Source organism: Chenopodium quinoa, unplaced genomic scaffold, assembly GCF_001683475.1.
Source record: "Chenopodium quinoa cultivar QQ74 unplaced genomic scaffold, ASM168347v1, whole genome shotgun sequence".
In the NCBI taxonomy this organism is placed as follows: Eukaryota; Viridiplantae; Streptophyta; class Magnoliopsida; order Caryophyllales; family Amaranthaceae; genus Chenopodium; species Chenopodium quinoa.
Genome location: NW_018744693.1, coordinates 536,622 through 608,710, shown reverse-complemented (window position 1 = coordinate 608,710; position 72,089 = coordinate 536,622). Strand labels below are relative to the sequence as shown.

General features: G+C 35.0%; 2 protein-coding genes and 4 pseudogenes across 2 annotated transcripts; 5 read left to right on the top strand and 1 right to left on the bottom strand.

The window, feature by feature from the left end:
* Positions 1-12,479: 12,479 nt before the first annotated feature.
* On the bottom strand, positions 12,480-15,230 carry LOC110702275 (annotated as a pseudogene).
* Positions 15,231-19,196: 3,966 nt separating this feature from the next.
* Positions 19,197-22,352, top strand: LOC110702444 (annotated as a pseudogene).
* A 4,351-nt stretch (positions 22,353-26,703) lies between these two features.
* LOC110702274 lies at positions 26,704-28,482 on the top strand (annotated as a pseudogene).
* Positions 28,483-33,025: 4,543 nt separating this feature from the next.
* LOC110702273 (UDP-glycosyltransferase 79B30-like) lies at positions 33,026-35,787 on the top strand. The gene is made up of 2 exons (XM_021879979.1): positions 33,026-33,920; positions 35,303-35,787. The coding sequence occupies exons 1-2, from the start codon at positions 33,026-33,028 to the stop codon at positions 35,785-35,787; spliced, it is 1,380 nt and encodes a 459-aa protein (XP_021735671.1).
* A 9,177-nt stretch (positions 35,788-44,964) lies between these two features.
* Positions 44,965-47,575, top strand: LOC110702272 (annotated as a pseudogene).
* A 904-nt stretch (positions 47,576-48,479) lies between these two features.
* On the top strand, positions 48,480-51,666 carry LOC110702443 (UDP-glycosyltransferase 79B30-like). The gene is made up of 2 exons (XM_021880149.1): positions 48,480-49,621; positions 51,027-51,666. Exons 1-2 carry the CDS (start codon positions 48,730-48,732, stop codon positions 51,521-51,523), a joined length of 1,389 nt encoding a protein of 462 aa, XP_021735841.1. The 5' UTR covers positions 48,480-48,729; the 3' UTR covers positions 51,524-51,666.
* The last annotated feature ends 20,423 nt before the right edge of the window (positions 51,667-72,089 follow it).

Below are 72,089 nucleotides of genomic sequence, written 5' to 3'. Positions count from 1 at the left end.
GTCGAACGGCAGCGGCACAGAAGTAAACTCCAGTCCTGTGATGAGACTGAAGTCTGTAGGGGTGACCATCATCTCGCCCCAGGGAAAATGAAAGGTGTTGGTGGTGTCCCAGAAGAACTCCAACAAAGTGCATACTACGTGGTGACCCCCGCTGGAGGCGACCATAGCCTCGGAGGTCTCGAACAAGGCCACCAGTCCGCAGGACTCCCATAGGAGTCTCGTCTCTCGGTCTCTGGCGATATGCATCCTATACAAATCGCCTACACCATCACAGCCAGAGCCGTGATGCCGTGTCCTCCCAGGCTCGGTTCCCCGTCTCACCCTCTCAGAAATGTGGTGGACAGGGGCAAAGAACAAGGTCTGCTTATCCCACTCCGGGAACCGACCAAGCGAAGTGGACGGTGTGGTGTCGTTCTCCACGGGCTCATGCTCCCGTCTAGTGTTCCGGGACCGTGAAACTGAACCTCGTTGTCTAGCCATGCTACATTGTGCAGAATCATCATAAATTAATGTTCTATAGTATCTAAGGTTCGCCTAACCGCATGATACTATGTTCACAAAAAACAAAGTACGTAGTACTAAAACAGAGCACAAATTCAAATTGAGCATGACAATATTTTTTCAAGCAATCAAACAATTTCTTGCAACACTATGGTGATTATTGTGACAAATTGAACAAGAATTGCTAGCAAAAACATCAAGAACAAGTCACAATGTTCTTCACGACCTTAAGAGGTCCAACAATGGCGGATTGCTTATTTCTTCACCAAATTGAGTCAAACAAGTCTCAAATTACTCCTAAGGCAATATACAAGAATAAACAAGCAATTTCATGGCATAAAACTTGATAAAGAAAGCAAATTGAGCATTATAAATTTCGAATTTTCATGAAATTCGTGAATAAACATGCCAAGAATTCATAAAATCCGGTGTGAGTTTGAGGAAAACTTACATAGATCGGGAATATAGATGAAAAGAGCTTTGATTTGCAACAAATTTGAGCGAATTCGGTTGTAAAACGAGTGAGCAACGATCAAATGAAGCTTTCGGTTTCTTCGAGCAGCGTTCGCGACAAACCAGAGCAAGAAAATGAACGAAAACGGGATTTTAAAGAAGATTCCGTGCTGGCGCCAGTCCGTAGGCATTGGCATCACGTTATGTGCTGGCGCCTGACGCCAATGCCAGCGCCTGGCGCTAATGCCATATGTCTGGCGCTGATTGTTTTTCAGCGACGCCAAAGCAGCCAGCCACCTGTTGGGGTTGTGCTAGCCTTCTGAAACATATTTTGGGTTCCTTGGTTCGCCAGTTAGCCCCTCTAAGCAATTTGACATTATTAGGTAATCGGCTTGATTACATAAAGTGATCGACCTGATGGAAAGATCGTCTCACTTAGCTTAAAGCGCCTAAGCATTGGCTCAAAAGCAAAGGGCACCGACATATAGGTTCAAGCACAAAGGGCACCGACATACGAAAGAGCGCCGACGTACAGGCATAGCAAGAGCAAAGTTCAGGCGAACTTTTAAAGGTCGACGGGCGTGGATCTTCAATATTTTCCTTTGGAAAATTATCGCATCAAATGAGGATGACTTCAAGAGAAGATGTCTTCGGCATCATTCCCTAGCTTGCGGAAAGTTGTCACAAACAATTGAAGGTAATTTCAGGCGAAGTTGTCTTCGATCATAGTTCCTGAGGCATGGAAGGTGATCATAATGCGGATGAGAATTATTTCAAGAGGAATAATTTTCGATGATATTCCCTTGGACGTGGGATATTATCACAGCGAGGAAGATAATTTCAAGCGAAGCAATCTTCTAATTTGGAAACAGTTACAAGGCGTAGCGGTTTTCAAGCGGGATGGCATTCTCTAGCTTGCTGGAGGTCGTCAAAACAACGGTACAACAACAATCGGTTACTTTCAGAGACGTGTGCTCGACGGTGCAAGATACGCGTTTCTTAACTCTTTTATATGTTTAACTAATAATAGTTTTGCAGATATCGGCGTTACAAGATTGATTTAGGATCGCAGAACGTTCTGAATCATTCTCCGTCCCTATCGATACTTTGGCTTTCGTTTTCGAAACTTGCGTTTCTCCAAACTCAGTCAAAGTGGGGGCTTCTGTAGACACCCATTTGTGTCTCCCCAAAACCAAACCCGGTGATGAGCGCCTTTCACATCGAATCATAATCGAATGAAACGAAAGTGTGGAAAGGTCTAGTGTTGCGGAAAGTTTTTATTTTCTCCTCTCTGTTTTTGAAAACTTTATTTTAAAGAAAACAGAAAATCCAGTTTAGTTGGTCCATGATATGGGTCCAATAGTGGTGTAGTTGGATGGGGCTTGCAAAGACCTTTCCAACGATATATTATAAGCCCAATTCCGATGAATATTGAGGAAGTTATGGCCAATTTACTAAACTGGACCCGGTTTGAGCTTTAAGTACGGCCCAATGATCTAGGGGAGGGCCTAATATGATTTATCATTCCTAATGCAATTAGGAATGGTTTTAGTCTTCTAGAACATTCTAGAAGGTTCTTTTCATTCCTAATTCCATTAGGACTCTTCAGAGTTTTAATCAAGATCAAATAGCATTTTCGATGGAATTATATTATTTTATCTTCCAGTACGGGAAATTTATCAGATTTTCGAAAACGCGTGGAAAATCAGTTTGGCGTCCAACCCCAGGCCTTGGCGCCTAGAACCAGGCTTGGTGCCAGACGCTAGCCATTGGCGCCTGGCGCTAGCCACTGGTGCCTGGCGCCAATTAGCCAGGGCTGGCGCCAATGTGTTTTTGCGATCTTCAGACTCTATTTTGTTAAATTATCTTTTTTGGATGATTTTCTCTATAAACATCGTATTAAAAACTCCGTTTTGATTCACCAATTCTCTTTATTCTTAAGTTTTAATCAACTCTCTTCATTCACCAATTATCAATATTCATTCATCAAATTAGCATTCATCTACAGTCAAATAATCCTTTTCACTCATCTCTTTTCATCAACTTTCATTAACATTCATTCTTTCTTTTATTTCTTGCTTTTTAATACAAAATTCCGTATTCACAAGATCTAGAAACACTTAGCCATATTCGAAGTTGCCTTCGCCCTAGACGTGAAAGGTTTTAATTTCTGAGGGTTTGGTCCCAAATCTCTCTTTCAATTATTTAATTTAATTGTTTTGTTTATTATTTTCCTTGAAGTTACTAACGTGTGTAATTTGTTATTAGAAAGAGGTACGAGGCATCCAAGTAAGTACTTTAATTGATTTAATTGAAATTATGATGTAGAAATCATGCTTAGATTGTTATTTTAATTCCTAGTATCATGTCTAGGGTAAATTTAATATTAAGTATGATTAAAAGTACGATGTTTCCTATATTCTTCCTAATATTAATTCATGTTAGTATCATGTTAGGGCTAAAGATTTGATTTTTATTGCTTAGTGACATGCTAGGGTTTGTTATTAATCTTGTTAGTATCATGCCTAGGATCTTGCTATGCTTTAACATGATTATTATTATTCTTCATGATTATTTTTATGTTTCTTGATACATTATTTATTGTTATTGCTTGATCACACCTTTTATGTATGTTTAAAGGGAATTTGTATTTGCAATCACGCTTAATAAGATAATTAATAATCTTGTTAGGTTAATTGTGATTATAATTCAAGTGATCGCCAATAATAGATTTGTTTGTGCATTAAATTCAACCAACATAGATTAAACAGGTTTAGGGTTAATCCTATTGATTGTATGTTAGTCAGAAAGCGCACACGAATAGGAGCAGAATAAAGTAGAGGCCTATTATTAGGGCAGGTTCAATCTCTTTTAGGTTGGATTTGTACCTTCATCCCCGGACCCTTATTTGGTTCATGACCTTATGGAGTTGACGATCTCTTGGATCGTTAAGGGGTGTAACCTTCACCTCGTGAATGGTTTACAAGTTCCTTAAAAACTTGTTGGCGACTCTTTTGCTCTATCTTCTTCCCTTTTGGACGCCACCGTACTTTAGTGTATGATCACAGTGGGGTTCAAGCTAGTGGGATTTTTAAGGCTTGAAATTATTCCCTACAGTTTTTGGCGACTCCAGTTCGAGGGAGGAATACGACCCAGACTTGCAACTTCCGTACTGGCCGACGATCCGGATTGCGAGCCGAGAGCAAAAGGAGCGGCTAGAGCACTTAATCGGTCGTGAGGTAATTCCTTCTCGGTGGCTACACCGCCCTACCCTAGAATCATTTGGTTTGTATGATTTTGTAATACGATTTTTGAATGACATTGGCATGAGAAAATTTGTTGATATGCACTATCCTACTTTCCGAGAAATTACTTGTGAATTCCTGTCTACTTTCCATGTTGTTAGTAGTAGAAATGGGCCAAATTTATTTTTCAGGTTGAACAATAGAAATATTAGTGTAACTTTTGTAGAATTTTGTAAAATTTTTGAATTAAATTCTGAATTATCTCACCAATGGCATGAGGACTATAAAATGGGTGACATATATAATGCTTTGACTGGTTTGCCTACCCCCGACCCCCAACATTCTAGTACCAAACTATTCACCACCCTGTCCCAAAAATCTGGCAAAAATTTGCGGGTTTGTGTTTTTTTGGTAGGGCTGAGCCCCATAATGCCCAATCTAACTGTAGACACCCATTTGTGTCTCCCCAAAACCAAACCCAGTGATGACTACCTTTCACGTCGAATCATAATCGAATGAAACAAAAGTGTGGAAAGTTTAGTGTTGCGGATATTTTTAATATCTTTTCTCTTCTCTCTGTTTTTGAAAACTTATTTTAAGAAAACAGCCAATCCAGTTTGGTTGGTCCATGATATGGGTCCAATAGTAGTGTATTTGGATGGGGCTTGACAAGAGCTTTCCAACGATATATTATAAGCCCAATTCCGATGAATATTGAGGAAGTTATGACTAATTTACTAAACTGGGCCCGGTTTGAGCCTTATGTACGGCCCAATGATCTAGAGGAGGGCCTAATATGATTTATCATTCCTAATGCAATTAGGAATGGTTTTAGTCTTCTAGATTCTTCTAGAAGGTTCTTTTCATTCCTAATTCAATTAGCATTGATAAATTGACTTGTTGACTTTTCAGAGTTTTAATCAAAATCAAATAGCATTTTCGAGGAAATTATATGTTTTTATCCTCCAGTACGACAAATTTATCTGATTTTCGAAAAGGCGTTAAAACCAGGCTTGGCGCCTGACCCCAGGCTTTGGCGCCTGGAACCAGGCCTAGCGCCTGGCGCCAGTGTTGGTGCCTAGAGCCAGTTAGCCAGGGTTTGCGCCAACTCTGTCTTTTGTGCGTCAGACTCTGTTTTGTTAATTTTACCTTTTTTGGCTGATTTCTCTATAAATAACGTATTAAAAACTCCGTTTCCAGGGATTTACATTCATCATTCACCAATTCACCTACAATCAGTTTTCATTCATCATCAATTCTCTTTAATTCTCTCTTAATTCATTCATCTTTTCTAAACTAGCTTTTTCATACAAAATTCCGCATTCACAAGATCTAGAAACACTTAGCCATATTCGAAGTTGCCTTCGCCGTAGACGTGAAAGGTTAAGTTTCTGAGGGTTTGGTCCCAAATCTCTATTTCAATTATTTAATTTAGTTGTTTGTTTATTATTTTCCTTGAAGTTACTAACGTGTGTATTTTGTTATTAGAAAGAGGTACGAGGCATCAAAGTAAGTGCTTTAATGGTTTTAATCGATATTATGATGTAGAAATCATGTTTAGATTGTTATTATGATATTCCTAGTATCATGTCTAGGGTAATTTTAATATTAAATATGATTGTTACGATGCTTTCTATGTTCTTCCTAATATTTATGATTGTTAGTATCATGTTAGGGCTAAAGATTTGATTTTTATTGCTTAGTGACATGCTAGGGTTTGTTATTAATCTTGTTAGTATCATGCCTAGGATCTTGCTATGTTTATTATGCTTTAATATTAACATGAACATGATTATGAATATTATTATTGTGATGATGATTATTTTAATTATTATTTATAATTATTCATGATTATTATTTATGATTATGTTGCTTGATATTTATTTATTGCTTGATCACCTTTGTTGCATGTTTAAAGGGAATTTGTACTTGTAATCACGCTTAATAAGATAATTAATAATCTTGTTAGGGTTAATTTGATTATAATTCAAGTGATCGCCAATAATAGTTTATTTGTGCATTAATATTCAACCAACATAGATAAACAGGTTTAGGGTTAATCCTGTTGATTGCATGTTGATTAAAAAGCGCACATGAATACGATCAGAATAAAGTAGAGGCCTATTATTAGGGCAGGTTCAATCTCTTTTAGGTTGGATTTGTACCTTCATCCCCGAACCCTTGTTTGGTTCTAGACCTTATGGAGTTGACGATCTCTTGGATCGTTAAGGGGTGTAACCTTCATCCTATGAACGGTTTACAAGTTCCTAAAACTTGTTGGCGACTCTTTTGCTCTATCTTCTTCCCTTTTGGACGCCACCTTACTTTAGTGTATGTTCACAGTGGGGTTCAAGCTAGTGGGATTAAAGCTTGAAATTATTCCCTACAGTTTTTGGCGACTCCACTGGGGAGGATTTCTATTTTAATTCCTGAATTTGTTTCGGCAATGATTTAGAATGAGTGGATGAGACTCGAAACGCTCTAAGTATTTCATGTGCGTAATTTTGATTAACATTATTGTCATATGCATAAAAAAGATCTCATTGGAAAGACCATCCGTAATGAGTTAAAAACATAGGATTTTACACGTAGGAAATTTGAGGAATGTCTTTCACAACTAGGACTGAAATAATACCGCGCGAAACTGGAAAATTTTATCGAGCACAGAAAGTTGCTGAGGCATGTGGGAAGTAGCGTCAGGGGCCAGAGCTTGGCGCCAGCATTTTAGTCGTAGCGCCAGACGCCAGTATTGGCGCCAGGCGCTACAGTTAAAATCTGGCGCCAGTTTTTGTTTGCTGGCGCCAATTTCCCCCAATACCGAGCCAGAAATATGCGCTCTAATTTTGACCAGTTTTTCGTATTATTTGCTCGATCCTACTTCATGATTGAAGTTTTTCTCACTTTTCTGAAACCCATATGTGTTCTACATATGGACATAACCCTCTGGGAATTCATGCTCCATCTACCCGATTGAACGCTCCGTGCAACAAAGGGTACATCCGAGATTGTTGAATTCACCAAACCATGGAAGCGAGTTTTTTCTAAAACTCGCGGTGTCCCATCCACTCGCGCCAACCCTTCACGGTTAGGATTTATTAGTGGACGCTTAACGTCGTTTTAATTTGTTTTAGTTTAGGATTTTTGTATGGAGTATAAATACTCCTCCGTAATACGATTTTAGGATCCTTCTTCTCTCTTTTTATTCTTTCTTTTACTCTCTTAATTGTTCTCTTAGATTTCTTTTCTCTAAAAACCTTTGTTCTTAATTCTACTCTTAATTCCAGATTTATTTCGGTAACGACTTCTCTTCTCTTAATCTTAGTTATTTACTTCATTCTTTTTTATCATGTCTTGCTTTATTACTTTAATTAGTTTAATTTCTGCTATGTGTGAGTAGTTCTATTTCTAGGGTTTATGGGGATCCTTAAATAATATGAAGGGGTAATTTATTGTTGTTAACTATCAATGCTAGATTAATTTCCTATTGGTTGATTTAGTGCTCTGTGACAAGATTAGGCCTATCTTTTATGCATGAGTTTGACAACATTGGTTCGAGATTCGACAGATGAGAATTAATGTTTATATCTAGTTTCAATAGGAAGATTAATTTATAAATGGTTAACTCGAGATTCGAGAGATGAGATTTAATACCGGTAAATTAATTGTGTGATTGAAATACGTAGCGAAAGCCCTTTACAATCTGGTTAATTGATGCATTGATGATTGACTATTATTGATTATTGGTATTGTATGATAATTTCTTATTGAATTGTTTTAACGTTTTACAATTGCGGCTTGTAAAAGTATAGCAATATTAAATTGATGAATCGAGCAGATGTTAATTTGATATTAAAGGCTATTTTCAATAAGAACTTAGATCTAGTAAATTGCGAGAGCCTGTTAGATCTATGTTGATTAATAAATTACGAAATCCTGTTAATCATGTTATTTATGCAATGTCAATGATTGATTACTACGTTTTACCCTGGAGTATTATTTATTGGTGAACCTATGCCCTAGATCCTTTCATATATTGTTTTCTCTCTATTCTCAATCTTAGTAGTTTAGTTTCTTATTCGAATATAAATATTGGTTACTTAGATAATTTAGATTATAATAATTAATTAGGAGTAAAAAGACTTGTTTCCCTGTGGAGATCGACCCTACTTCCCTATCTACTTTAGTTAGGGGACTTAGGAATTATTTTTGATTAGGGGATACGACTTTACCCTGTCAAGCCTTCAAAAGGATTTACAACAGTATTTATAGACAAAGAAGAAAAACTGATCGGCCACGCCCTCTCCAAGAAGATCCCGCGGGCGCGGAGAATTAGGTACGGAACCCATAACTAACTCCGCGCGCAATCTGGGCAATACCCGTGCCCGCGGGTACTGTATCTAATGCCCGCATCGAAGACACCCGCGCCCGCGGCTAAGGGCGTGGCAGATGCCCTGTTCCAAGTGAAGACAGGGGGGTCGCGGTCTCTCCAGATTCTCCGTGCCCGCGGCTAGGGCGCGGAGAGTTTCTGCCCAAAATCACCAAGTTTATGCACTTTACCCGCGCCCGCGGCCCTCAGGACCGTGCCCGCGGCAATGAAAAGATGCAGAGCGCCCTCTCCGAGCCCTCTCCAAGAGGCTTGAATCTCCTTTGCTTAGATCTTTTTGCTCCTCTTGATTCCTTTGCGAAGCTAACTCCTTAAGCACCTACAAAAGTAACTAAAGAGAGAAAATAGAAGAGAGAAAAAGAGCAATATAAAAGAGAAAAACGAAGAAAACCACATAAAGGAAAGTAAAACAAGAAGAAAGAAGAAATAGAGAAACTAAAGGAGAAATGACCAAAATGATAAAAGAAAAGCATGAAAAATAAGGTGAAAACATCCTAAAACACTACCCTATGAGTGCCATAAATGACACTCATCAGTGGTAGACTTGAGTTAATGAAATCTGCAAGTTGTAAACCGGTAAATTGGCCGTTTATAGGTAAATTGGATGGTTCCACTCATCCAATTGGCCTCCAAAAGGGTATTAGGACCATGGTAATCATTTCGGCAATTTTTATTTTCGGGCGAAAAAAAAGTCAAAAAAATCCAAAATTAAAGTCAAAAGATCCATGCTTATTGAGAAATTTTGGAGGTTTCGGGACCCGGTTTCGGAAAGACTTGAGATTTAAGGGAATATATCTTGGGGTCATATAATGTCATTTGGAACCATTTACTATCATTATTTGTTGTCATAAATTCGAGCGAAAAAAGTCAAAAAAATTCCAAAATTGAAGACTAATATCCACGCATTTTGCGAAATTTTGAAGGCTTCGGGACTCGGTGTCGAAAAATCTTGAAATTGTAGGGAATACATCTTTGTGTCATATAATTCTGTTTGGAATCATATATGATTATCATATGTTTTCATAAATGTTTGTGGTAGGCTTGAGTTAATGAAATCGGTGCAAGTTGTAAATCGGTAAATTTGTCGTTTAAAGGCAAATTGGATGGTTCCACCCACCCAATGGGACTCCCAAATGATATTAGGGACATGGTAAATATTTCAAAAAAATTATTTCTGGGTGAAAAAAAATTCCAAAATTGAAGGCTAATATCCACACTTTTTAAGAAATTTTGAGGTTTCGGGGCCCATTGTTGAAAAGCATTAAGATTTTAGGGGAAACATCTCGGGGTCATATAATGCGTTTGGAACCATATATGATCATTATATGTTGTCATAAATGTTTGTGGTAGGCTTGAATTAATGAAATCGGTGCAAGTTGTAAATCGGTAAATTGGTCGTTTAAAGGCAAATTGAATGGTTCCACCTATCCAATTGGACTCCGAGAGGTTATTATGGATCCTGGTAAACATTTCAGAAATTTTTATTTCCGAGCAAAAAAAAATCAAAAAATTCAAAAATTGAAGGCGAATATCCACGCTTTTTGATAATTTTTGGGGTCTTCGGGGCCCGGTGTCGAAAAGTCTTGAAATTCTAGAGAATACATCCCGGGGTCATATAATGTCATTCGGAACCATATATGATCATTATTTGTTGTTATAAATGTTCGTGGCAGTCTTGAATTAATGAAATCGGTGTAAGTTGTAAAACGGTAAATTGGTCGTTTAAAGGCAAATTTCCACCCACCCAATTGGACTCCTGGAGGGTATTTGGGACCATGGTAAACATTTCGGCAATATTTATATCTAGAAGAAAAAAGTCAAAAAATTCCAAAATTGAAGGCTAATATCCATGTTTTTTTAGAAATTTTGGAGGTTTCGGGTAGAAGTATTCGGGTAAACGAGTTGTGTTTGGGTCGGTAAGAGTGGGTCGGGTCAACTCGGTTCGGGTCAATTCGGATTAATTCCATAACCTATGCGGGTCGGGTTTGGGATGGGTCATGCTTGAGTCGGGTCACGTCGGGTCATACTTCTTATCGGGTCTAGGTAGGGTTTAGGTCGGGTTAATAACAGGTCAGGTTACATTCAGGTTGGGGAACAATAGGTCAGGTTTAATTCGGGTTAAAACGGGTTAGAGTAATTCTCGGGTTCGGTTCAAGTCAATAATTTGCGGGTTAGAATCAGGTCGGATCATTCTCTGGTTTGAGTCGGGTTCGGTTCAAGTCAATAATTTGAGGGTTATAATTAGGTCGGCTCATTTTCAAGTCGGGTCATTCTCGGGTTCAAGTTGGATTCGGTTCAAGTCAATAATTTGCGGGTTATAATCAGGTTGGGTCATTTCCAAGTCGGGTTATTCTTGGATTCAAGTCGGGTTATGTTCAAGTCAATAATTTGCAGGTTATAATCAGGTCGGGTCATTTTCAAGTCAGGTCATATTCGAGTTCAACTAACTATAAATAAATAATTATCATTTTTATCCAGCTAATTATTTCCTTTGACTAACATATACTTCCTCCGTTTTCTTTTACTTGCAACACTTCCCTAAAAAAGGAAATGTCACAATACTTGCAACACACTATAAAAGGAAAGTTACTTTAGGGAAAAACTATACTATTTCCCTTATTTAAAGCACATGGCCCACTAAATTACACTCCTAACAACCACTCATCCTATTTTAAAGTTTATTATATCATGTAAACCCCACATTTCTTAATTACCGCGCTAAAGGGTGTGTTGCATCTAAAAGAAAACGGAGGAAGTATATGGCAATATAATAGGGAACTATAGTTTATAATTTAGGAAGATAATTATCTCCTTTGACCATACATCAAATATATACTATATTTAACTCTTAAATTTGAGGATGATGCTCCTTTCTTTTGCTGGCCCGGACCGACTTGGTCTCCCTAGACAAAATGCTTTGATCAACTATAATAAGGTGGTCTAAATTGCATTTAAGGTGATTTGAAATCGGTTCAGGAACAATTTGGGTTGAATTTAGGTTGGGTCAATAACAAGTCGTGTTAATTTCGAGTCGGGTTAGTAACAAATCGGGTTGAATTTTTAGGTCGGGTTAGTAATAAGTCTGGTAAATTTGGGTCGGGTCAATAACAAGTCGAGTTGAATTTGGGTCAGGTCAATAACAAGTCGGGTTGATTTCGGGTCGGGTTTGTAACAGGTTGGGTTAAATTCGGGTCGGGTTAATTAGGAACAGGTCGGGTTGAATTCAGGTTAGGTTAGTAACAAGTCGGGTTAAATTCGTGTTTTGACGGGTTAAAACGGGTTTTGGTCAATTTCGGTTCAAGTCGGGTTCAGTTCAGGTCAATAATTTACGGGTTACATTCGGGTCGGGTCATCTCCAGTTCAGTTCATGTTCTGGTTTGGGTCTCACTTACTCGGGTCAACTCGGGTCTAGGGTTGGTTTCAGGTCGGGTTTAGATCACCATTTTTTCGGGTTCAGATGGGTTGGTTAATAATTCGGTTTGAGTCGGTATTTTGGGTCGGGTCAATTTTTCACAACTCTAGTCATGGCTATTAAGATAGATTTTCATGTATACTTGCTTGATAATTAATGTTTAGGTTTGTGTAAGAAAAATAATTTAGAAGGGAGCTAGCTAGCACCATAATACTACGTACAACATAATAATGTAATTTACCCTTCAATCTTTATTTCATTTCTTACTTTTGATGCGAGTATATTGTGTGGTCCATGTCCTTAAAATATTCTTGTGACATGATCTCATGAATATTTGAACAATTATTCCTTGAAACAGAGAGAATTAAGTAGCATATATGCTACATACTGTAATAATGTTTGACTAGTTCTAAATTTGGTTTCTTACCACAAACCTAAAACTGAGTAACTGACAACAATTGAATGCTTATTAGCATAACAACATTGCCATGAAGAACTAAAATAAATAAATATAGAGTTGAAACAACCTTCATCTAAGCAGCTGTTGAAGACTCTGAATGAGGCTACTCATGTAAGAGTCCTCAAGACCTTTCTTCAAAAGAAACTCTCTCCATTTAGCATGATTGGCCCTTACTACTCTCCCAACTTCACTTCCTGGTTCCATCACTAATGAGACCGCCTTTTCGATGGCCTCCTTAGTGAAGTAGCCATCATTGTCTCGCTTCTCAACTTCCACCCCGACCTTCAACTCTAAGCTCATAAATTTTGCATTGAGGAATTGATCCACTGCTTGAGGCATCAACACTATTTGACATTCACTTACCATAGCTTCGGATAGAGACTCTACACCACAATGAGTCACGAAACATCCTACCGAAGGATGCTGCAGGATGAGTTGTTGCTGCACCCAACCCCCGTGCACGATTCCCCTTCCCTTTGTTCGCTCTATAAACCCTTCTGGCAAGGCCGACTCTATGGTTAGGAAACCTTCAGGAGGCTTTAGAGCTGCCAAAATGGCCTACCTGCAAGAATATAACTAAATTACACGACAGAGTAACAGATATAAACACAATATATCAGGTTTGAAGAATAATAAAGTATAATACAAAATGTACACACGAGATTTTACATGGAAAATCCCTCCTTAACAATAAAAAAATTAAAAAGAATAAGCCATGATTTCAAGTTAGAAAATAAATTCACTAGCAATAGTATAATGACCAAGACCACAATTTATTACAATTTCAGATACAATTTATTCCTCGACTATATATGAAATTATTCTAATTCTAAAAATACCCCTCACATTAATATCACACTTGTCTCTCATTAGTCCTCCCTCGTTACTACATCTTTAGCTTTTCAACACTTGTGAGATATTTTTGCTACTCTTTTAATTACTTGCATGCTTCCTCTCGTGCCAACTCTCTAACACATTGAGATACCTTTGCTACTCTTTTAATATACAAGTAATATTTTTTAAGTACAATGTGTTAAAAAAAAAAACATGCAACTTTAATTATATAGCTAGTCCAAACACAGGGAGAAAATCATGAACACTTGGCTAATTGTGGTTTTCAAGTCCATCTCCCATTCTCCCAACCATCAACTTTTAACTCATTTACTCTAATTCTCTCTTTTTTAATTTTTTTTTCCCTACAAATTTTATAATCACCAATAACAATGATAATATGGAGTACTCCTTAGCTAATTGTGATTTAAGGGGATTATTCCAACAATACATTATATAGGACATGTTTCAATTTACTGAAAACAACTAAATTGAACTGAACTGATTGGGGCTAAAATGATTGGAGCTGAACAGAATTGAATTGAAATGAATTGAGTAGAGCTGAAACAAATTGTTTACGAGATAAGGAAATTAGGAACTGAACTGAAACTGATTGGAGTTGAACTGAATAAATAGAACATGAACTTAGTCAATTATTCACATATTTTCTTCTAATTATACAATGTTGTTACTACCTGGCCGAACAATAATCCCAATATGATAATCATATTTCAAACGACCAAATAAAATTTTCATACATGTGCAGATTATTTTTTAACATGTATGCATTGAAATAAAATTGCAAATAATTTTCACATACCTGAGAGCTCAAGTCCGAGAACAAGATCATGAAACTGTTCTTCAATCAGAATACATTCACTACCAAGTGCACAATACACCACACTACCATGACTAAAACCACTTAAACAACAATCGATTTGATCATCTAGTCTCGAATTCTCGGCAAAACCGGACCTGCTAGAAGAACGGGCTTACCAATAACTTCCTTAACAAAATCACAATAACCTCCTTCCATCTCCCTGCAAGCCCTCGCAACAACAGCATCACTTTCTCGCAACGAAAAACTTAGGGCTTGTTTGGCATCAGTTTTGGTTTTTAGATTCCTGTTTTTTTGAAAACCAAAAACCAAAAATAGGAAACAAGAAAAAGGTGTTTCCACTTTTCTGTTGTCAGTTTTCAAAATTATCATGATTTTAATAAGTTTAAATAATTTTTGATTCATTATGGGGCGTATATCATATACTTGTAAAAATCAAAAAACCAAAAAACAGAAAACCAAAGTAATGCCAAACGAACCCTTAGCTTTTCTGGAAACTTCATTCCCCTTAGTATCTCAACATTGCATTAATTAGCCAATACCCGATTGGGTCTATTTTGAGCAAATAACCCCCAAAGTTCGGATTATTTAAAAATAATCCAAAATTGGGATTATTTTGAACGAACTGGCGAAAGTTGAAATTATTTTTATCAATTTTTTTTTTGGTTGTTTTTATTTGGTATTGCTTAAAGTTTATTTTTGTTGAAATCAATATATAATGGTTGATAAGTTAATGGCATCCCTTGATTTTGACGTACATTCCGATGATATATACTTCCTCCGTTCTATTAATATTGTAACAATGGACTTTTTGCACTTTTCATCACTGAAAATTTTAAGGTACATTAGCCCTGTACCTTGCTTGCTACAGACAAAAAGCGCAGAAAGAACAAAAAGCTGTTTTATGAAGAACATACTGCTGCTTTTTAAAGAACATATAGCACTTTTGTAAAGAACATCCAATTTTATGTTTTTTTATATACGTAAAGAACATCTGTAATATTAATAAAGAACATGAAGATATTATGTAATAAACATTATTTATATATATATCTACCATAATTTTATGACAAAATTTAATGAACCTCACAATAAGCAATGAACATTATATTACAAATAAAAGTTTATTACACTGACATATGTTCTTTTCACTCTTTTTTGGTGCAAATATGTTCCTTTTACTTTAGATATATGTTCTTTATATTATAATAGTATGTTCTTTTCCCTACAGTTTTATGTTCTTTACATTTGTATAATATGTTCTTTTCGCGAAACGGTGGTGCGCTGCAAGGTACCCACGCCTGTAGGAACCACATATTGTTTCATCACTCTTGTTTGACATTATAATATAGATTTATACGTTAAGTAAAATATAGTCATGTGAGATCTTATTGGATTCGTCTCATAAAATACTTTCACAATATCAACTTTTTATAATTTTTACTCTTACACAATTATAGATATTTAGCATATATATAAAATGTGCTTTGGAATGCGTAATTTCCTCCTTCTTGCAATATTAATAGAACTTAGAAAGTATAACAAATCAACAAATATTACTATGTATAAGTAACTACTCAACATTATGGCATTGAATACAAAAGTATGTGGTGTGTAACGGGTGTAAATGCTTCCGAGTCTCGTCAATCCAATTCAAGTTCCTAAACAAGTTTGTGTGTTACATGACAATTTCCTCGTTTAAGAGTTTTTTACTTTGGAAAAATTGCCCGTAATAATCCCACCTTTGGGCCGTCCGCTAATAATAATCCGACCTTTGGATTATTTTTAAATAATCCCACCTTTATACCTCTTCCGCTTTAAATGGTCCTAACCGGTCACATAACTTGTTATTACAAGTTACTAGACACGTGTCAGTCTATGATTGGTCAAAAAATAAAATTAAAAAAAAAACAGAATTTTTGTTAAAAAAAAAAAAAAAAAAAAAAAAAAACTGAAACCAGATTCCGGTAGCCCCACCTCCCCTACCCAATTCCGGCCACCATCTCCCTTCCCCTCCCCGATTCCGTCCACCCCCTCCCTCTCCCTCCCCGTTTCCGACCAGCCCTCCCCTCTCCCTCCCCGATTCCGTCCACCCCCTCCCTTTCCCTCCCCGATTCCGACCACCCCTCCCCTCTCCCTCCCCGATTCCGACCACCCCCTCCCTCTCCCTCCCCGTTTCCGACCAGCCCTCCCCTCTCCCTCCCCGATTCCGTCTCCCTCCCCGATTCCGTTTCCGACCAGCCCTCCCCACTCCCTCCCCGATTCCGACCACCCCCTCCCTCTCCCTCCCCGATTCCGACCACCCCATCCCTCTCCCTCACACCGTTGCAAATCCACCACGCACAAACCCACCACGCACAAACCCACAACAACCTACCCAATTCCGGCTAAACAAGTGGTTTCGGTGGGCTAAAAGTGGGTAGAGGAGCTGGTTTTGGTGGGTGAGCTAGGTTAGGCGAGGTGGTTTCGGTGGTGGGACTGCTGGAGACGGTGGTTGTGGGGTTTTTTTTTTTTTTTATTTATTTTTTTTTTTCAATAATTTTTTTATTAATTTTTTAACCAACTATGTGGTGACACATGTCCAAACAATTCCAAATTATAAATGGTAACTTGTTTAGCCGGTTTCAAGTCACTTGGGACCATTGGGAGCGGGAGAGGTATAAAGGTCGGGTTATTAAAAAATAATCGATAGGTGGGATTATTTTGGGCGGATGAGGAAAAGGTGGAATTATTCCGAGCAATTTTTCCTTTTACTTTTTTACTCCATGTGTTTAAGCCACGTGAGTATGAATATTCGCAAACTTTCCAATTGTGTACTCGGTAACAATTGTGTGTTGTTAATATTAAACGGGAAGAATTCAGAATAAGAGAAGTCAAAGAACTAACAGAAGCAATGAAGGATAGAATTTCCCCACGTATACTCCTTCCATATCTGCCACATTTTACATTCAAATTCATACTACGTAATTGACTTTTATACTCTTATTTTCAATTAATTTAAATAAAATTTGGTCAAAATAACCTTTTAAAATGTCCATTTTATTTAAAACAACCTTTTAATTTTTTTTTTGTTTGCAATTTCAGATTACATTATAAATTTTTTTATCGAAAACAATCAAATGCTACTTTCCGGCGTTGACTCTATTTTTCCCGATGTTGACCACTAGTGTGCAACGCACATGAACTCATATATTACTTAATACACCAATTTTCCATCCAATTCACTTGTACTAAAAGAGGGATGAAAGAGAAGCAGGAGTTTTAATAGGAGTTAATTGGAGGAAAAAGGAGTGTATTAAGCAATATAGGAGGTCACGTGACTCGCACTCGTGGTCAACATCGGGAAAAATAGAGTCAACGCCGGAAAGTAACATTTGGTTATCTTTGATAAAAAAAATTTATAATGTGGTCTGAAATTGCAAAAAAAAAAAATTTAAAAGGTTCTTTTAATTAAAGTGGACACTTTAAAAGGTTAAAAAAGTACAATAATTTCAAGAACAAAAGTTAGAGAGAGAAAGTGAAAAAAGTGCAAAACATGTGCAAATTTCAAGGGTAACTTAAGAACAATACATTTATAGACAAAAGTTAGAGAAAGAAAGTGGAAAAAGTGCAAAACATATGCAAATTTCAAGGGTAATTTAAGAAGTACAATAATTCAAGTTAAAAAAGTGAGGGTATAACGGTTTTTACATACTATCCAAAAATAGAAACACGAACAACATTTTGAATACTTGCTCCATTTTCCTTATTTGGACCATTTTTAAATACTTGTTCCACTTTTCTTTTTCGGCCATTTTAAAATACTTGCTCCATTTCCTTATTTGGAAAACTTTTACAATATTTAAATAATTTCTCTCACCTAGTGAGCCCATGATTAAACATAATATGCAACTCCGAGTTTTTGCTTCTCTTTGTTGGGCAGCGTGGCACTGTAGGAACACAGCTATTTTTTTATGGTGAGCAGGATCTAGATGGGGTGCGAGTGACTGCAGGTTTTGTTAGGCTCAATGAGGATTACAGGACATATAATCAGAAAGTGAGCGCTAGTCGTGGACTACATCTGGTTACCTCAGCATCTAGATGGAGACCGCCCCCCAATTTGTGTGTTAAAATTAATGTCGATGCTCGTGTGAAGAATGGGGGTGGGATCTGTTTTGGTGTGGCTATAAGGGATGAATGGGGAAAACTCTTGCTTGCTGCAGTGAAGCATTTGAAGACCTGTTGGTCTGCTGAACTTGCGGAAGTGGGGGCTGCGAGGTATGGATTACAGATTGCTCACAGATTAGGATACACTCAGGTGGTGCTTGAAGGGGATGTTGTGAATGTTATTCGTGCTGTCCAGTGTAAGCAGATTAGTGCGAGTCCAATGTTTCGTATGCTAGAAGACATATACAAGCTGAGTTCTCAATTTACTTCTTTTCATTGTAATCACATTAGGAGAGCGGGAAATACTTTAGCCCATTTAATTGCTAGGTGGGATGTTGAGGTTGACTCGGAACGTATTTGTACTAATGAGTTCCCCAAAGTTTTCAAGTTTTGGTTGATATCGATATGATTTAATAAAAGTTTTTTCCCGGGTGTCAAAAAAAAAAAAATTCATGTTCTTTATCCTTCAATTCTTTCCACTATTTTTGTTTTTTTTTACAACTTTTTATTTTTCCACATACCCCACTACCTACATTTTTTTATTACTTAATCCAATTTTTACTAAAACTCCGCACATGGAGAAATTAAACATGTATTTATAAACGGAAGGAGTATATTATGGGACGAGAGAGTATTTAATTGGAGTACCTAAGCGAGATGATGTAGCCTAGGATGGTGCTAGGAGAGTAGTGTAATTCAGTTCATTTTACTTCTTATCCTAATTTACTTCTCTAAAAAAATATCTATTTCAACTCAGTTCAGTTCAGCTTCAATCAGTTCAGTTTAATTCGGCTCTACATGATACAATGTTACATATTAGTTTAACAACTTTAACACAATCTCTTAAAAATCAATGCTGTCAAATTGTTATATTTAAGAATTAAGAGTGATTGATTTGTTTCCATACTTTATACTTGTATGATATCTTCCAATTTATTACTGTTCACACTATAAATATCATCCATACTCATTCTATATATTTCGATGCTTCGTTCTTCTATTTTCTCTCTCTTCAGACACAGATCAATACCAATTTCTCTGGTTTCAGTTGTTTCATATAATCAATCATCTTCTATTTCAAAACCAACCCATTTCAGATCTTCCATTAATTTGGATCATTTGTCTTCTGGGTATCTTAATCATTCTCCCTTTTCTCAAAGTTTTAGTTCGCAAAAGTCAATGGCAAGTGACTCTTCTGTTCAACCCAAATCAGTCCACGACTTTGTTGTCAAGGTTAGAATTAATCTCTTTTGATTGTAATTTTGTTTGTTAGATTCTCAAAATTCTCAATTTTGCTGTAATTAATTTTATTAATACTCTGTTTGGTGTTCTGGTTTTAATTTCGTGTTTATTGGAATGATTTTGGTACTATTTCATATGTTTTGGATTTTGATTATCTTGTTTGATGGAAGGAAAATTGGATTAATTATGGTGAAAATTTTGAGAATTCCGAGGCAAAATTGGGAAAAGGGTAATGTAAGATTGAAATTGGGGCTTTGGTGTTGGTGTATCTTTTTGTAGAATTTAATTTCAATCATTAATTATCATTTCTGGGCCGATCAATATTACAAGGTTGAATTTTGATGGTTTTAGTGTTTATTTGAGATGAAGGGTTTGTTGTTAGATTAATAAGCTACATTTTGTACTCAATATAACTATTGTTCAAGAATGAATCTGGTAATTACATTTCCATTGAGTTGTACTAGTCTGGTTGCCTGATAGGAGTTATGGCTGTTTCCGGTTTTTTCATTCAGTTGGCGGTGTGTAGGAGATATGACCGTTTCTGGTTTTTTCTTTCTTTCGGTGGGCGGTGTCACGGTGTGGGTGTTTGTGTTTGTGTCTTGTTGAGGAATTGAAAATTGAGCAATCACTCATTCTATGGCTTTTCTGAAGGACTTCAATCAGTTCTTGGTGTTATTACAGTAATTTAGTCGGAAATGAAGAATTCGAGTAACATACAACGATATTAATCGGTTCTTGGTGTTTTTACAGTAATTTAGTTAGAAATGAAAATTTCAAGTTATTACAGTGATTTAGTCGGAAATGATGAATTTGAGTTATTATACTTCGTAGTAATTTAGTCGGAAATGAAGAATTCGAGTGACATACAAGTATTTTAATCGGTTCATGGTGTTATTAGAGTAATTTAGTCAAAAATGAAGAATTCGAGTTATTACAGTAATTTATTTGGACATAAAGAATTCACGTAACATACAAGGACTTAATCGGTTCATGGTCTTATTACAGCAATTTAGTAGGAAATGAGGAATTTGAGTAACATAGAAGGACTTCTATCGGTTCATGAATCATGATCTTATTACAGTAATTTTGTTTGAAATGAAGAATTCGAGTGACAGATTTTTAGTTGCTTTGATTATGATTAGCTAATGTCATGGCGAGTTTGCATCCTTTGGGCTGTGAGGGAAATTTAATGTCTTTGTTTGCTGAAGTTTCATCCCTGTCCTGTTACTTAGTGAAGAGTGCAGAATGACATTGTGGATTAAGAAATGCAGAGTGTGGTTTCTTTTTCTATTTGATTTGCTCCTCTAATTTGTGTCATTGCTTTCCTGTCTTTTGTTCAAAGGGAAATGAAGGTAGTTTGCAATAGTTCCTATGAAGTTTTTGGCTTCCTAGTTTGACATATAAACTGTTGATATGCAGGATGCTCGTGGAAACGATGTTGATCTTAGCGTTTACAAAGGGAAGGTGCTGTTGATTGTCAACGTTGCATCACAATGGTATGATATGGCTTGTATTCATTTTAGGATGTTTTGTTTGTAAATTTTTTGTTAGTGTGACAATATTTTTTTGGACATACCAATATTGCGTATGTGGGATTGTGGTACTACTATATGTATGGAGTTGATAAATTATAAGGATTGGGATTAGTGAAACCCATTGTTTTTTTTTTTTTAAAGTGTGGAAGTATTTCATTAACTTAGTTGGAACCGTATGTTATAGGACTCCTGTTGCTCTGTTTGCCTTCTTTCTTGTACTCGTAACTATTAATCAATGGATATTGCCATATCAGTTGTGCTCAACTCACTTTACTGTTTTTTCTATTGGGTGCAGTGGTCTTACCAATTCAAACTATGCAGAGTTGACTGAATTGTATGAGAAGTACAAGGACCAAGGTAGCTTATCACTCTTCCATTCCTTTTTGTTGGCATTGTTGTATAGAAGGTTGAACTTATATGTGTGCTAAATTGCTGCAGGTTTCGAGATCTTGGCATTTCCGTGTAACCAGTTTGGTAACCAAGAGCCGGGAAGTAATGAGGAGATCGTGCAGTTTGCCTGCACTCGTTTCAAAGCTGAATACCCCATTTTTGACAAGGTATTTTGTTTAATCATTTATAAAAACCATAATACTCCATCTATTCGTATGTTAGATAAGCTGTGTTTAGCAATATCATCATTTTAAGTTGTGAAGTCTGGATAGAATGTAAAACCTTCTAAAGGTTCGAGAGTATCGATCATCAATTGAATTGGCTTTCGTAGCTTTTATGACTTATCTTACACAATTTTCACAGGTTGAAGTGAATGGTAGTAACACTGCCCCAATCTACAAGTTCTTGAAATCAAGCAAAGGTGGGTTTTTGGGAAGTGACATTAAGTGGAATTTCTCCAAGTTTCTTGTTGATAAAGATGGTAACGTTGTCGACCGTTATGCACCAACTACTTCCCCAAAGAGCATCGAGGTAAAAATCTAAGCCTGACTCAATAAAACTTACCAAGAAAACAATGGGTGGAGTATTAGAGTGCTAGTCATAACTGTTTACTCTCTTTCTTTTTGCAGAAGGATGTGAAGAAACTGCTGGGCATCGCATAAAAAGGGTAGGCTTAAAAGGAGGCATCTTCGTGTTTCGTTTGTTTAAGATATCAGCCTATTACCTGTATTATGTTTTTCGTTATCATAAAGGCTGTATTTTGGCAACGTACTCTTTGTCAAGGTTCCATAATTTGATTATGTAAACCGTAGTAATGTTTTTATTCTCCTTTTAATCTACTGCTGTTAAAGGTCTATGAATTTCACTTTCCCTTCTCGTCTCCTAAATTATATGATAAGTCTTGATTTTATGAAATTCAAGGATAATTAGTCTTTGATTCAAAGAGAATGCAGTTTTATTAGTTAGGTAAATCCATTTCCTATGCAATTTTAGTATTCAGTTCCCTTGGAGAACCAATAAAGCAATAACAGGACAAGTACTTATATATTCATGGAGAACTTTAAAAACTAATTTTAATCGTTTTTAATTGTCTTACATGAAATATCTTTGTAAGGATAAAGTATTATATTATCAACTTTTTAGTCTTTAATTATATTGGTAAACGGGTTCAGAATTATTGGCCCAACGTTAAATTAGAGCATTAACATGTATGTCAAGTTTGACTATGTTAATTGTCAACTCTGAAGGAATGAAGAGAGTACTTCATGTTAAACATAAGGGTTACTTATGGAGATGTCATATATCAGGGGCTTGTTCTCAGACGTTGAAATTTAATGATCAGTTTAGCTTAGCTCCTAATTTCCTTCTCTTATAAAATATTCATTTCAGTTCAGTTCAATTCAGTTCAATTCAGTTCAATTCAGTTCAGCTGAGTTCAGTCAATGAGAACAGGCCCTTAATTTGTTCATTTCGCTTTTCTTCCTACCAATAATTCTTTTCCTCGTGCAACCAAGCAAAGATAGTTTTTTTTTTTTCTTAAGGATATCACTCAAGCGCCCGATGTATTGAATAACGAATTATCGTAATTTATTACCTAAAATAATGTTAAATTTGAAATGCAAGTCAAAATAATCGAATGTAATTATTGTATATTTTACTTTAATATTTTCACTTTTAATGTTCTTATCTAACACCTTAGGGGTAATTATTAGTTTTTGCCTTTTTGTGTTACATATTTTCAAAATTGATTGAGTGTTTGCATTTCCTTCATACTAAATTGATTTGATATTTTCAGTTTTAGTGTTCTTATCTAACACAGTAATACCTTAGGGACACTCATTAGCTTTTGCTTTTTTTTTAATCACGTATTTTCAAAATTGATGGAGAGTTTGCATTTTCTTTACACTAAGGGTTACTTCTGGATCGGAGATGTCATATATCAAGGGCATGTTCTCATACGTTGAAATTCAGTTCAGTTCAGCTCAGCTCAGCTCCAATCAGTTCAGTTCAATTCAATTCAGCTTCTAATTTTCTTCTCTCATAAAATATTCATTTTAGTTCTATTCAGTTCAGTTCATCTCGGTTTAGTTCAGTTCAGCTCAGTTGAAATGTGAACATGCCTTAAATTGCTTTAATATTTTCACTTTTAGTGTTCTTATCTAACACACTGGGGACACTCATTAACTTTGCCTTTTTTTATTATGTATTTTCAAAATTGATTGAGAGTTTGCATTTCCTTAACACTAAAATTATGTGATATACATCATATTAATCATTTTTATTACTATTTGTTTCGGCAAAAATCTAATACTACGTATAAAAGATGATTATAAAAGATTTGCAATAATATTGAGTATTAAAATGGCAATATTCAAAAGAATCGAATCAATCATCAATCAATACTATATACTAAAAGACACACCAGCAATGAGCCAATGATACATGTCATCTCCCAGTGTTGTCCTTAATTATTTTTCTTTTTTTTAATTGAAAATTTTTATTAATTAAGGAAACAAGTCATTTACAAAAATCAATCATAACTATATACTAAAAGACACACCAACAATGACACGTGTCATCTTCGGGTGTGTCCTTAGTATATTTTTTTAAAAAATAAAAAATAAAAAATTGATAAAGAATATACGCAAAATATTTTATTTCAAAAACTAGGAAAAAATAATCCTATAATAATATACTTCGTATATAACAACTTAAATATCTAAACATAGCTTTATATATAAGTAATTACTTTTTAATGTATAAAGATTATTATAGTAAAAAATATCATGAATATAGCCACCATGGTTCAAAATAGAAGAAAGTTTGAATAAAAAATATGATATATGCAGTCATAAAAGATTAAAAAAAATATATATATATTTTTTAAGTTGTTTCAATTAGGATGATATAAGAAATTGATTTTGGACCAAATTATATTTTATATTTAAATATATTTATAAATTAATAATTCGTAACAAAAAGTGAAAAATCGTGCATGGCACGAAAGACACACCAGCAATGACACATGTCATCTTCTAGTGTTGTCCTTAATTATTTTTCTTTTTTTTTAATTGAAAATTTTTATTAATTAAGGAAACAAATCATTTACAAATATATAATAATATTTTTTATACATAATCCATATTAATGTAGTAATTATTATATCCAAAATAAAAAGATTTCACAACTCTTTCTAAAAGAAACTTAGGCAACTATAAACAAAAATTATATTCTTACAATTGGTGACCAATTTTACAAAAAGAAAAATATTTTTTTATATTTTTTTCTACTTTTTTTTAGTTGTATATAAGTATATTAGATGTTTCAATTAAAAAGTGCAAATATCAAATCAGCCTATCACATAATTTGTTATTCATCGACTAATTTATAATAATACTTATCAATCAGTAATCTATAAGTATAAATATAACTATAGATCACCGTACATGGCACGGGATCTAACCTAGTATGTTTATTAAAATACAATATACAAATATCCTCAAACTACAATTAATGGAAAAAAATGAGATAAATTGTATCAGATGATCAACATGTACGTGTCATTCCTAATGTCTATTTTAATTAGGAAAAATTCATTTTAATAATCTCAACTTTGGTTGATTTAATTTGAATAATCCAAAATTTTGATTATACAAGGGTGGCTAATTGCCTAATGCGCACACCATAGCTAGCCATATTTAAAAAGTCATTTTTGTCTTTCAGTTGTGGGCAACATAAATAAGGGAAAATATCCGCACAATACTATTCTTAATAGTTTTAAACAGAAATACAATAATTAACATGAATGAAAGCAAATAAGTAAATAAACATTTTACAGGGTATAATTTTCCAAACACTAATTACAAGAGTTTAATATTCAATCACATAAGGAAAAACTTAGATGCAATTAATATCATATATCAATAGGGGATTAGCGGTATATAGGTAAATAAACATTTTAAGGATATAATTGTCTTTACACTATTTATAAGTGTTTTCTCATACTTTTAAAAGGTAATATAATCTACTAATCCAACCTTTGGTATGAGTTCACCTCCAGCAAGCCCAACAAGTCAACAACGAGTTAATGGAATGTTATATCAAATATCATGACACGTGTCAACACATGATTGGTCCAATTAATAAAATAAAACACCTCAAATCCTTACCGACCAACACTCCCTCCCCTTTTCCCACTGTTAAACCCTAGCCTAGACCTAGCACGGGCCATCAAAAAACCAATGGCTTGCCTCTCCTTCAATGACCACAAAAAAGATCCACTGTCCCCTCTATTTTTTCAATTGTTATAATGGTATGAAAAATTGTTATAATGGTATACTTTGAAGCTAATATATATATACAAGTAGGTTTGCCATTAGTAGTATAATGGTCGTATAAATTATAATAACTGGTTGGGATGTTACCACAAATCCACAATGACTACAGTGGTACAACTAAAACTTGAAAAATAAAGTTATAATATGTGGTCTCATCACATTGATTACTGTACTAAGTTACCATTATCTCCTTGCTATATATCAATAAATTCATAACATTAGTCCTTTTAAAACTCCTCTTAATGGGTAAAAAATAAACTTTTTTTTTTTTTTTTTTTGAAAACGACGGGGATTGCATTAAATTAAATCAAGATCCGCCAAAGCCATAAGGCTTTGAGGGAAAGGACCACAACAAACAAGTTCATCACAATCCCTAGAGTCTCATCTTGCCACCAAATGGGCTAAAGTATTCCCCGCCCTTTTAACATGAAAGAATGAACATAAAATGAACTATTCTCCCTACCAAATGGCCATAACTTTTGGGTTTGTTTGGCATCGTTTTTAGTTTTATATTTTGTAAAAACTAAAAACTGATTTTGGTTTTTGGGTTTCATAATTTTTCTAAATTGTTTTCATTTGTTGGTTATAGAGATCTCTGAATTGTACATTGTAATTTATGAAGAAACTACAAATTCATATATTATGTTGTCAAAAGTCGACTGAGCATTTTTTGGTTATGTTTTTTGGGTTTCATTTTTTTTTTCTTCTTGCTATATATTTATGAAGTGGTGGTGGAGGAAGGTGGTGGAAGTGGGTAACGAGGTGGTGATGGTTGGATTTAGATTTTAGTGAGAGTTGGTAAATGAATGGTGTTGTGAGTGTTGGCAGCAGACTCACGGTGAGTCCGTCCTATAAAACTGCTTTGAGGAGTTTTAGATTTACTTTTTTAGTTTTTCCGAAATATTTGTAAAGATGATTTTTAAAACTATTTTACCAAACACTATATTTTATTTTTATTTCCCCTTGGCGCGGAGACAACCAACGATATACCCACCACGGCCACACGCCGTCTCATCGTTGCCATGGACATGACTCGTGATGCAATCGATATGCATCTATCCACTCTCAAACCCGACTTTGTTTTCTTTGACTGCCCGTGTGGGTACCGGAGTTAGCTCGTAAACACGGGTCCAAGCCAATATATTATAGCATTTTGAGTCTTATCAACTTTGCTTACTTTACCCTCCAAGCAAGGAGCTTGCCAACTGATCATCTTTTCACAGAGGCTGATCTTTGTAGACCGCCACCCGGTTTCCCGTGCCAGGCTATTAGGCTGCACCCTCACGAGGCATGAGTCCTCGCTAATATATGCAATGGTGTAATACTAAGGGGAATGAGGGTTTTAGACAAACTCGGTTTTGTGATGCGAGAAAGTGATGCCATTGTTACAAAGACTTGTAGGGAGATGGAAGGGGCTTATTGTGATTTTGTGGAGAAACTTATTGGTAAGCCTGTTCTTCTAGCAGGTCCCGTTTTGTCAAAACCCGCAACTTCGAGACTGGATGAACGATTTGATTGTTGGTTAAATGGTTTTAGTCGTGGTAGTGTGGTGTTTTGTGCTCTTGGTAGTGAATGTATTCTGGGTAAAGTACAGCTTCATGAACTTGTTCTCGGACTTGAGCTCACCGGTAAGCTCAAATTACTTTCAAATTAAATTTTTTATTGCACTATAAGTGATTTCATGCTTGTCAATGCATTACTTTGCTTTTCTTTTTTTTTTGGACGAAGTGCATTACTTTGTTTAATAGTATCTTTAATTGTACTTTAAAAAAAATGATATTTGAAAAGTAGATTTTAAGACGAATTTAAATAGATTCCGCATGACTATGTTCTATTTTACAACTAATTCACAAAAAATGGTCAAAGAAATTTTTATAAATAATGTAAAAGTCCTTATGGTGCAATAAAAGAATAACGGAGAAAGTATGCTAAATTATAACCTGAGTTGCGGTCATTGTCCGAAATTGACCTGTTAGGATTAAAATAAGTGTTATAGTAAGTTAGTAACCAATGAATAAGTGCCACGTTAGATTGCGACATTTAGCATCACCCATTAATTTCAGTCTTACATGTAGTCAACCTCTCTTCAAGCTCCTTGTACTTTGGTTTAGCCCAACAAAGGTTTATCTAGAATGCTAGATATATTTTTTAAAAAAAAATCTAAATATACTGTTGATTTGAGTTTGGTTGCTACATTTTGCAGGTAGGCCATTTTTGGCAGCTCTAAAGCCGCCTGAAGGTTACTTAACCATAGAGTCGGCCATGCCAGAAGGGTTTATAGAGCGAACAAAGGGAAAGGGAATCATGCACGGGGGTTGGGTGCAGCAACAACTCATCTTACAGGCTTACAGCATCCTTCCGTAGGATGTTTCCTAAATCATTGTGGTTCGGGTTCTCTATCCGAAGATATGGTAAGTGAATGTCAACTAGTGTTGATGCCTCAATAAGCAGTGGATCAATTCTTCAATGCAAACTTTATGAGAGTAGAATTGAAGGTTGGTATAGAAGTTGAGAGGCGTGACAATGATGGCTACTTCACTAAGGAGGCCATCGTAAAGGCGGTCTCATCGGTCATGGAACCGGAGAGTGAAGTTGGGAGAGAAATTAGGGCTAACCATGCTAAATGGAGAGAGTTTCTTTTGAAGGAAGGTCTTGAGGACTCTTACACGAATAGCTTCCTTCAGAGTCTTCAAGACCTGCTTGGATGAAACTAGCTTAATTGATTCAACTCTATATTTTTATTTATTTATTTAAGTCTTTTAATAAGGCAATGTACGTATGTACCTATGCACCTATGCTAAGAAGAGGAATCAATAAAGTGAGGTTGCATTTTTCATTTTTGCATGATGATACAGCCATTAGTCTCATTACACTTGTGAAAAAATGTTGGGAACTTACTAAATTTACCTCAATTAAAAATTAAAAATTAAAATATCTTTATAATATTAAATTTAACATTATTAAGTATATTAAAGATATAAATAATACAGTACATTGACTAGCTTGAAATTAAAAGTACTGTAAATAAAAGAAACCGAGATAGTTTATATAGAAAGAACAATGGAAATGTAACAATAATATGTCGATGACTATGGGGATTTCCTTACCTTTCTTTTGCTCTACTCCTAACTCTAAAAAGGATCTTATTCGACATGTCTGCGTATCCTATTCTAATCGGATTGACTTGTAAAAGAACTAGATCTGTCCATCTGAAAAGTGGCCTTCTCCCTACCATTTTTTGTACTACCTTTGTTACATATTATTTGCAACAATTTGATATAAAGTAGAGAGAAAAAGTGTATAATCGTAAAAAATAATATAATGCAGAGATAGTAAATAAAAATTTCGGTTATTACGGGAGGCAGGGCCGTATTTGGGCCGGGGCAGCCGGGGCACCCGCCCAAGGCCCCAAAATCTGAAAATCAAATTTATGTTATATATATATATATATATATATATATATATATATATATATATATATATATATATATATATATATATTATAATTATAATATTACGAATAAGGAAGTAAGCAGAGTTTCTTTGTAAGTTAGTCAAGCATTCCCTTAATAACTCCTCACATTAAATCAATAATATTCTTCCTTGAAATTTACTCCTTCATTTTGGAAAGTTAAATTTGACAAATTAATTCCATTATCTAACCAATTCATCCGTATAATCTTTTATTTTCATCCATGAAATCAATTATTTGTATCATTACCTATATTTTTCTGATTTTTCATCTTCCTTCCCAAATTAATGCTAAAATGATGATTTCCCCATAAACGTTCTTCTTTGCAATCAATTTTTAACGGGATTAAAATATATGAATTTTCCTATAAATTATACTATTTCAATTGTTCTTTACATATCAATCTACTTAATCAATTTTTTCTATTTGTTTCTATTAATTTTTCACCATTATTATGGATTTTGGCTTCGATGTTCGAAGATGAACTCAGAAACGGTACGGGCCTGCTATTAAGTCATTGGTAAGTTCTGTACATTAATTTTTTTCCCAGAAATTACAATTGATTAGTTTATTTTAATATAATGTATAGATTATTCGATTTTACAAGAGAAGTTCTGAAATACTTATATTAATTTTATGTCATACGAATTTTAATTTCTGATTTATGAATAGTATGTCAAATTTATATTTTTTCCAGTTCATTCTAATTTCTAATTTTGTTTGAATTATGATATTTCATATTTGATTAATGATTAATTGATTATGAATTATCAAATTGTCAATATGTCAAATTGATAAATAGATTGATTTTTTAATTATGAATTATCAGTATGTCGAAGTGTAGAAATGTAGAATGATAATTGATTAATTTTTAGTTAAAAATTATCAGTATGTGAAATGATAAACTTTTAATAATTTATTCAATTGTACTGAATTTTTACAAACTCTTAAATAGACCTGGTTCACAGTAATTTATTGTGGACCACTTATAATAGAGATACTGTGGTCATTTTATTAATTTTAATAAAAGGTCACTATGTTATAAGAATGGTCATTATGTTAAAATAAAAGTGATTTTTTTATAAAGGTCATAAGAGATAAAAAAATTTTAAATGAAAAATTTAAAATACTGGTCAATATTAATAATATAGGTCACTAGGTTAAAATTTGGATCATAACATCATACTTCAGGTTTATTTGCAACAATATTAAAAATTACACACATTTTATTAAAGGTTACTATGTTAAAATTAAGATTACTATACTTAATATTAGGGTCACTATGTTCAATACAAAGCCAGTAACGCACATGTAGAACTTCGGGTCCACCATAATATTATTGTGAACCAGGTTCATACAAGTTTTTCTGCTGAATTTTTAATTTGTACTATCAATATTATATTGTAGGTGTTGGGGTGTCACTCATTCTACCATATCCTAGAAGTTTTGAAATATTAAAGTCTTTGGTAAATTTTTTTGTGCATACCCAAAATTTTCTCTTAGTCAATTTAGTCGTTAGTTTACAAAGGCCCCATTTTTTTCATCCGCCTCTAGGCCTTCAAAGTCTCAGAAATGGGCGTGACGGTGGGAAGCACTAAGCAGTGGTGAACTGGTGATCTGATGAAAAAAGTACTATTGCATGCTGAAGTTTTGGGCCGCCACGTTGCTGCTACTATAATGGTTAGATAGATCGGGCCCTTACCAAAAGAAGGACAGTATATTATTGCCTTTATTGGCTTATTATTGCAATTCAATTCCACACTGCCGACGTCTTTAGTTCGGTGCACATATCTAGAAATCAAAAGAACTTCAACTAGACAGCGGTTCGGTTCTCTTACAAAAAAAAAAACAACGGCTTCGGTTCATTTGTACCCCATTGTTGATCCAAACTTTATACCTCAATAATTAGCATTTTCAAATTTCAAATCAAAATCGTTTAATTGTTTGAAATTAACTGTTTTGGACATATCTTAGAAAGAGGTTTCTAGGATTTTGTTAAAAGTTTTTAAGGGGTTTTAATAATCAAATTTACCAAAAGTAAATAGGCATATTATCCAAATAAGCGAGTTAAGAGCAATAAAATAATAGAACTAAAACAATGATAATAAATCAAAGAACAAAGATCAAAGTAATAAAGGCATTCTGAGTAGGACGAAGTATTCTGAGCTGCTGAGCAGGGGAGAAAGAATAATATCATATATTTTAGTATAGAATTGTATTAGACAATGTATGAATTAATTCTATTACAAAGAGTATCCTATTCATAATGATTCGTAAATCTAATAAAGGTAATTATTGAAAAATCCTGGTTATTTTGGTAATGTTGAAAATATTGATTGACATCTTCATCTTTTAGGAAAATGTTTACTTAGTTGACTAATATTTCTTTGATTTGCTGCTTCAATCATGGGATGTAATTGTGCTTGTTGTCCAAACATTTATTACATGTCATCAATTGGTCCGAGCTTTTTAAGAGAAGCTGCCTTTTTCAAAAAGGCGGTCGACTTACTCAATAAGGCGCACTTAAGTCCGTACTGGGACGACCACTGCGCAAATAATATTTCGCCAATCAAGTGATTTATTTCCTAATTTAACTTTTATTAGATTGATTCTATAGTCTTGATTGATTTCATAAAATCTTTAATTGATTACTTATTTCTTGATTGGATCAATCAAATCCTTGATTGATAAGCTATGATTCTATTGATATCTTTGATTATGCATATTTTCCTTTTTCTACTTATTTTCTTATTTATGTATAAGTGGAGTCAAATTTTGTATTTTTAATTGTTTCTTGGATTGATTTTTTCCTAATTTGTAAGTTGCTAGAATCCAATTCCAACACCAACCAATCCAAATGAGAATCGAACCTATTAAAATTTGATTTTTTTAACCGAAAATCGAAATGAACTAAGGGCCTGTTTATATTTACTTATTTTTCAGTTCAGTTTAGCTCCAATCAGTTCAATTCAGTTCAGTTTAGCTCTTAATTTCCCTCTCTCATAAAATATTCATTTCAGCTTAGTTCAGTTCAGTTCAGCTCCAGTCAGTTTAGTTCAGTTCAGTTCAGCTCCAATCAGTCCAGTTCAGTTCAGCTCAGTTCAGTAAATATGAACATGCCCTAAGTTTTTAGCTAAATGTTAATTATACTAGTTTGGTTCATTATACTAGCATACTCATTTTTTGTAGGTTATATTTATAAAAACTTAATATTAACATGTTCATTATACAAGATAAAATTATATATTTAAGAGATAAACTTGTATAATTACATGATTAATATAGGTACTCGTATAATGGTGGTAATAGATACTCTAGCTCTTTATAAAATTAAAAAAAAAAAAATCCTACGAACGAATTGTTTATCTCTAAATATTGTTTAAAATTTTAAACCAAAAAAAAAAAAAAATCTTTGTATGCCGTAAAACAATGAAAAATTGATGGATATATAAATTAAATACAATGAACCAATAGAAGATGATGACACAATTTGAATACTTAATCGTATGGAAGTTTACACATGCATGTACATTAATATATAGATTATAATCTACTATCAAATTAGAAACAACACGTACTTATTTTATCTTTACCCACTCATTAATACATTCGTATCTTTATACACATTCATACCACCTTATTCTTATCGTTCATGTTATACACCCCATTAATGTCTAAGGCTATATAAAATATATATATGTGTATATATATAAACATGCATTAGCTCACAAAACCAAAGCAATATACGGAGTAATAGTTTAAGAGATTTGGCAATCAAAATGTCTAACAACAAAAACTCCAAAATTCTAAAAGTAGCATTTTACCCATGGTATGCTTTTGGTCACCTTATTCCTAACCTTCGCTTAGCCAATCAACTTGCCGAAAGAGGCCACCAAATTTCGTTTTTTCTCCCTTCCAAAATACAAACTAAATTAGCCTCTTACAACCATCACCCTGACCACATTTCCTTTATTCCCATCGACATCCCGCATGTCGATGGGCTTCCTCCTGGGGCTGGGGCGGCCAACAATGTGCCCGCCTCAGCCCTGACCTTCTTGATGAGGGCCATGGATATGACTCGTGACACTATGGAGGATCATCTACTCCATGTAAAGCCTGATATAGTTTTCTATGACTTTACTTGTTGGATGCCCGAGTTAGCCCGAAAACACGGGATCAAGGCCGTGTATTTTTGTCAATCATATGTAATGACATTTGCTTATTTTTGTCCCTTCAAAAGGAAAGAAAGTAACAACCCCACAGCGGCTGACCTTGTCGCGCCACCACCAGGGTTTCCATCCCAATCCATATGGTTGCGTGCTCAAGAAGCCGCCGATGTTGAGGCAGCTCCAGTGAACACAGTATACGGACCAGAACATCTAACATTGCTAGATAGAGTGAACAAATCATTACGCGAATGTGATGCAATTGGAGCTAAGAGTTTTAAAGAGTTGGAAGGGGCTTATTGTGAGTATGTTGAGAAAGTTTATGGTAAGCCTGTGCTTTTAGCAGGGCCTTTAATCACTAAACTTGCCTCTTCGAAACTCGATGAACGTATTCATGGTTGGCTTCAAGGTTTTGATGATGCGAGTGTAATATATTGTGCACTTGGGAGTGAATGTGTTATGAATCTTAACCATTTTCAACATCTTCTTCTTGGACTAGAGCTCACAGGTGCGTTTTTTTGCCCTATTTACTACGTAATTCATATTTAATTTGTAAAAGGCAAAAGCTAATGAGCGCTCCGGGGCGTTAGATAAGAGAATTAAAGTGTAAATATTAGAGTAAAATTAACATTAATTACACCGAACGACGCGTGATTTTGTCATGAATTCCTAACTTAATACCATTTCAACCAATATAATTTATCCTTATCTAACGCCCCGGAGCGCTTGTTAGCAAGATCGTTTGTAAAATACAAAGTATAGAATCGAAATTTGGCCACAATATCATTGTAATTAGTTAATTACTCAATCATATTAATTACTACACTCAACGAAGTTACATGTTCTTTGTATTGTTTTAAATTTTTAATCATACTAAGCTTCCATGTTCCATATTTACGTCTAACAAATTAAAAATTTCAACCGTACATACAATTTTATTACACCTACATGTTCTTTTATTTACGTAAATTACTTGTTATCAGTATCTCTATTAATTTTATATAACGGAGTAACAAATTATTTCATTATATTTATGTAATCTTCCCTTTATTCGGGTCAAAAAAAAAAAAAAATCTTCCCTTTATTGTACACGGATTACATGCATTTACTTTCATAGAATTCTTTCCTCCTTTATTTGTAATTTATGTTTCCAATATTAGATAAGTAATTAATATAAACTCGTATATTTTTAGAATTTATTGTGATAATTAAATATGGAAAATGTTATACATAATCATAAGGGCTACATATACGTAAGCATTAAAAATACTCTTGAAAATTGTTTAAAATTTAGAAAATCAATATAAAAGCACACTAATTACTCTGATTTACGCGTGTTTTTGTCATGAATTTCGAATTTTATACAATTTTCAAGAGTATTTTTAATGTTTGTATATAACCCTAAGGGCTATGTATAGCATTATCCATTAAATATTCGTTTGAGATATTTGATACTCCCTCCATTTCATAATGTTAGTCTCATTTACTATTTTGGGCGTTTTAAAATGATCTACCCATATTGAATCTTTTCCTTTTGTAATTTTATTTTATTTTCCTAATTTGGTCTTATAATTTCTAATCCCATTAGTGGATTGATGACATGGCAGTAATTAAATATTCTAATTGGTCATCAATTCCATTAAACAAGCATTGTAATTGATGTTTTCCAAATAAAAAAAAATATCACAACATTTAATAAGATAGAACTAATTAAGCAATTTTTGTACTAAAATGTAAGATTCCAAATATTATTCATTCTCTTATTTTTTGTGATTGATTCTATATGGGACTAACAAAGTGAAACGGAGGGAGTATTATGTTTAATTTTTTTGAAGTCGTAATTGAATAATTATGTATTTATGTGTTAGACAAATTACAATGTCCTTGCAGGAAGGCCATTTTTTGTAGTCCTAAGGCCGCCAACGGGATACAGAACAATAGAGTCAGCCTTCCCCAAAGGGATCGAAGAGAGAACTAAAGGAAGAGGAATGATGCACGGTGGTTGGGTGCAACAACAACTTATCTTGCAACATCCTTCGGTAGGGTGTTTCGTAACACATTCCGGACCAGGGTCAATTTCTGAAGCTATGATAAGTAGTGAATGTCAACTAGTGTTATTGCCTCAAATATTAGATCAATATCTCATTGCAAGAATGATGAGCTTAGAATTGAAGGTTGGGATCGAGGTTGAGGAGTGCACTAAGGAGGCCATTAGTAAGGCAATATCGACCGTGATGGATGGAAACAATGATGTTGCAAAAGAAGTGCGGGCTAATCGTGTTAAGTGGAGAAAATATTTGTTAAGGGAAGGTCCAAGACTTGAGGAATCTTATATTAGTAGCTTCATTTATAATCTACAAAAGTTGCTTGAGTGAAATTAGAATAAACTAGTACTCAAATTTTAAGATATTTATGAATTATATTATCTTTGAGTTGATGTTCATAGTGTATTTAAAGAGTTTGATTGAAAGTTTAAGAAAAAATGGTTTGATATTTTGGAGGTTGTAATAATATGATGATATATGTATCGTTAAATATAATTTTGTTTGGGTTGGTATTTGAGAGGTAATGATGGAAGTAATATAATGGAAGTCTTTAAATACACCGTATTTGGTAATGTTGGTATTTGGTACGTTATTTCAATATCTTTAAAATAAAAGTCTCATTTTACGTATCTTATTTTTCTAATTATATTTAGTCCACCAAATTTCACTAAACACTTTTAACCAACCAACTACAAGACACTGCTAAATCTTATTATTTGAAATTTTCATTCTTTTACCAACCAAATCCTTCTATCTTGTAAGTAGAATATTTTTTACAGTGAAGTCGCCTTTAGGTTTCGAAATTACGGAGTCGGCTTTGCCAGAAGCTAGGATTTGAAGAGAGAACAAAAGGAAGATTAATTGTGCACAGGGGATGGATGCAACAACAACTGATCCTACAGCATCCTTCGGTAGGATGTTTCGTGACACTCATTGTGGTGCAGGGTCTCTATCTAAAGCTATGGTAAGTGAATGCCAATTAATGTTGCGTTGGTACCTCATCAAGGAGAGGATCAGTTCCTCAATGCAAGATTCATGAGTATAGAGTTGAAGGTCGAAGTAGAGTGGCAAGACGATGATGGCTACTTCACTAAGGAGGCCGTCGATAAGACGGTCACAACGGTCATGGATTTCGAAAGTGAAGTTGGGAAAGAGGTAAGGGCAGCTAAGAGGAGAGAGTTTCTTCTAAAGGAAGGTCTTGAGGACAATTATATAAGTAGCTTCATCCAGAGTTTTCAGGGGGTACGTGGATGAAGCTTAAGCCCCTTTCATTTCACCTTTTTTTTTGCTGTGAACTGAAATTATTTTTACTGCAGTGAAATTATTTTACTTAATATTATTTTTTAAGGTTAAGTGAACGGGACCTTAATTATTGTACTCCCTTCTTCTCTAAATTACATTCTTATTTCTAAATTTACACGGGAATTAAAGGGCTTAGAGTAACCTTAAAACCCATTATTAGAAAGTATAATGGGAATTACAAGACATTTATTGCTGTATTTGAATAAAACAAAACCGAATGATATTAAATGCATGTACATGTCATCAATCCTTGTATAAGAAAAAGGACCAATCACACTAATTTATTCCCTGCATTGTTAATAGATGGTTACACTTGTTATTTTTAGGTATAGTGTTTCCCTTTATTAGTAAATTTCAATTTTTGGTTCCTATTTTCAATGATAACTTAGGCCTTTTTTAGTTCACCTTATTTTTGTTGCTTATTTAATCTGGTCTGATATGATCTTATTGTCTAATTTGACCAAACTTTGACCTTAAGTGTACGATAATCTGTAAGGAAAAAATATATCAAGTGGGATCTTGTTAGATTCGTAGTAATGTTTATTTTATTTATATGTAATTTACATAAATTTTTTCATTAATAAATTAAAGATATTTATAGTAATAAAAAATTATACATAAAATGATAATAAGATATGAACTTATTTTTTCTAAAATAAGAAAAATAACGTGAAGTAAACAAAGATCATAATCATAATGCAAACACATAGTGCTCAATCTGCAGTCAAAGTTAATTGCCTATAAGAACAAAAACAACGAGATAACATACACTCTAATAAAGCAACAAAACAGAAAATTGTGAGATTTATACATTAATCAGTATTAGGAGATAATATGATAACAGAACAGGTGAGATGAATAGGCCAACCAACCAAAGAAAATAAACAATTGTCATGCAAGAATATATTTATAGGTTGCACTACACTGATTGGGATATATCATTGCATTTAACCGAACTGTCAACATGCATGTATAGAACGAGGATACATAATTCAAATCAGGGTTATTCAACCCATAGGATCTTTAACACTTTCATTCAAAGCAATGCAAGAAAGGCCTCTCGATTTAAGATTCAACTTTATTGTGATCCTATTTCATGGACAAATAGTCACATAGAAAAAAAAATAGAATTTCCTTATTTGCCTCCTATTATAATACTTTTCAGGAGTAAGTTTTAGTTTTGCGAAAATAGTAAGTGTTTACCTGAAATTCAAACAATGAATGAAAAATATCATATTCGGCCATCTGTATTAAGCAAAATATTTACATTTAGAAGCTGTGACACCCTAATGTAAGAGAAACGCTATTGAGGTATAATTGTGAGTTTCCAATGATTTATTAGGAAGATTTAGAGAAGCTAGCAAGGGTTAAATATATAGAAAAGAACACCTTTTACAAATCTGGTCTGGAATAGCATTATCTGTTGCTTAATCATTGGATGTTTTTCCAACTTCCGACATCTCTTTAGCAATGCTTCCTGACCTGCAAATATGTAGTATTGGTTGAACTTTTATCACGAATGCACATTAGGTTAAACTTTTTCATATTTTTTTGTAACAGCGAGACAATTGAATTAAGGACACTGCATAATAACCGAACATAGTCTGGTACCACTATTCAAGTCACAATAGAACTACTTACAGTAAGGAAATCTAAAAAGAAATTCAGAAGTTTTGATGTGCCTTGAAGTTGTAGCAACTAGCTGTGATGGATTATTTTTATAACTACACTACCTCATTGAGGCTCAAGCTTTATTAAAAAACCATATGTGAGTAAGCGTAGATCATACAAATTAACGAGGAAGAATGAGAAGTAATCTTGACCATACAAATTAATCCAACGATTTACATTTAACTTTCGCAACATGTACATTTAGCAAAAAATTATGCACATTTAAATTTATTCAAAAATTATAAACATTGTTTTTTAGTGTCTATTCATTGTAATAAACTCCCTCTCTCTCCTCCGTTATAGCTTACTCAAGTTACAACTTCTAATATTATAGATGAGAAACTAACTGTGGCTATATACTAAATGAGTTTGTATTTTGTGATGATAGTATGGAGCAATTTTATGAGATTCTAATATAAGTTTATTCATTTTCATCTACACATTTTTATTGTGTGTGTTTTTGTTCGTTTTAATTTAGTTTGCTCATTTTAATTTCAGTTTGCTCATTTTGGAACGATATGAGCAGAACAACATGTATTAAATTAACCTTGTGAACTATCTATTAATTTCATAAATAGGTAAAAAAATAAAGTGCATAATATAAACTAGCATGCGGTTGGTCTCTTATGTTCCAACAATTGTTTACATTTTCAGATATAGTAAGTTCAAGGTTTCATATTAGTTAGTTGCTTATTTGATTAATAACCAAACAAAACAAAGAAATATTGTTTTCTTATTTAATAAATGATCAAAGATTTATTGCTCATTTATCAAATGAGCAAATATTATTTGCTCATTAATCAAATGAACAGATAAATGTTGTTCATTTGATATGGGATCAAGTGAGAATCCCTAATTATGTGAGAATAAATAAAAACCTTTGAATTTTTTTAAATCTAAGAGCTGTGATTATTCCCTAAAAAATCAAAACCAAAAGAGTATTTTAAACCAACCTCGGCCCTTTTTTTTTATTTTTTATTTTTATCTCTTCTCTCACCTATTGTTCAATATACATCATCAACTTCACGCCATTAATTACAAATAAATTAGGCTCAACTTCTAATCAACCATGGCGTCTTTGTATAGTGCTCGCTCATATCACCATCGTCTTCGCGTGTCAAGATAATCTCAAAGTCTCTTCCTTCTCATTCATCATCAATTAAATATTTATATACATATCTTAGAAACCTAAATAACGTAGGAATCTAATTCATCTATCTTAGGAAATATTATCCTACCTAAAAATAACACAATATAATCACAAAGATATAGCAAATATATTCCCTAAGATATACTATCTTATCTTAACATCGCGCCATTTAAAACAAGGGAATTAAGCTTGAACTCAAGTCTTTTATTGCGTCTTTGAGCTCTATACCACATGGGCAATATTCAATAAATGTTCAGCACTCTCTTCAGACCATTATCACTACACATAGGACATCTTGGATCATTAGTAAGAGTGCGGATGAACCTGTTCCTGTTAGTCATTAACCTCTCTTGCAATGCCAGCCAAAAATAGAAGTGGATCCGCTGAGGCCCAAGCATCTTCCATATATTTCCACCCTCTAACTTGCTCGCTATGCTAGCAGCTCCCTCACTAGTGCGGATAATATCAATATCTGATTGGATTTTAAAGCCCCTAGTAGGAGTTCCATTCTAATACACTTTGTCAACAACATCATCATCTTCAATAACCTGATGAACAGCGATTTCACTCAATACACTTGCAGGCAAGTACTCAGCAAAGTTTTCAAACTTCTACCCTATATTTGTATCCCAAAGCTCCTGAACAGTCATATCCTAGACATCAATTAATGGTTTCACACTTGCGCATTCAATCAATGGTTTCTTCGTAGCCCATCTGTGATACTCATAATTCCTTTTTATGTACTAGAAGCATCCCATTTGTCCTTGAACATGTCCAAGTCAAATCTATTATCACAATATTTGGCATGAAGAACATGTCACGAAATAATTTTCCGTAGTTTTCATTAGAGTATAGCAAGCGTATATATACAACCTAGAAAATAGATTAGGGCTCATGAGATAGGCCCGATAACTATATACTATACATAATAATAGGCCCTAACACCCTCCTCAAGTTGGAGCATGCAAATCACAAATGCCCAACTTGCCAAGTAAATACATGAATTGACTTTTACTCAAAGCCTTGGTGAATATATCCGCTAATTGATCCATTGTCTTCACATAAGACGGACTAATGATACCATCCTGAATCGCATCACAAAAATAATAACAATCCACCTCAATGTGCTTGGTACGCTCATGGAAAACCGGATTCTTTGCAATATACAAAGCAGATTGATTATCACAAAACAAACTCATAACACGGGGATGCGAGACACCCAAACTCATAAGAAGGGCCTTTAACCATTTCAACTCATCAGTAGTTTTAGACATTGAGTGGAATTCGGCCTCTGAAGAAGACTTGGCCACAGTGTTCTGTTTTTTAGTCTTCCAAGATATAGGAGAAGCCCCAAGAAACACTAACCAGCCAGAGATAGAACGACGCGACAAGGGACAACCCGCCCAATCTGAATCACACCAACCTGTAATATGGAAATCACAATCAGAACTCAAAAGGATACCCTGACCCGGACATCCCTTCAAGTACCGCACTGTACGAAGAGCCGCTTCCTAATGGTCCTGTCATGGGTGTTGCATAAATTGAGATAAAATATGCACCGCGTATGCCGAATCCGGTCTAGTAAAAGACAAATAAATCAGACGGCCCACAAGTCGTCGATACTGCTCTGGATCAGAAAAGAAAGAGGACTCTGATTTGGCCAGAGTATGATTCTGCTCAATAGGAGTACCTGCCGGACGAGCACCTAGCAAACCAGACTCTACAATAATGTCAAGTGTATATTTCCGTTGACATAAAAATATGCCTTCCGGACTACGAGCAACCTCAACACCAAGAAAATACTTCAATACACCCAAATCTTTCATATGAAAACAGTCACTCAAGTATGACTTGAATGTTGAAATCGCAGAAGAATCATTACCAGAAATTATCAAATCATCAACATGCACCAGAACACTAAGTTGAATAGACCCAGATTACAGAGTAAAAAGAGAATAGTCAGAGTACGATTGCACAAAACCGTACCTTTTCAGAGAGGCGGCCAATTTAGAATACCAACAACGAGGTGCACGTGCCTGGCGAAGACCATACAATGACTTCAAAAGACGACACACCATACCAGGTTGAGAGCCATGAAACCCAGGGGAAGCTTCATATAAACTTCCTCATCAAGATCACCATGAAGAAATGCATTGTGGACATCCATCTGATGCAATTCCCAATTCTTTGCAGCAGCAACAGCAAGAAAAGCACGAACAGTGACCATTTTAGCAACGGGAGCAAAAGTCTCATTGTAATCAATACCCTCAACCTGATGATTACCAAAGATAACAAGACGAGCTTTCAATCTCTCGAGTGTGCCATCAGAATTAAGCTTGACCTTGTAAACCCATCTGCACCCTAGAGCTTTCTTGCCCGGAGGTAATTTTTCCATCACCCATGTTCCATTGTTTTCCAATGCATCAGTTTCTTTTTGCATTGCCTCTTTCCACCTCTCATCTTGCATTGCCTCCTTGAAATTACGAGGCTCAACCACCGTATCAATAGCTGCAATAAATACACGGTGTCGTACAGAAAATTTATCACAATTCACAAAATGTGCTAAAGGATAGGAAGTACCTGAGGAGCATGGAGTAGACAGTGAACTAGCAGGGATAGATGGACTCGGAACAGAAATAGTATGTGCAACATAATCTCGATGCCAACCTGGGGGATGTCTATGTCGTTGACCACGACCAAGATCAAGAGATGATGTAGATAAGAGGCTCGGATCAGCAGCCTCCGAGGCAGAAGCAGTAGCAGAGGGGTCAGCAGTGGAAGTAGTGTGAGTATCATGGGGGGTAGCACAGGTAGTGGCAGCGGCGTCACAAGCAGTGGCAGGGCTGCTCGGTGCTTGTGGGGAACCGCGATCAATAGAAGATTCACCGACCTCCAACACATTTTCCAAATCATCCAAAAAATCATGATCAACTACCACATTTTCTTGTGACACACCCTCGGTTCCCACATTAGCATTAAGAGAGTCACTAGCAGACACAAAGGGGAATTCATTCTCATAGAACTTGACATCACGTGAGACAAAAATTTCACCAGTTTCAAAATCATATAACTTCCAACCCTTTTTGCCATGAGGATAACCCACAAACACACATTTCCTACTCCTAGGAGCAAACTTGTCACCCTTAGCTTTTTGATTATGAGCGAAGCAAAGACACCCAAAAACACGTAGTGGATCAAAATCGGGTTCTTTGCCAAAAAGCATTTCATATGGAGTTTTCTTATCAAGTAAAAGAGAAAGAGTGCGATTAATAACATAAACCGCCCCAAGAATACACTCACCCCACAAATCAATTGGCAAATTGCCTTGAAACATCAATGCTCTACCAACATTCAATATATGTTGGCGTTTACGCTCTACCCGACCATTTTGTTGAGGGGTACCGACACAAGAGGTTTGAAAGAGAATGTCATGTTCATCAAAATAGGGAAGCATGTGTTTGAATTCAGTACCATTATCACTCCGTACACACTTAACAGTAACATCAAATTGATTTTTAACCATAGCAAAGAAAGAGCAGAAAGAAGAATAAACTTCAGTTTTATCATTCAGCAAATAAACCCAAACACCTCTTGAGAAATCATCCACTATAGTTAAAAAATAGTGAGCACCACAAGTAGAAGCCGTCTTATACGGTCCCCACAAATCACAATGTATCATTTCAAGAATACGACTAGCACGACTATCACTATCAGGAAAACTGGCTCGGGTTTGTTTTGCTAGAGGACAAATTTCACATGCTTTATGTAAACACGTAGGAGCAGAACTACCTCGAATAGCAGGAAGCAATTTGACAATTTTCTCCGACGGATGCCCCAAACGACGATGCCACAACTCAAATGTAGAAATGTCCGGACCTGTGAGAGCACATACTTTTGGGAGACGCCGAAAATAATATAGTCCATCTATCCGTTCACCGCCTCCAATTAAGCTCCCCGAGTATTGATCCTGTATAGCACAAAGAGAATTAGTGAATCGGACAAAGCAATTAGAATCATCAATCAATTTAGAGACCGAAATCAAATTGCAATTCAATTGCGGAACAAATAAAACATGTTGAAGAGTAATGCCATCTGCCAAGACAACACAACCCTCCTTAGTAGTCATGGCCTTAGTACCATCCGGAAGACCAACAGGACAAGAAATAATTGAGTGAGAATCTAGTAGAAAAGTCTCATTGCCAGTAACATGATGAGATGCACCAGTGTCAATTATCCACGGCAAAGATAAATAATCATCATTAATAGAATCGGTACGAGAATCGAATACACCACCCAAAATAGGAGTAGTGGCGGAAGTAGAAAGCATTGTCAAAGTAGTAGAGGCAGTCTTAGTAGCAAACCGAGGAAGAGCAAGGCTCCCAACCCGCTGGGTAGTCCACTCCGCGGCCTGGCTGCGGCTGGGAGGGCTGTCCTGCGGCTGTGTCGCGGAGTGCTCTGGTTGGTAGGATGGCGTAGCCTGCTGGGCAGTCGAAGAACAAGCAGTAGCAGCAGAAAACGAAGAGGAAGCTCGCCCTTTATGCCCATAGTTGTCAAGCCACCAATCGGGTAACCCGTGGACAAGGAAGCAAGCGGCATGGTCGTGACCAAAACGATGGCAGTGGGTACAGTACAAGGTCGACTTATCACGTCGATTAGAGATAAACATGCCTTCATCCACCATTGTTGAACAAGTATTAAAGAAATGCAACCACCGAGTATCGCAAATTGGCAGAACCCACAAACTTAGGGATTAGTAATTAAAAAATTAATAGTGGAATTAGAAATTGATAGTGGGAATTAATTAGAGAATGTCGAATCAGGAAATAGAAATTGTGTTTAGAAATTAGTATTTAGAATGTAGGAATTGATAGTGGGAATTAGAAAAAAATTTAGAGATGTAGGACTTAGAGTGATTTTGGCTCCGATACCATGTCACAAAATAATTTTCCGTAGTTTTCATTAGAGTATAGCAAGCGTATATATACAACCTAGAAAATAGATTAGGGCTCATGAGATAGGCCCGATAACTATACACTATACATAATAATAGGCCCTAACAGAACCCTCGGCCACAAAGCTTGAGGTTTAGCAATCAACCTCCACCCTAGCTTTGCCAAAAAAGGCCTTATTTGTGTTTCTTATGGATTTTAAGCCCAACCCTCCTTCAGCTTTCGGAGTGGCGATTTTATCCCAACTGACCATATGCACCTTCCGTGCTCCATTTTTCACTAAATAAGGTGTTCAAACATTCTTGTACCAACTTTGCTTGCTCAAGAGAAACCCATAAAACTATGACAATTAGTCAATTTGTATTGGTTAGTTTGTGCACAGTACATCAATTTTTATTTTTTTATTATTTTTTATTTTATTTTTTGTCTGTCTAACAAACTACATACTTCGTATTTAATATAGCAAAAGGTATACTTGTTTCCTTATACAACAAGCAAGAAACATGCAACTTTAAACTAGTAAATATTGATATTGGGGCAAAGCTACTAACAAGCAAGATAAATTTATTTGGCAACCAAAATGTCTTGCAACATAAGTTCCCCTATACTAAATGTCGTATTTTACGGTTTTACCCATGATACGCTCTTGGCCATCTTATTCCAAACCTTCGTTTAGCCAATCAACTAGTCAAAAGAGGTAACCAAATCTCCTTTTTTCTCCCTACCAAAACACAAACAAAATTAGCCCCTCACAACCATCACCCTAACCACATTACCTTCATTCCCATCGACATCCCTCATGTCGATGGGCTCCCTTCTGAGACTGAGGCGGCCAACAATGTGCCCACCTCAGCCTTGACCCTCTTGATGACGGCCATGGATATGACCCGTGACACTATCGAGGAGCATCTAGTCCGTCTAAAGCCCGATGTAGTCTTATATGACTTCATCTGTTGGATGCCTAAACTAGCCCGAAAACATGGAATCAAATCCGTGCATTTTTTTACCTCATCTGTAATGACATATGCTTATCTTTGCCCTTTCAAAAAGAAAGAAGGTAACAACCCAACGACGAATGACCTTGTGGCACCACCACCGGGTTTTCCATCCCAATTTATTTGTTTACAGGCTCAAGAGGCCGCTGATATCATGGAAGCTTTTGGAAAAAAAAGTGTACGGGCCTGGAAATTTTACGTTGCTTGACAGGGTGAACAAATCATTACGCGAATGTGATGCTATTGGTGCTAAGAGTTTTAAGGAGATGGAAGGAACTTATTGTGAGTATGTTGAGAAAATTTATGGTAAGCCTGTGCTTTTAGCAGGGCCGATGGTCGTGAAACTCTCGTCTTCGAAACTCGATGAGCATATTCATGGTTGGCTTCAGGGTCATGGTGTTGCAAGTGTCATTTATTGTGCACTTGGGAGTGAATTTGTTATGGAATTTAACCATTTTCAACACCTTGTTCTAGGACTCGAGCTTACAGGTTCGTATAACATTCCTTTTTATCATACATGCATGCATGTTCATGGCCGTTATTAAAAAGGTGTGTTTACCATTTTCTATATTCACACATGTATATGCATGCAAATCTAGATTTATTAAATTGGTAAATGGTAGCTAATACTTATTTGTCAATTCAATGCGTATATTTCTCATTTTATTTTATGTTTTTGTTTTAAATGTGACATTTTCTTAAAAAAAAAATTATTGAGGCACATGTCATCCATCCCTCTTATTAGATCTTTATATGATGTAGGTACGGTCTATGTAAGATAGAATCGATTAAAATTTTAAGGCAGTTCACATGATCTGATCTAATTTAATATAATTTGATCGGATCAGATCTGATTTCTAAGTTAAACCAAACTTTGACCTTATTTTCACACTAATTTATGGAATAAAAATTGTAAAATGAGATGTCATTAAATTTGTAATAATAATACACACTTTTCAAATATGAGGATTTAATAATTTTTTAAGTTACAAATATAAAGATTTTCAACGAATAAAAGCAAACAAAAAAAAACAGATATTTATGAGATAAACTAACATTAATTTGAATAAGTTGAACTGAACATAGCCTAAGTTTTTGACATCAATGTCCATGTAGGTAGGCCCTTTTTGGCAGTTCTAAAGCCGCCAACAAGTTACAAAACAATAGAGTCAGCCTTGCCAGAAGGGTTTGAAGAGAGAACTAAAGGAAGAGGAATGGTGTACAATGGTTGGGTCCAACAACAACTTATCTTGCAACATCCATCGGTAGGATGTTTCGTGACACATTGCGGAACAGGGTCTCTTTCTGAAGCTATGATAAGTAGTGAATGTCAACTAGCTTAGTATTGCTACCTCTAATACTCGATCAACTCCTTGCTGCAAGAATGATGAGCATAGAGTTGCGAATTGGGGTCGAGGTCGAAAAACAAGAGGAAGATGGATATTACACTAAGGAGGCTATCAATAAGGCAATCTCAATTGTGATGAATGAACAAAATGAAGTTGCTAAAGAGGCACGGGCTAATCGTGTTAAGTGGAGAGAGTTTTTGTTAAGGGAAGGCCCGTGTCTTGAGGACTCTTATATTAGTAGCTTCATTGAGAGTCTCAAACAATTGCTTGTTTGAAATTATTTAAGAGATAATTTCGTAATCTAGATCTTTAAGTCATTTATAAATTTATATTTCTAGTTCTTGAAATGTTTGATTGTGAATTTATTTTTTGTTTTCATTGGGCTAATATCATATTTTTTTTTCTTTTGGGCTTGAAATTATATACTGTTTGGGCTTGGATCAATTGAAATATCCACGTGTGTGAATATGTGATCCAAATATATTTAGATCCTATAATAGATTAGTAGTAGTAGACTAATTACCTCTATAAATACGGAAAAATTTATAAAAATGACCTTTTAAATGATCGACTTTTTATAAATGGACCTTTTAAGTGAAAAGTTTTGAAAAATGACCTTTTAATCTGTATTATGTTTTTAGGGGTACTTAGGTGAGTTTTCTGGGTGGTCAACACCGGAGCTCTGGTGTTGACTTTCACATGTTATTCTCAACTTTCACTTATAAGGTTATTTTTCACAACTTTTACTTAAAGGACATAAATAATTACTACATCTATTTCATATTATTTGCAACAATTAGACATAAATAATATGAAACGGAGGTAGTAGTAGAAACACTCAACAGATATTATTGCATAACAAATTAAAACAATGTTGAATTGGTGAGTGTTTCGGATGAAAACAATGGGACCTTGCCGAAGGTCCGAAGAAGTGGATGAAGACTAGCTCGGTCCAAATGATGCTGGGCCGAGGGTTTCCTGCACAGCAAACACATGTAAACTGGCCTCGGGGGTTGTGTCAAGGAAAGCCCCTCCGATGCCAAAGTCAAATAGTGTTTGGAGAGAGAAAGCTATGCAAGATAATTAATTGCTTGAGGCTTGAATGTGAATGAATGATAAATGATGTAATTGAAGGCTTTTATACCTTAGCATGACAAGGAGAAGAGATGGGCTTGAGGTCATATGGGCTGACCATGATGACTTGGGCTCTTGACCTGAGATTGACTTGGCTAATTGGAGGCTTGGGTCTTGACCTTGACTTGGATTGGATCATTTAATGACCGGGCCCAATTGGGCATAATTGGACCCAAACAGTAAGTTTTGTCAAAAAAAATGTTGAATTGGTGAGATAAACAAGTGGTACATCAATTGTGAGGCAGATGATTTAGATTCCAAATTTAATACCAAATCAACGTTTGATTATAACCCATCAAAGAGGGAAACATGATTGATGAAAGTGGCCATGAAACCCAATTAATTTGACATCAAAGATTGAAAGTCAGTTAAATTTTCCAGCTGGTGGGTAGCTAATGGCACACGCTTCAAGAAGGCAATAGCCACAAATCTCGTGAAACGATTGGCTGGGCCTGTATGATTTGATTACTGGGCCCTTTGATAATTGATATACAATGTCATTGCCCACTCTTACTTTGTTTTTTTATAGTGTTACAACATAGATTACTCATTCCGTCTCAAATTACATGTTTTATTTTAGTCTTTTACAATCTTGAACACCTGTAATTGACTGAAATATCAGTTACTACGAGTCTAGGATAAAGCTTCAAAACCGAAGTTGATAGGTAGCATAAGCTTCAAAACAAATAGTTGAAACATCAAATAGAAATTTGGCAATCAAAATGTCACAAAACAAAGACACCCAAATTCTAAACGTTGCATTTTACCCATGGTTTGCACTAGGCCACCTTACTTCTTTTCTCCGCTTAGCCAACAAACTAGCCGAAAGAGGTCACAAAGTCTCCTATTTTATCCCACCAAAAACACGATCAAAGTTAGCTTCTCACAACCACTACCCAACCCACCTTACCTTCATCCCCATCCCCGTCCCACCGGTCGAAGGCCTCCCTCCCGGGGCCGAGACAACCAACGATGTACCCGCCTCATCCGGCCCACTCATCATGAACGCCATGGACATGACACGTGACACCATCGAGACCCATCTAGTCCGACTCAAACCCGATATTGTTTTTTACGACTTCACTTGTTGGATGCCCGAACTAGCCCGAAAACACGGGTTTAAAGCAATACACTATATCACAGCATACATAGCAAGATATGCATATCTTGCACCATACAAAAAAATACCAGGGTATCACCCTAATGCGAATGATCTATTAACACCACCACCAGAGTTTCCGTCTCAATCAATCAGGATGCTCCCCCAAGAGGCCGAGATCATGGCGGGTGCCGGTAAGACGCCATTTGGTCTAGGGGGACTAACACTGGCTGAGAGGCTAGGTGTTTCGTTTCGAGAATGCGACGCATTCGGGGTTAAGACTTGTACGGAGATGGAAGGGGAGTATTGTAAGTTTTTTGAGAAAATATTTGGTAAGCCAGTGTTACTAGCAGGGCCAATGGTGCCTAAAACGCCATCTTCGAAACTTGATAAGTATTTTGATGATTGGTTGAATAGTTTTGGTAATGCTAGTGTTATATATTGTGCACTTGGAAGTGAATGTGCTCTGAAATTGAACCAATTTCAAGAGCTTGTTCTTGGACTAGAGCTTACAGGTGCGTTCTCTGAATTTAATTTGTTAGTTTGAAAATTGTATTAATGTTCTTATTGATTAGGATATGCCATATACTTAGTAATATATCATTGCTAGGAACAAGTAAACAACCTATGTAGTGTTGAAAAAAAAAAATCTTATCTAGAAGAAGTAGGACATTGCATTTTAGTTTGTTGATAAAACAAAGGGTAATTTTTTTTTTTTTTAAGAAAGATACAAAAGTTAGTTAAGTATTTCTTAAAAAAAAAAAAAAAATGTTAAGCAAGTCTTGAGTCTTGTCTATACCCCAACTTATCTAAACAAATTAAATATGGAGTAAGAAAATTTAGTGTCTATATTAGGATCAATGTTTAGATGATCCGCAATTGGATGGACTATAGCTGCAATTGGATTCTTAGATAAGGTAGGCCTTATCTAAGCTAGGCTATATACTCCCTCCGTCTCAAAAAGAACGACCCATTTGGGTTGATTACGCGGGTATTAAGGAAGTTAAGTAAAAAGAAGTAAAAGTATATTGGAAAGATAAATTTACATGGGGTTTGTAAAAAAATAGAGAGAGAAAGTAATAAAATAACATGGAAAATGAAATTTTTATATGGGGAAGCTAATTTTGCACAAATATTGTTGCAAATTGGTGGTGTTTTAATGCAAATGGGTCATTCTTTTTGGGACAAAGTTTTGGCTAAATGGATCGTTCTTTTTGGGACGGAGGAAATATAATTATTAAACTCATATTCTAAAATGATATGTAAGTTTGGGGATTTGTGACAAAAATATATAGATGGATAACAGTATAATTAATGATTAATTTTGTTGAGGAATGTTTTATTTTTTTAAGGAAGTATAATTAATGATTAATTGCTACTCTATATTACTTTCTCTGTTTTTTAATTGACACCATTAGACTTTTACACTATTTATAAAATACACTTTGATTAGCTTTTGTGATTTATAATTACAATAAAAATATAGTCAAATAGGATCTTATTTGCATCTTGTATATTTGATTAATATCCACTTTTTACAATTTAACAATGTCACAAATCAGACATATTAATCATTAAAATAATGTCTAGACAAACGTCAACTAAAACACAGAGGTAGTATTCTATAGTTTGTAATGTGAGCTATGTGTATTGGCTAGTGGCTACTGTAGCCGGTTAGTATATGTTATACATAAAAATGTCAGGTAAAATTAGTCATTAGTTATCAGCAACTGCCTGAAAAAGAACTAGGAAAGGGAAAAAAAAAAAAAAAAAGACAAAGTAGGCATAATTTGAGATCCAAATTAGTTTAATCAAAAAATTTGTTACAAGTATAAGCAATAATGCAATATTGCTAGTTTATACTACATAATTATTATTTTGCCTAATTATAATGGGCTATAAATTTCATTATCTCTACAGGTAGGCCATTTTTGGCAGCCTTAAAGCCACCAATGAATTACCAAACAATAGAATCAGCATTACCAGAAGGATTTGCGGAAAGAACAAAAAGCAGGGGACTTATTCATGGTGGTTGGGTGCAACAACAACTCATCGTACAACATCCTTCGGTAGGATGTTTTATAACACATTGTGGTGCAGGATCTCTATCCGAAGCTATGGTAAGCGAATGTCAAGTCGTGTTGATGCCTCAAGCAATCGACCAGTTCATCAGTGCGCGAATGATGAGCTTAGAGTGGAAGGTTGGGGTCGAAGTTGAGAAGAGAAAGAATGATGGTTTGTTCACCAAGGAGGCCGTCCATAAGGCGGTCTCCTTGGTGATGGAAGAAGACAGTGAAGTTGGAAGAGATGTAAGGGCTAATCATGCTAAATGGAGAGAGTTTATATTAACTGAAGGTCTTGAGGATTCTTATATTAGTAGCTTCATTATGAGTTTGCAACAATTGATTGGATCATGAACATTTGCTTAACTTGTACTTATAAGCTAGATTAACTCTATATAAGGAATTGGATAAAAGTAACTTATTGTTGGGTGTTGTATTTCTTATTATCAAGGGAAATTCTCAATGGTTATTAGCCTCATAATAGTGCAACTTTGAAATGGTAACCCTCCCTTTTTGCTTTTAATTACCCTTTACATAAGAATATATTCTCACAAATGATCTCATCTTTTTAAATGGTAATTAAAATTAACTATGGTTTGAGGTTTTGTTTTATAAAAATAAAATAGTTGGTTGAGCCACCAAGCCAACCACCAAGCCCACCACCCCCTACAAACCTGAATCAAACCGGCCACCACTACTCCCGGCCCCCCATCTAAATTGAACCCTAACAACCCACCATTCCCCCCTCCACTAGAACCGGATCAGTCACCTGGCCACCACTTCCTTACCTGAACTGAACCCTAACCACCCACCACTCCCCTACCTGAACCTCACCCTATCCACTGCCCAACTGAGCCCCTCGCCAGTCCTACACCTCTTTGCCATCCTTATTATGTTGGTGTGGGATAAGGTTGAGGTTTCAACCTGCAGGTGGAGGTGATGAGGGTTAGTTGTGTGGTTTTGAGTCCAATGATTGTGGTAGCGGTGGTGTTTCTCGGTTATGGTGGGGCTATGTGTGGTGTTTTGGTTATGCTGGGGTTTCATGGCGGTGGTTTTGAAGGTTTTGAAGGAGTATTAATGAAGGTTTTTTTTTTGTCTTTTTCTATTTTTCATGCTAAGCCCCCGTTCACTTCACTTTATTTTTGCTTAACTGTGGTTATGTTTACTGAACTAAAATTATTTTTGCTGAACTGAAATTATTTTTACTGAACTAAAATTATATTTGCTGAACTTAAATTATTTTTACTGAATCTCTATTATACTTCTTTTTTACATTTACTGATTTTACTGAACTGAAATTATTTTAACTAAATTGAAATTACTTTTAATGATCTGAACTTATTTTTACTGTACTGAAATTATTTTTACTGAATATTTTTTTTAATGTGAAGTGAATAAGGTCTAAGCATGGTTTAGTTTTTTTGTAACAAGATAAAACTCATTAATGTCATTTATGGGAATTTTTTTTATTAGGGTAATATTGTATGTATAATTACAAAAAGGAAGGGTTACCCTTTCAGTATTGCAATTGCTGAGGGCTACTATTAAGAATTTTCCTATCATTTAAGGATAAATGCAATAACTAAGAGGGTTATTTTATTTTTTTATTTATTTAATTTTTTTTTTATACCTTTTGTATACACTTGGAATAGACCTTATTAAGCTTTAATTTCCCTATAGACCTATTTATTCAAGCTATTTTGTTTATCTTTTTTTTTTTTTTTTGTTTTTTAATAGCTACAGAGTCCAAGAGTCAGGGAAATAGCAGTAGAAGAGGTTTATTCCCTAGCCATATTATCTTCATACAAACAGTGGCAAATCAAGGAATTCTAAAGAATTTATCCATTTAACAATAAGAGAAAAAAAAGGGTAGAAATAAGTTATTATGTATATTACCGTTAATTAATTAGCCTTTAAATTTTTAACTTTATTTTGTTTGATAAATTCTAATTTTACAAATATAGAATAACTAGATGAAGCCCGTTCGATGCACGGTTTGTTAGTTTTTTTTAAAAAAATATTTTTCTTATATATGTGATTAAAATTGTTATTATATTAGTTTTAAAATATTAGATAAAATTCCTAATCTCAAAAGATAATATTTTGTATTTAATTAATCTAAACTTTAAAATCTCATTCGTTAATTTTGCTTATGTGGCATTTGAATTATTTAATTGTAAAAGAAATTAAAAATCTCTTATTTAATTGGCTATAACTTAAATTTATAATCCTACATGGCGCGCTAAGAAAATTAAATCCTACGTGGCTCTCTAAAAACTCGAGGAAAAACTCCCCTTTATATATATATATATATTAGATTTATATTCTAGTTATCAATACAATTAATATAATGATAAAAAAATACTCTATATTCAATAATTATCTTTCCATGTACTCCGTTGTCTACGTATATTATAATATAAGTTTAAAAACTACTTTGTATTTGGTAATTTATACTAGTACATACTATAAATTTTCCTAATTAATTTACTCATCATATAAAACTAATTACTCTGTAGTAAAAAAAATTACTTAAATATGTGTATTAAAATAAAAGTGCAATAAAATGGGAATAATTTCAACAAATAAAGGAGTGTTAAAGAATAATAAGCTATTCATTTAAAAAAAATGGTATCATATATGATGAATAAAAAATAATTAAAGTATAAGTATTGTATAGTATATCTTTATAATTTAAAAATCATATATTTAAGTACTTGATTTTTCATAAATTAAATGAAATACTTTTAAAAAATATTTAGTTGAATACATAATTAATTATGCAAACAGTGGTGGATCAAGAAAAACATTTAACGGGGTCAGAAAACATTTGGAATATTTGAATCGTGTCTTTTGATAAAAAATACATACAAGTAACTTTTATAGTAAAAATAAATAAATAAATATTTATTTTAATAGAAAAAATTCTTTTTTTTTTCATGCTCAAGTAGGGTCAACAAACCTCTTCAAAATTTTCTTTTTCCAACAATAAGAGGTTTCTTTATAAACCTCTAAAAAGGTGAGTTGAATCTAGAGCTGTCAATTCGGGTAAACGGGTCGGGTTTTGGTCGGGTAAGAGTGGGTCGGGTCAATTCAGAATAATTTCATAACCTATGCGGGTCGGGTTTGGGTTGGGTCATTCTTGAGTCGGGTCATACTTCTTATCGGGTTTAGGTCGGAATAATAACAGGTCGGGTAACATTCGGGTCAGGTGAACAATAGGTCAGGTTTAATTCGGATTTTCACGGGTTAAAACGGGTTAGGGTAATTCTCGGTTCGAGTCGGGTTTGGTTCAAGTCAATAATTTGAGGGTTAGAATCAGGTCGGGTCATTCTCGGGTTTGAGTCATATTCGATTCCAGTGAATAATTTGCGGGTTATAATCAGGTCGGGTCATTCTCGGGTTCAATTTGGGTTCGGTTCAAGTCAATAATTTGCGGGTTATATATAATTAGGTTGGGTCATTTCCAAACCGGGTCATTCTCGAATTCAAGTCGGGTTTGTTCAAGTCAATAATTTGCAGGTTACAATCAGGTCGGGTCATTTTCAAGTAAGGTCATATTCGGGTTCAACTAATTATAAATAGATAATTATCATATTTATCAAGCTAATTATTTCCTTTGACTATAATATGACAATATACTAGGGAACTATAGTCTATAATTTAGGAAGATAATTATCTCCTTTGACCATACATGATAACACGATATTATACATGATTTATATGTGATATTTGGTCTTATTTTATTGTGTTTCCTTCATTTTCTTACTCTTTTAGAGCTATTATTCTTCCTATTTCGATATTGCTCTTCTCGGTTTGTTTGTTTTTGTTTTTATAGGAATACGGATCTATTTGCGTGAAATTCAACTTGTACGCAAGATATTCTTCATATGGAGCGTTTTTAGCATCCACGAAGCATCATGGCAGCCTAGTCCGCAGCTTGATTGCGGTTTACTATGACCTACCGCAGCTTACCTGCGGCGCACTTCACAAAGGAGCAAGAATTCAAGTCGGCAGCCTGCACCGCAGCAATACCGCGGCTCACGACCTTGTACCGCAGCCCGGTTGCGGCCTCTTCATTACCAACGAAATTAGCCCTATTTTAGGGATTTTAGGAGTCCTAATCCTAAGAAAAGACTACTATTATTTTCCTAGCATATAAATAGGTTTTAGATAGTCTTTTATCTATCACTTTTTACATACATTATTTGAGAGCTTTTGGTATTACGTTCTTCATTATTACTTTCAAGATTCAAGTTTTCATATTTAATTCCAATTCCAAGTATTGATTTCTCTTCCTTATTCTCTTTAATTTTTATTGTTATTATGTTTTCTTTAATTAATTGTCTTGTTACTTCTATTATTATGTGTGATTAGTTTCATAATCTAGGGTTAGGTTGAACCCTAATATGGATTGATGTGTTATTTGATTCCCAATTCCCAATTTAATTAATTCATAATTTCTCTTTGTTAGGGTTGGTTTTATTATCCATGATAAACTAGAAATAGTATTATTGAATGTGATTAGGTTTACAACGAAAGTTGATTCCTAATTGAATTTAGAACCCTAATTAAAAGCAAGAGCTTTTATGCATGAAAATAGCTAATTGTTCTTTCTAGGGCTTATAGGATGTCGTTCTCAATGTCTTTAATATGTATGATTCCATGAAAATAGGTATGATTTCATGTTAGGGAAGCTATTAGTTGATCGAAAGAAACTCTTAGTATTGTTTTAGGGAACTTCTGTCATGTGGAATATTTATTAATTTAATTGAGGGAAAGGGATTGTTCTATTGCATTGATTCATATTAGTGGGGATAATTAATCTTAGATGTCTTTAGTTCTTGATTAATTCATTATTATAATTTTCTTTGCTTGATAGTTCGTAATTGTTCTAGAATGGATTTCTCGATATTGATTGGTTACTTGCTTAGTATTGATTTGAGTCTGTTTAATTAGTAGTCCTTAGTCTCTTGGGATTCGACCCCTACTTGCTCAACTACATAGTAGAGTTCGTTCGGTTATTTTTGTTAGGTACGCGACACGCCTATCAATACAACAAATATATATTATATTTAACTCTTAAATTTGAGGATGATGCTCCTTTCTTTTGCTGGCCTGGACCGACTTGGTTGATCTCCCTAGAAAAAATGCTTTGATCAACAATAATAAGGTGGTCTAAATTGCATATAAGGTGATTTAAAATCGGGTCAGAAATAATTTGGGTTGAATTTATGTCGGGTCAATAACAAGTCGTGTTAGTAACAGATCGGGTTGAATTTTTGGGTCGGATAAGTAAAAGGTCTGGTAAAATTCTGGTCAGGTCAATAACAAGTCGGGTTTAATTTGGGTCAGGTCAATAATAAGTCGGGTTGATTTCAGGTCGAGTTTGTAACAGGTTGGGTTAAATTCGGGTCGGGTAAGGAACGGGTCGGGTTGAATTCAGATCAGGTTAGTAACAAGTAGTCGGGTTAAATTCGGGTTTTGACGGGTTAAAACGGGTTTAGGTCAATTTTGGTTCAAGTCAGGTTCAGTGCAAGTTAATTAAATTGGTCGTTGTAAATCGGTAAATCGGTGCAAGTTGTAAACCGGTAAAATGGTCGTTTAAAGGCAAATTGGATGGTTCCACCCACCCAATTGGACTCCCCAAGGGTATTAGGGACCATGATAAACATTTCAACAATTTTAATTTCGAGCGAAAAAAAGTCAAAAATTTCCAATATTGAAGGCTGATGTCCACGCTTTTTGAGAAATTCTGGAGGTTTCGGGGCCTAGTGTCGCAAAGTTTTGAGATTTTAGAGAATACATATGGTGGTCAAAAATGTCGTTTGGAGCCATATATAATCATTATATGTTGTCATAGATGTTCGTGGTTGCCTTGAGATGATGAAATAGGTGCAAGCTAGTTGTAAACCGGTAAATCGGTCGTTTAAAGGCAAATTGATTGGTTCCACCCACGCACCCAATTGGTGCAATTTTTTTTTCGGGCAAAAAAAGTCAAAATATTCCAAAATTGAATGCTAATATCCACGCTTTTTGAGAAATTTTGTAGGTTTCAGGGCCCGGTGTCGAAAAGAGTTGAGATTTTAGGGGATACATCTCGGGGTCATATAATTCTGTTTGGAACCATATATGATCATCATTATATGTTGTCATAAATGTTCGTGTGGTAGACTTGATTAAATGAAATTGGTGCAAGTATTAGCCGGTAAATTGGTCATTTAAAGACAAATTGGATGGTTACACCCACCCAATTGGACTCCTAGAGGGTATTAGGGATCACGGTAAACATATAGGCAAATTTTATTTCCGAGCGAAAAAAAAAGTCAAAAAATTCCAAAATTAAAGGCTAATATCCACGCTTTTTGGAAATTTTAAAGGTTTCAGATTCTGCTGTCTTAAATCCTTGAAATTTTAGGAGATAAATCTCGAATTAATATAATGCCGTTTGGAACCATATCTGATCATTATATGTTGTCATAAATGTTCGTGGTAGACTTGATTTAATGAAATCAGTGCAAGTTGTAAATCGGCAATTGGTCGTTTAAAGACGAATTGGATGGTTCCACCACCCAATTGGACTCCCGGAGGATATTAGGGACCATGATAAACATTTTGAAAATTTTTATTCCAGGCAAAAATAAGTCAAAAAATTCAAAAATTAAAGGCTAATATCCACCTTTTTGAGAAATTTTGGAGTCTTCGGGGCCTGGTGTCGAAAAGTCTTGAAATTAAAGGGAATACATCTCAGAGTCATATAATGTCGTGGGAACCATATGTAATCATTATCTGTTGTCATAAATGTTCGTGGTAGGCTTGAGTTAATAAAATCGGTAGAAGTTGTAAACCGGTAAATTAGATGGTTCTACCCGCCTAATTGGACTTCCGGAGGGTATTAGGAACCATGGTAAACATTTCGGCTATTTTTTTTTTCTGGGGCGAAAAAAGTCAAAAAATTCCAAAATTGAAGGATAATATCCTCGCTTTATGAGAAATTTTTGAGGTTCCGAGGCCCGGTGTCGAAAAGGATTGAGATTTCAGGGGATACATCTCGGGGGTTCATATAATGTCGTTTGGAAACCGTATATGATCATTATATTTTGTCATGAATGTTTGTGGTAGGCTTGAATTAATGAAATTAATGCAAGTTGTAAATCGGTAAATTGGCCGTTTAAAGGCAAATTGGATGGTTCCACCCACCCAATTAGACTCCCAGAGGATATTAGGGACCATGGTAAACATTTCGGCAATTTTTTTTCCAAACGAAAAAAAGTTAAATAAATTCCAAAATTGAAGTCTAATATTCACACTTATTGAGAAATTTTAGAGGTTTCAGGGCCCGGTGTTGAAAAGTTTTAAAATTTTTGGGATTACATTTTGGGGTCAGATAATGTCATTTGGAACCATATATGATCATTATTTGTTGTCATAAAGGTTCATTGTAGGCTTTAGTTAATGAAATCGTTGCAAGTTGTAAACCGGTAACTCAGGTGTTTAAAGGCAAATTGGATGGTTGCACCTAGCCAGGTGGACTCCCGAAGGGTATTAGGGACCATTGTAAACATTACGACAATTTTTACTTCTGGGCGAAAAAAATTCAAAAATTCCAAAATTGAAATATCCACGCCTTTTATGAAATTTTGGAGTCTTCGGGGCCCTGTGTCGAAAAGTCTCGAAATTCTAGGGCATAAATCTCAGGATCATATAATGCCGTTTGGAACCATATGTGATCATTATTTTTGTCATAAATGTTCGTGGTAGGCTGGAGTTAATGAAATCGGTGCAAGTTGTAAACCGGTAAATTGGCCGTTTAAAGGCAAATTGGATGGTTCCACCCACCTAATTGGACTCCCGAAGGGTATTAGGGACCATGGTAAACATTTTGGCAATTTTTATTTCCGGGCGAAAAAAAGTTAAAAAGTTCCAAAATTGAAGGTTAATTATCTACGCTTTTTGAGAAATTTTGAAGGTTTCAGGGCCCGATGTCGAAAAAAAAATGAGATTTTAGGGGATACCTCTTGGGGTCATATAATGTGGGACATTTTAAACCATAAATGGCCATTATATGTTGTCATAAATGTTCGTGATAGGCTTGAGTAAATAAAACCAGTGCAAATTGTAAACTGGTAAATTGGTCGTTTAAAGTCAAATTGGATGGTTCCACCCAACCAATTGGAATCCCGGAAGGTATTAAGGACCATGTTAATCATTTCGGCAATTTTAATTTTCAGGCAAAAAAGGTCAAAAAATTAAAAATTAAAGGCTAATATCCATGCTTTTTAAGAAATTTTTTAGGTTTCGGGGCCCGGTGTCGAAACGCTTTGAGATTTGAGAGGATACATCTCGGGGTCATATAATACTGTTTTAAACCATAAATGATCATTATATGTTGTCATAAATGTATGTTCATGGTAGGCTTGAGTTAATGAAATCGGTGCAAGTTGTAAACCAGTAAATTCACCATTTAAAGGTAAATTGGATGGTTCCACACACCTAATTGGACTCCCATAGGGTATTAGGGATCTAACCATGGTAAACATGTCGGCAATTTTTATTAACAAGCGAAACAAAGTAAAAAAATTCCAAACTTTAAGGCTAATATCCATGCTTTTTAAGAAATTTTGGAGGTTTCGAGGCTCGTTATCGAAAATCCTTGTGATTTTAGGAAATACATACATGTCGAGGTCATATAATGTCGTTTAGAACCATATATGATCAATATATGTTGTCATAAATGTTCGTGGTAGGCATGAGTTAATGAAATCGGTGCAAGTTGTAAACCGGTAAATTGGTCGTTTAAAGGCAAATTGGATGGTTCCACCCAACCAATTGAACTCTCGGAGGGTATTAGGGACCATGGTAAACGTTTCGGCAATTTTTTTTCACGGGCGAAAAAAGTCAAAAAAATCCCAAAATTAAAGGTTTATATATACGCTTTTTGAGAAATTTTGGAGGTTTCAAGGCCCGGTGTCTAAAAATCTTGAGATATTAGCGGATAAATCTCGGGGTCATATTATACCGTTTGGAACCATATATGATCATTATATGTTGTCATAAATGTTCGTGGTAAGCTTGATTTAATGAAATCGATGCAAGATGTAAACAAGTAAATTGGTCGTTTAAAAGCAAATTGGATGATTCCACCCACTCAATTGGACTCCCGGAGGATATTAGGGACCATGGTAAACATTTCACTAATTTTTATTTATGGGCGAAAAAAAGTCGAAAAATTCCAAAATTGAAGGCTAATATCCACGCTTTTTGAGAAATTTTGGAGGTTTCGGGGCACGGTGTCGAATATTCTTGAGATTTTAGAGAATACATCTCGGAGTCATATAATATCGTTTTGAACCATATATGATCATTATATTTTTTCATAAATGTTCGTGAAAGGCTTGAGTTAATGAATTGAAGAAGTTGTAAACCGGTAAATTAGCCGTTTAAAGGCAAATTGGATGGTTCCACCCACTCAATTGGACTCTCGTAGGGTATTATAGAACATGGTAAACATTTCAACAATTTTTATTTACGGGTGAAAAAAATTCAAAAATTCAAAAATTGAAGGCTATATCCACACTTTTTGAGAATTTTTGGAGTATTCGGGGCCCGGTTTTGAAAAGTATTGAAATTCTAGGTAATGCATCTCGAGGTCATATAATGTCGTTTGGAACCATATATGATCATTATTTGTTGTCATAAATATTTGTGGTAGGCATGAATTAATGAAATCGGTGTAACACTACTAGAAAACAGGGAAATAGTGACGGACTACTTCCGACGGACCAATTAGTCCGTCTGAAATATCGAATTTTCCGACGGATTTTAATTCCGTCGGATATTTCCGACGAATTCTACAAATCCGTCGGAATAAAAATCCGTCGAAATATATGTGCTTTCCGACGGATTTTTAGTCCGACGGAATATTTTTTTTTAAAAAAAATAAATAAATAAACCCCTAGAAACCCTAACACTCATGTTCAATTTCCGCCTCTTCTCCCTGTCTCCTTATCTTTCCTCTTCTCTCTCCTCCCCTTCTCTTTCGTTCTCACTCCTCTCTCTGAATCTCACTCCCCTCTTTGAATCTCCTACTCTCTTTCCTTCTTCTTTCGATCTCGTTCTCCTTCTTCTTTCGATCTCGTTCTCCTTCTCTATCTCTCCTCTACTCTACTTTCCCCTCAAATCTCCCACCATAGCCAACACTAACCACCGACATCAACAACGAACAACACCAGCAACACCAACATCAACAACACCATCGCCGACATCAACATCAACAACAATATTTATCCTTTTCGCCCTTATTCTCTCTCTTCATGCTTAAAACAAAGGTTTTCGGGTCAAATTCGACCATGAAAACTCTAGATCTATAGTTTTTATGGTCGAATTTGGCCTCTTAAACCCAATTTGAAGGTTATGTGTGGTCGAATTAAGGTATGTATCTTTTTTTTCAATTTTGATTTTTTTTATTGTTGTTTTATTGGATTTTTTTTTACAATTTCTGGTGGTGAAAGGTGGTTGTTGTTGGAGTTTGGGTTTTATGGGTAATGGTTAAGGATATCAATTTTTTTATTTAATTTTTTTTGTTAATTTTTGGTGGTGACGGTGGTTTTCGGTGGCCACAGTGGTGGTTTTTAGGTGGGTGGTGGGGTGGCTTGCTTAGGTTGGGGGTTTGCCAAATTTGTAAGGGTAAGGGTTGTAGATTTGGGTTTGGTTTGGGTGGGCTTGGGTTAGGTGAGGAGTCGGATCTTTTAGGGTTCTGGTGGAGGTTTCGGTGGGCTGGTGTGGGGCTGGTGCTGTGCGGTGGTACGAGTAGGTGGGTTGGTGTGGGGTTGGTGCTGTGCGGTGGTGACTGGTGGTGGGGGTAAGCTTTTTTTTTTTTTTTAAGAGAATTTTCCGACGGAATTTCCGTCGGAATTTTCCGGCGGAATACAGTCGGTCGGAAAATTTCGACGGACTTTCTCAGGCCCGAAAACCTTTTCAGACGGACAGGTTTTCGTCGGAAATTCCGTCGGAAAAGCGGTTCCGACGGAATTTTTGTCGGAAAAGTGCATTTTTTCGACAAAGTATATTGCGACAACCAGTTCCGACGGAAATCCGTCGGAAACGGGTTTTCCGACGGAAAACGAGGTGTTTTCGACGGAAAATTTCCGTCGTAATTAGGTTGTTTTCTAGTACTGCAAGTTGTAAACCGGTAAATTTGTCGTTTAAAGGCAAATTGGATGGTTCCACCCATGCAATTGGACTCCCGGAGGGTATTAGGGATCATGGTAAACATTTTGGCAATTTTTATATCTGGGCAAAAAAAAAGTCAACAAATTCCAAAATTGAAGGCTAATATCCGCGCTTTTTGAGAAATTTTTATTATTCGGGGCTCGGTGTCGAAAAGCATTGAGATTTTAGGGGATACATCTTGGGTTCATATAATGCCGTTTAGAACCATATATGATCATTACATGTTGTCATAAATGTTCGTGGTAGGCTTGAGTTAATGAAATCGGTGCAAGTTGTAAACTGGTAAATTGGTCGTTTAAAGGTAAATTGGATTGTTCCACCCAACCAATTGGACTCCCGGGGGGTATTAGGTACCATGGTTAACATTTCGGCAATTTTTATTTCCGGGTGAAAAAAGGTCAAAAAATTCCAAAATTGAAGGCTAATCTCCACGCTTTTTGAGAAATTTTGGAGGTTTCGGGTAGAGTTGTCGATTCAGGTTTACGAGTCGGGTTTAGGTCGGTAAGAGTGGGTCAGGTCAACTCAGGTCGGGTCGATTCAGATTAATTCCATAACCTATGCGGGTCGGGTTTTGGTTGGGTCTTACTTGAGTCGGGTCACGTCGGGTCATATATACTTCTTATCGTGTTTGGGTCGGGTTTAGGCTGGGTTAATAACAGGTCAGGTTACATTCGAGTCGAGTGAACAATAGGTCGGATTTAATTCGGGTTAAAACGGGTTAGAGTAATTCTTGGGTTCGGTTCAAGTCAATAATTTGCGGGTTAGAATCAGGTCGGGTCATTCTCGGGTTTGAGTCGGGTTCGGTTCAAGTCAATAATTTGCGGGTTATTATCAGGTCGGATCATTTTCAAGTCGGGTCAGTCTCGGGTTCAAGTCGGGTTCGGTTCAAGTCAATAATTTGCGGGTTAAAATCAGGTTGGGTCATTTCCAAGTTTGGTCATTCTCGGATTCAAGTCGGGTTATGTTCAAGTCAATAATTTGTATGTTACAATCAGGTCGGGTCACTTCCAAGTCAGTTCATATTCGGGTTCAACTATTTATAAATAGATAATTATCATTTTTATCAAGCTAATTATTTCGTTTGACTATAATAGGAATTTATACTCTATTTTGAGCGGATGAGCCAAAGGTCGGATTATTCCGGGCAATATATATGGCAATATATAATAGGAATTTATACTCTATAATTTAGGAAGATAATTATCTTCTTTGACCGTACAACAAATATATACTATATTTAAGGAATCTTTGTAAATTGCAGCCATTTAAAGTTCGTATTTTTCGAATTGCAGCCATTTAAAAAATAAATTGCAAATGGCAGCCCAAAAGTTTGTATAAATTGTAAATTGCATCCCGATTTAATTTTTTCATTGGTTTACATGTCAAAAAATCTTCGGTTAAGGTTTTAGGGGCCATTTTAGTTCTTAGGCGTCCGAATTGAGCTCTGAATTAACAAAAAAAAATAACGTTAGTGACTCATTTTTACAATTTTCCATAAATCGATATATTATTGTCACACAAAACGAGGCACTTACGTTATTTAAGGTGATTTTTCATTGGTTTACATGTCAAAAAATCTTCGGTTAAGGTTTTAGGGGCCATTTTAGTTTTTAGAGGTCCGAATTGAGCTCGAAATTAGCAAGAAAATAACGTTAGTGTCTCATTTTACAATTTCCCATAAATGCTTTGATCAACATTAATAAGGTGGTCTAAATTGCATTTAAGGTGATTTGAAATCGGGTCCGGAACAATTTGGGTTGCATTTAGGTCGGGTCAATAACAAGTCGTGTCGATTTTGAGTCGGGTTAGTAACAGATCGGGTTGAATTTTTTGGTCGGGTTAGTAATAGGTCTGGTAAAATTTGGGTCGTGTCAATAACAAGTCGGGTTGAAATTTGGGTCAGGTTAATAACAAGTCGAATTGATTTCGGGTCGGGTTTGTAACATGTTGGGTTAAATTCAGGTCAGGTTAGGAACAGGTTGGGTTGAATTCAGGTCAGGTTAGTAACAAGTCGGGTTAAATTCGGGTTAAAACGGGTTTGGGTCAATTTCGGTTCAAGTCGGGTTTGGTTTAGGTCAATAATTTACGAGTTACATTCGGGTCGGGTCCTCCCCAGGTCAGTCATGTTCAGGTTTGGGTCTCACATACTCGGGTCAACTCGGGTCTAGGGTTGGTTTTAGGTCGGGTTTGGGTCACCATTTTTTTCGGGTTCAGATGGTTTTTTAATAATCGGGTTGAGTCGGTATTTCGGGTCGGATCAACTTTTGACAGCTCTAGTTAAACCTCATAACAAACCTCTTATTGCTAATCCATTCAAAAAAAAAAAACCTCTTACGCTATTGCCGCCGTTATAGGTTATAGTGCTCACTGGGCTGTCAAACAGGTTGTGTCATGTCGGGTTCGTGTTCGTGTCGGTATTAAACGGGTTGAAAAATCCTTAACCCAAACCTAACTCGTTTATTAAACGGGTCGAAAACCCTTGACCCAATCCTAACCCGTTTATTAAACGAATTACCCGTGTAACCTTTTACCCTCATATTGTAATAAACTAATTAATATTCAATTCAAAAATAAGAAAAGTGTGATATCATTAATTCATTAAAGATACTACAACAGTTTAAAACTAGTGTTTTAGAAAAAGATACCGCAAGGGTTTAAAGCATTTCGTCAAATTAACCGCCAAAAAATTACCAAAATGTATAAATGGAGTCAAGGTAATTTACAAAATTAAAGTTTTAAATAATTTTTTTTTGTTTTTTTACTATGTAATTAATAGATTAAGCATGTCGGTTCACTACAAGAAAACGGCTCTTTACCGACCGAAAAAATCAGTCGGTAAAACTTAAAAACCGGTTTGGATTGATGAGTTGTCCTTAAACTCATTTATATTCTCGGGTTATGCGTGTCGATTTCGGGTTGAAAATTTCAACCCAAACCTAACCCGCTTAATTTCTTGTCGTGTTCGTGTCGACCTAATTATGTAAACGGGTTGAAAATTCTTGACCCAAACCCGCTTATTTCGTGTCGTGATCGTGTCAAGTTATCTAGTTGTGTCAGCTTTTGACAGCCTTACTAACTCAGCTGTATATGGTGAGTCCGAAACTCCGAATACTAACACAATATATGGTGGTAAGGTGGTCTAGCTACGTACTTTAGATAAATTATCATAAATACTGCTTATTTATTCTCTTCTTATTCTCCTTCTTAAATTTTAATCACTCATCCGTATTGTGTTACTCTATTGATATTGACTAATTAATTGGGTAGCGGTGTATAAAAGTAAGATTAATCATGCCGAACGACAAATTCACAATGCTCAAATCATTAAAAGGCATTTTTATTGTCCTAAAAACTCAAGAAAATAAATTTCTATTCTACATGCGTTATTTAGATGAAATACTACAAGAGGGGGGGTGAATTGTAGTATGGAGGTTTCTAGTCACTTTTTGCGGAAATAAAAGAAACTAAACGAAAGTAGAGAAATAGTGCAAGAGAGATTTTACGAGGAAAACTTCCTAGGCCAAATAGGAAGTGAAAAACCTCGACCCCAAGGGATTTTGGCTCAAAATATTCCACTAAAATAGGCCTACGACTCTGTTGCAACCTATAAGGAACTTAAGCCTCTATCGAGTTCCTCAATGAACCCGAGTTCCCCAATCAACTAATCCCTCAATCAGTTGATCACTTTAACTCTCTCTCTCTAACTTAAGACTTCACTCAAAGCCTAACCTCGATCTTTCTCTTTCTCTCAAACTTCACTCAAAGCTTTCTCTTTCTCTCAATATAAAGAACTCACTCAAGTTCTCACCCCAATACAAGAGTTCACTCAACCCTCATAAATTCCCCATTACAAGAGTTCACTAAAACCCTTTAACAACTCTCAAATAAAAATGAAAGATGTACTATATAAAACTAATATGTTTGACACTTTGAGACTTGTCAGGAACTTGGAACCTAAAGGAACTGACTCAAAAACGTGGAGAGAAAATATAATTCTTTTCTGCTGCTCTTCCACTTGAGATATACGCTAATTTGGATGACTCACTAAAGTCAGACAAATTGAAACTAAAACTTAACTCTCCTTTTATAGCATGCATAAGACTTGACCACTACTCCCACTAAATCCTCCACTAACAATCAGTTCCCTTATTTTTAGGTAACTGCCAATTACTTGGGCAGTAGAGAAACGTGATAACGTGGTAGTCAAAGTCTTATACACAACGTTGAACGTGGAGTAAAATCAGGAAAACTGATTTCTTGGAGAGAAGATAAAGTAAGCAGTTAAAATCTTATTTGATGAAAAAGATATTTTTGTAAAATAATATTTAAGATATTTATTTTCAAAAACAAAATAAAATCTTTTTGTAAAATAATATCAAAGATTTATTTTCCAAAAACAGTAAAAATCTTTTTCAAAGACTAATTTTATCACATTTAAAAACTTTAACTTTTTAAAGAAAAATAACTAAATATAAACTCATTCATTAAAAGAACGTTACTTATTTTTCTTTAACTGGCCCATAAGGAACTGACTGGTCACTTAGTTCCTTCCAAGCTGTCATACTCAGTTCCTTCTAGACTAAAGCTCCAATTTAGTTCCTTAGGCTTGTTCCAAACAATTTCTCTTGTCCAACATACTTACATGATTCTTAGAAAAATATACTCCTATTTTTCTGTCGTTTTCATGTTTTTCTGATGAAGCTTCTACTCCAAAGCTTCTAGTTCCTTCAAAGGAACTTCTCTTTGTTTGTTCCATTGAGGAACTGCTGCTTGTTCCCTTCGTCGAAGAACCAACTTCTAGTGCTCCTTAGGAGCTGCATATAAAGTCTAAAAGAAAGTTTGAACATTTAGACTTCTTCTCTTTGTGTTCCCTCGAGGAACTCTTCTTTTTGTGTTCCCCCGAGGAACTCTTATTCTCTTTATGTTCCCTTGAGGAACTCTTCTTTTTGTGTTTCCCTGAGGAACTCTTCTTCTTGTGTTCCCCTGAGGAACTCAAGCACGATTCATACTTTGTAATCTTCAATAATGATCTAATTTGTAATCAACATTCTTCATGCTTCATGGCCTGTTCATGCTCATCTCAATACACATATTAGTTAGATAATCATCATTTGTTATTTATCATCAAAACCTAACAACAATTTCCCCCTTTTTGATGATGACAAACAAATGATGCTTATCACAAATTAAACAATATAAGATGTACATATATTCCCCCTTAATCATGAAAATTTGGATCTATTCAACAATTCATGCACGTTCGACAAGGAACTACTGTTAAAAGACAATAACATATTGGAAGTATAATATACATGGACGTACACCAATATCAATTAACCTGACTACATTATTCAATAAGTATTACTTATGAATAAGAACACATCACTCATGATTAAGCATATCTAACATCAAATAGGAATAAGCATCACACGCATATTCTTCCCCCTTTTGTCATTATCGAAAAGGGTATTCTTGCACACATTTTGTATTCAAATCTATCATTTATGCATACATACAAAAGGGCAGATGTCACACATACCACCATAGAAATGGTTAAACACTTGGTATTCCTAAAAGCTTAAGATACTCAATTTTCAAACTGGGATACGACTACACAAATTTCCAATTCGCAATCCAAAGACTCAACTTCAAAACCAATGAAGGAACTTGACAGATAAGATACAGATCGGTTTTAAAAAGTTTGTTAGAGAAAAGGATAATGAAAATTTAGCTCAAAAGATACGAAAGAAGAGATAATGGAAATATTTTGAGTAGAAGAAACTTGAGACAAATGTTATGCTCTTAGCTTAGAAAGATTGAGATAATAAGGTTCTTAACAATCATAAGAGTTTAATGATCTTCATCTCACACTCTTAAATGTGCAACGAACACAACACACATAATTACCTTGGTATATATGTACTTACCAAGTTCCCTTCACTTCAACCACCAACCTTCCTTAAGGAACATGTGAAACTTGAATTTAGATTCATAATCAAGTTCTTCCAATATCTCCTTCTGTTCCTTAGCTTTCTCAAACTTCATGAATAAAATCCTTCATCATCTAATAATTACCCTTCTATTTTTTTTTTGGCGACTTTCAAATTTTTTTTTTTCATTCACGTACAATAATGAAGATAGAACTTACTCATATACTATTGAGTTTCAACACCAAATATATGAACCACTTTAATTGGTTCCTCCTTATTTCACCTTAGTTCCTTATCATTCTTTTTCATCTTGGAATTTATTTTAGAAATTCCTCAAGCTGATTCTTCCTCCAAGACATCAAATGATAAATCACAAGCACTTCAATCCTTTCACAACTTCCCCCTCAACATGTATTCATCCAACTCTTCATGTATCATTGAACCATAAAAAGGGATGAATTTTAACTTAGAGCACATGGGTTGTGTGAAAATAAAGTGGGAAGATATGAATGAGCTAAGGAAAACATAATGAGAATAAGGATCATCAAATTTATGTATATGTAAGATATGAAAATGAGAAGCACAAACCATAACACAACACGGACACACAGCATAATGTTGTAGAATAATGTTGTTTTCGAAGATGAATGGTGTGGATAATTTGAAAGTTGGCAAAAAGATAGGTTTGTTGCCTCTAGAATATATAACCATATGAGATAAAATAGTTTGGGAATGTACCTGTCTTATTCCATCAAAGTTTCTTCCATTGTTCCTTTGGCAACTTAGGATTTTTATTTTTGACAACATCCACAGTTCTCAACGAGACCTTTGACACTTTTAGGCAAGTGAATATGCCTTTTATAGCACAATAATTAAGTGTGACACATTACACTTAGACGTATATAATTTAATTTATTGTAATGTGTACAAGAAACCACACTTTGACAATTATTTAAGAAAAGAATATGTATATATGCTCATGCCATACTTCAACAAATGATGATTATCTAACTAATATGTGTATTGAGATGAGCATGAACAAGCCATGAAGCATGAAGAATGTTGATTACAAATTAGTTCATTATTGAATATTACAAAGTATGAATCGTGCTTGAGTTCCTCAGGGGAACAAAAGAAGAAGAGTTCCTCAGGGAAACACAAAAAGAAGAGTTCCTCAGGGGGAACACAAAGAGAAGAGTTCCTCAAGGGAACATAAAGAGAAGAAGAGTTCCTCGGGGGAACACAAAAAGAAGAGTTCCTCGAGGTAACACAAAGAGAAGAAGTCTAAATGTTCAAACGTTCTTTTAGACTTTATATGCAGCTCCTAAGAAGCACTAGAAGTTGGTTCTTCGACGAAGGGAACAAGCAGCAGTTCCTCAATGGAACAAACAAAGAGAAGTTCCTTTGAAGGAACTAGAAGCTTTGGAGTAGAAGCTTCATCAGAAAAACATGAAAATGACAGAAATATAGGAGTATATTTTTCTAAGAATCATGTAAGTATGTTGGACAAGAGAAATTGTTTGGAACAAGCCTAAGGAACTAAATGGGAGCTTTAGTCTAGAAGGAACTGAGTATGACAACTTGGAAGGAACTAAGTGACCAGTCAGTTCCTTATGGGCCAGTTAAAGAAAAATAAGTAACGTTCTTTTAATGAATGAGTTTATATTTAGTTATTTTTCTTTAAAAAGTTAAAGTTTTTAAATGTGATAAAATTAGTCTTCGAAAAAGATTTTTACTGTTTTTGGAAAATAAATCTTTGATATTATTTTACAAAAAGATTTTATTTTGTTTTTGAAAATAAATATCTTAAATATTATTTTATAAAAATATATTTTTCATCAAATAAGATTTTAACTGCTTACTTTATCTTCTCTCCAAGAAATCAGTTTTCCTGATTTTACTCCACGTTCAACGTTGTGTATAAGACTTTGACTACCACGTTATCACGTTTCTCTACTACCCAAGTAATTGGCAGTTACCTAAAAATAAGGGAACTGATTGTTAGTGGAGGATTTAGTGGGAGTAGTGGTCAAGTCTTATGCATGCTATAAAAGGAGAGTTAAGTTTTAGTTTTAATTTGTCTGACTTTAGTGAGTCATTCCAAATTAGCGTATATCTCAAGTGGAAGAGCAGCAGAAAAGAATTATATTTTCTCTCCACGTTTTTGAGTCAGTTCCTTTAGGTTCCAAGTTCCTTATAAGTCTCAAAGTGTCCAACATATTAGTTTTATATAGTACATCTTTCATATGTATTTGAGAGTTGTTAAAGGGTTTTAGTGAACTCTTGTAATGGGGAATTTATGAGGGTTGAGTGAACTCTTGTATTGGGGTGAGAACTTGAGTGAGTTCTTTATATTGAGAGAAAGAGAAAGCTTTGAGTGAAGTTTGAGAGAAAGAGAAAGATCGAGTTAGGCTTTGAGTGAAGTCTTAAGTTAGAGAGAGAGAGTTAAAGTGATCAACTGATTGAGGGATTAGTTGATTGGGGAACTCGGGTTCATTGAGGAACTCGATAAAGGCTTAAGTTCCTTATAGGTTGTAACAGAGTCATCGGCCTATTTTAGTGGAATATTTTGAGCCAAAATCCCTTGGGGTCAAGGTTTTTCACTTCCTATTTTGCCTAGGAAGTTTTTCTCGTAAAATCTCTCTTGCACTATTTCTCTACTTTCGTTTAGTTTCTTTTATTTCCGCAAAAAGTGACTAGAAACCTCCATACTACAATTCACCTCCCCTCTTGTAGTATTTCATCTAAATAACAATTGGTATCAGAGCCAGAGCTCTTGATGAAGCAGGAAACCCTGACGAGTAAGTTCTTGGCTAAGATGAGTGCGTACAAGAAAATTGAAGAAAGGAACTCAGCCCTTCGTTGTTCCAAGCATCATGTGGAGATTAACGTTTACTGGAGAAGTGAAAGGTATTCAAAGACTCATACTTTTGAGGTAAGTATTCTGTCTTTGAGTTCTTCATTGTATGCATACATTAGTTTAAGCTTGTTCCTTGTAGTATTTTTGTTAATATGATTTTAATTCTTATGAATATTTTCCATCAAATTTGGATAATGTCTATTCTGATTTTTAGTGTGGTTAAAAGTCAGTATGTTAGATTTCATGTTTGATTATTTATTCATAACGAATTGATTGATTAGAAGTAGTTCAAGGAACACATCTTGTGGAACAACAAACTTGGATTCCTATCAAAAGGAACTTTATTTTTCTGACTTGGTAGTATACGAAAATTTTGAATATATGTCAGAAAAATAGTTTTTCCATGTATCTTGAATGATTTGAATATATATTATATAGATATATGTTGTTTCTTGGTTGTAGAAGTAGTTATATTAATTTTTGGCTACTGTTACGAACAAGAAGGAACTCAATTTATCTTGGGTTCCAAAGAACAAGATGTACGACATATGTACTGTATATAAGAGGAACCAACACATGATTATTGAGATGCTGGCTCTTAAGAAAATTGTACAAGTTCCTCTCATTGATATTCTTCATTAGAGAAATGGGAAGGTGACATTTGTTTGTACAGGTAAATGTGCAAGTCACTTTTACATTTTTTAAATCTTGATCATATTATATATAAACAGTGATATAAGTTAATATTTTCAATTATGCTACATCATTTTTTTGTAAGATCACTAATGCATGATTGTAGAAGATTGTAGAAGAGATGATTTACAGGTTTATAAATCATGATTGAGACAACATTTGAAGCAATGGTCAACATCAAATTTACCGTGAGAAAGAAAGAGAT

Excerpts from the sequence above, each read along its gene's own strand:
- LOC110702273 (XM_021879979.1), top strand. The coding sequence starts at position 33,026 with ATGTCTAACAACAAAAACTCCAAAATTCTAAAAGTAGCATTTTACCCA. Across the intron at positions 33,921-35,302 it reads TCTTGGACTAGAGCTCACAG|GAAGGCCATTTTTTGTAGTC; the intron begins GTGCGTTTTTTT and ends ATGTCCTTGCAG.
- LOC110702443 (XM_021880149.1), top strand. The coding sequence starts at position 48,730 with ATGTCACAAAACAAAGACACCCAAATTCTAAACGTTGCATTTTACCCA. Across the intron at positions 49,622-51,026 it reads TCTTGGACTAGAGCTTACAG|GTAGGCCATTTTTGGCAGCC; the intron begins GTGCGTTCTCTG and ends TTATCTCTACAG.